Source organism: Sander lucioperca, chromosome 5, assembly GCF_008315115.2.
Source record: "Sander lucioperca isolate FBNREF2018 chromosome 5, SLUC_FBN_1.2, whole genome shotgun sequence".
In the NCBI taxonomy this organism is placed as follows: Eukaryota; Metazoa; Chordata; class Actinopteri; order Perciformes; family Percidae; genus Sander; species Sander lucioperca.
The window spans coordinates 17649578-17721666 of NC_050177.1; the positions used below are offsets into that span (position 1 = coordinate 17649578).

At 41.0% G+C, this 72089-nt stretch overlaps 1 protein-coding gene and 1 long non-coding RNA gene across 2 annotated transcripts in view; both read right to left on the minus strand.

Moving 5' to 3' along the window:
* Window positions 1-543: 543 nt before the first annotated feature.
* Window positions 544-39736, minus strand: LOC116067525 (glucagon-like peptide 2 receptor). The gene is made up of 13 exons (XM_031324008.2): window positions 39119-39736; window positions 33962-34058; window positions 33021-33125; window positions 8972-9093; window positions 7431-7537; window positions 6590-6746; window positions 6320-6479; window positions 6059-6119; window positions 5901-5967; window positions 5571-5659; window positions 5116-5254; window positions 4985-5026; window positions 544-3077 (listed from the first exon to the last, which is right to left on the minus strand). Exons 1-13 carry the CDS (start codon window positions 39212-39214, stop codon window positions 2709-2711), a joined length of 1611 nt encoding a protein of 536 aa, XP_031179868.1. The 5' UTR covers window positions 39215-39736; the 3' UTR covers window positions 544-2708.
* A 31321-nt stretch (window positions 39737-71057) lies between these two features.
* LOC116067534 overlaps window positions 71058-72089 on the minus strand; it is a 1412-nt gene continuing 380 nt past the window's right edge. Inside the window, exons 2-4 of the long non-coding RNA XR_004109239.2 lie at window positions 71932-72025; window positions 71461-71780; window positions 71058-71364 (exon numbers count right to left, since the gene is read on the minus strand). This is a non-coding gene — a long non-coding RNA (uncharacterized LOC116067534). The remainder of the gene's footprint in view (window positions 71365-71460; window positions 71781-71931; window positions 72026-72089) is intronic.

Consider the following 72089-nt stretch of genomic DNA (forward strand, 5'->3'; position numbering starts at 1 on the left):
GTGTGTGTCCATGGTCTTTCTAATATCTCCAGAACCATTCATCCTATCTCCAAACAGGTTAGTTTTGAACTGGCACTGCACTAGTTTAAACAAATTATCAATCTTTTTCTGGTGAGAAACAGATGTGTCCCTTTCAACCAGAGAGAGCAGATAAACACTGCTTTTCAGCCTGCTGTTAAGTTACTTTAATTTTAAAGCAGATCTAGTAAGACAGTGCTTTTTTAGAAACATTATTAGCATTCAGACTCCAGAGAATGCAATTTGATTTCACCCAGGTGGAAAATCTAGGGCTATTCGCATTAGTAAATTTAGCATATTTTTCTAAATAAATATGTAGATGGAAATTGAATATATCTGTCACAAGAGAGCCAAATAGACTCATTACATTGGGGAGTAGCCAAAATTGGTTTTCAAGTAATTCCATCTGGCCAGTGGTTATAGTAAACCTATATAGAGAAGAGAAGTTTAGCTGCTGTTAATCTGTCAGGTCCACATAAAATAGGAGGAGAATAAAAACACAACACTAACAGTTTAACTGTTGTTTAATTTGTGCACATACATTGTTGTGAGACTACATGTATAAATGGTTTGATGGTTTTACCTGGACAACAATACCATTGATCCATTTTAAGCCTCATAAGAATAGAAAACTGTAAAACTTTCTGCACATAGAGCCTCTGCATTATTTACATTCAGACAAGAAATACATTGTATTTAATGCACATTTCAATGTAAATGTTGTGCCATATGGATATTTATAACTTTGTACATGTTAAATAAAACAAATATGTGATAAATGCTTTACACTGCTGTTGCATTTGTATGAGGGTCACTGTAAGGTGTACTATGCGTTTGAATAAAAACATGCCTACAATTGTATGTAATTAATTGTATGTTCATGCTGTAACTGTAGAGCACTCATAATAAATAACTGCTACAGATAAGTGGCCTGGACGTTTAAAAGAAGAAAAAAAAACATTAAAACATTTATAGTGGTGGCCGGTTATCTCAGTTGGTAGAGCGGGCGCACATATGCAGAGGTTTATTCCTTGACACAGAAGGTCCAGGGTTTGAGTCTGACCTGTGACGGTTTCCCTTCCTACATGACTTCCCCCCTTTCTCTCACCTTTCATATCTCAGCTTTCCTCTCTAATAAAGGCAGAAATGCCAAAAAATAATTATTATACTGGAAAATGCCTGAATTTTTCATTTTTAAGTCAGATTCTTTGTTAAAGCTACAGTAACAATGTATTTCTTCCTTTGTCTCAATAATCAGTCTGGTTTCTGTTCAAATGCAATTCATGCACTAAAAGTTGTAAAATACATTAAATTAATTTAGTTTTATTCAAGTGACCCAGTGGCCAGTGTTATAGAGAAACTCAGGAGCCGAATGACTTCTGGATACATTAAGGTTCGGGAGACTTTGATGACTTATACACAAGCATTTATTGATCTCGACTGAGTAGAGATTAAGGAAGAAGAAGGAAGAAGGTGCATTTCAGTGGCCCAAGCATGGTATCGTATATCTGGGTATCTTATTGCCTCCCCAGTTAAAGACCTAGTTAAGGTTAATTTGGATCCATTATTGAATTGGTTTGTGTTCCCAAGCTGAATTACCTTATCCACTCCCCTCCTCTGGAGGTTCCCCTATCATATTTTAAATGGTTAGACAGGATAACAAAGACATTTCTATGGGAAAAAAACCTGGCTACATTTTAATAAATTAATTTACAAACACCAATTTATAGAGGTTTGGGTTTACCAAAGCTGTTGTATTACTACTATGCTTTTAACTTAAGGCATCTGGCCCACTGGTCACTTCCTCCTGAGAGAGCCCCACCCTGGTATTGTATTGAGCAATCTGTTCTTGCACCATTATCGCCCTTACAAAGCCTGCCTGTCATACTGTATTGTGAGACAGCTTGCTAAAACTAGCTCTTTAGTTTGCATGTAATGTAAACAATAATGAAGGTCAAGATTTTAACACAGGGCCCTCCACAGGACAGGGCCACAAGACCCAATTTAGCTGATTTTGCTCTTATAAACTAATAATTTGTTAGGGAATATGAGTGCATACTCATATTCCCTAACAAATTTGCTATTAAAGCTTTAGTGCAGCAACTATTCTATATTAATGAATGTCCGTTACATTCAAGCCATTGCCAAATAAGTTGATACAAAGCTAATTAAGCCTATCAGCTCCACAAAATTGTGGCTATGTTAACAAAATGCAGCATGCTCGAGTGATGCGTTTTACGTCACCGATGAGGAAGGACAACAGCAGTTTTGAGCTTTGGAGACAAATAGGACACAACATTACAAGATAATAACATTGTCTAAAGAGTTCATCATGGTTTTTTTAATCCTCTGTGTCCTCCTTGATTTGACGGGATAAACGCTACCAATAACTGCATGGAGGACGGTTGGTACGCGATCACCGAAGGCTTCCGTCATGTGGATGCTCCGACAGTGTTTTTGTCATTACTTAGAATTCCTTATGGGGGCAGCAGAAACTATGCACTATAGCTTTAATAACATTTCCACAAACCAACTAACACAAACCTGGGGCTTTTGGGGCAGTTGCCACCTTTGCCCGGTTGGTAATCCATCTCTGGAATTTTATTTGTCTTACTATTTAAGTATACCCCAATGTTTGTCAGTAACACTTTCCATGTTAGTTGATAAAAGTACCAACAAGCTACAGGAGATCAGAACTCGCTTTCCTCCAGAATCTCCTCCATGGTTTCCCCGAGTGTCATATCTCCATCACTACTGGACAGGCTCTTCCTGGTGAGAAAGTCAAGCCCTGTTGTGTCACAGCCCTTCAACCCCTGACCTTTAACCTCTCCTAGTCTAAGCCCCACGTTTTGTCCATGAACAGCCACCTGAAGCAAGTGCGGATGTGTTGTGGAGGTGCCACCCTCATTGTAGGAGTCACTCTGTGGAGAGCACTGTGGGCGCTGTCCTCGAGTGCACTTCCACAGGCGCTTCAGGGGCACACCCTGAAAACAGCTCCTGACCTGGAAGTGGTTGGTGAACAGGAAAAGCTGCCAGCGCTTCTTCAGTTCAGCTTGAACCTAAATTTCAGTATAAATAAAAGTGTCACCAGTTATACCACTACATAAAAGCTCTATACTAGTAATACCTAGGGACCTCTTGTAATTTGTAATAAATGCGGAGGAGTCTTTCCGGGATATCTTATCCCAGAGGACTCCGGAGGCAGTTGCAGGGTACCGAGGGGCCTGAAGGGCTGCAGCCTCTGCTGTGAAAGAGGCAAAGCAGCGGGTGTGGGAGAGTTCGGAGAAATGTCTTCTCCGAACTCTCCCACACCCGCTGCTTTGCTTTACCATGTCGGAGAAGGACTTTCGGTTGGCACCAAGGTGCTTCTGGAAAACCGTTCGCCACCTCAGGAGGGGGAAGCGGGGAACCATCTAAGCTGATAAGGTAATATTTATGGACAAGATATCGAGGCGTAGTCGGGGTGGGGAGGGGATGCAGTTCGGTGGGCTGGGGATCTCATCGCTGCTCTTTGCAGATGATGTGGTCCTGATGGCATCATCGGCCTGTGACCTTCAGCACTCACTGGATCGGTTCGCAGTGGAGTGTGAATCGGCTGGGATGAGGATCAGCACCTCTAAATCTGAGGCCATGGTTCTCAGCAGGAAACCGATGGAGTGCCTACTCTGGGTAGGGAATGAGTCCTTACCCCAAGTGAAGGAGTTCAAATACCTTGGGGTCGATACCTTGTTCGCCAGTGAGGGGATAATGGAGCGGGAGATTGGTCGGAGAATCGTCCGACCAACAAGCACCGTTGTGACGAAAAGAGAGCTGAGCCAGAAGGCAAAGCTCTCAATCTACTGGTCAGTTTTGTTCCCACCATCACCTATGGTCATGAAGGCTAGGTCCTGACCGAAAGAACGAGATCCAGGGTACAAGGGGCCGAAATGGGTTTTCTCAGGAGGGTGGCTGGCATCTCCCTTAGAGATAGGGTGAGAAGCTTAGTCATCCATGAGGAGCTAGGAGTAGAGCCGCTGCTCCTTTGCATCGAAAGAAGCCAGTTGAGGGGGTTCGGGCATCTGGTAAGGATGCCCCCTGGGCGCCTCCCTAGGGAAGTGTTCCAGACACATCCAGCTGGGAAGAGGCCTCGGGGAAGACCCAGGACTAGGTGGAGGGATTATATCTCCAACCTGGCCTGGGAACGCCTCAGGATCCCCCAGTCGGAACTGGTTAATGTGGCTCGGGAAAGGGAAGTTTGGGTTCCCTTGCTGGAGCTGCTGCCCCCCTGACCCGACCCCGGATAAGCAGACGAAGATGGATGGATGGAGCCTTGACATTATATGTCGGGTCAGTAAATTTATGTGATTAAGATCACATACAACATACAACCTCCGTAATTATTACAAATGACTAGAGTTTACCAGGTAATACTAATCCCGTACAAATAGAGCTTAAGTGTATACTGTAGGCATACGACTGGACAACATTGCCACCTAATGACTTTAGTCCAATATCTACTCTTCAACCCTTGTCTAAAATGTTGCTAAAAACAAATGCTCACTACTTTTGTCAGGGCAGGTATCATTCATTGGGTTTATCAAAACGTTTTTTGCTGAAAACAGCTGCCGGCTGCTATGGTATTCACCACCTCAGGAGAAAAATATCTCAATATTTAGCTGCTACTGTATATGCTCCACTATGTTCACTAGGTAGATGCTTGTCTGTTTCCCATTTGGTGCTGGTCAGGCAGCATACAGTTGGTTTATAGGAACGTTTTTGCCAAAAGCAACTGTTTGCTGCTGCTGGAAATTAGGTTTATTGAACCATGGTTAATATATAGAATATTAATTGATGCAGTTTAAAGTCTTAAACCAACAAATGACAACAAAAAATAACTTGTTCCTAGGCGTCCAGTTCATTATATCCATTATTATGTTCCTAAATGTTTTTTATTAAAAAACTCTGAGTATAAACAGAATACATGTACCTCTCCATTAGCAAAACAGTACAGCACAGCAACCAAGAATCCCTGAAAAATGTTACACATACAAATTATGGTTAATGTTTGTTTAGGACAAAATTACTTGATATGTACGTAATCAACATCACAAGTGTTACCTGAAATGAGCTGAGGGTAAGGTTAATGAAGTTCCTGGCGTAGCGACTGTTGCCCTCCACACATTCATCTATCAGCACAGTGAAGACCACTTCATGGATTCCCAGCAGAGGAATGAGTACCAGTGTTGCTCTGGCCAAGCTGAAGGGCATAAACAAAAAATACAGTGGTGCATAATTATAGACTGTTCTGTTCAGGGAAAAGGTTCATACAATTTATACTGGCACATGACTCAAAGAGCAAAGGACAAAATAGAAGACAAAGTAAAGCTTTGTAAATTTATGCATGAGCTTTCCTCCCGTGGCGACATTTGTGGTAAAGAGGACAGAGCTTAAAGGCGTTACATTTGAATGTGTGCTGTATATGGGAGTGACTGACATTTAAAGTTTAACCAGCTACAAGTACAGTTTAAAGATACCAAAAACTGTTAGTGAGTTAGGGCAGGGAAAAATACTACCTGTATCTGTAGTCTGTAAATTTCACCTGATCTGCTTTCAGCTTGGACAGCAGCAGCATCAGAATCTTGATGAATATGAAGAAAATGATCTGCAACACACATCCAGGGTAGATTTAAAGGAAATGCATCCGAAAATACTGCTAACTTAATGGTTGACAAGACTAAATGTGCATGAAGACATGCAAATAAGAACATCTGTCAATTACAAATGTTTACACTAAGAAATTAGTAATCAGTGATACTTGTGACTACTACAGTATACAACAGCTTCTATATCACTTGTCCTCCCAAGACAGGAAACATTAAACGCAGCATGACAGCAGAACTTACCAGCACAGATAAAGTAATCGGGCCCCTTATTATCCACCACAACCATTTGTTTACAATTGACCAGCACCTAAGTAATAAGTTTTAAAAGTCAAGCGGAGAACGGAGAACATTTTAATTAATTTTGTTAATATGTTGTGAAATATGTATGAAAAACTCACTCTGTGTTTTCATATAAAATCTTTACCACTGTCCATGGTGTTACAAACAAAATAGGTGTTCCTAAAAAGAGAAATGCATATAAGCATAAGAGTCAACATTTTACCCCAAACACACACACACACACACACACACACACACACACCATCGCGCGCACACACACACACACACACACACACACACACACACACACACACACACACACACACACACACACACACACACACACACACACAAACACACACACTTTATTCACGGTTTACCCCATCCTAGCAGCATGTATTTCTTCAGCAGACATCCCTTAGTCAGCACAGCTGTGAAGAGCAATGTGTGGAGGAAAATGGCCTCCACCAAGAGCCAGAAGTAGTTACAGGCCACAAAGTATTCCATGCACACTTTGGAGAATTTACACATCAACGCTATCTGTTGAGAAATATGTTAATAATTGTTTGGCTGATTTAAACTAATTTCGTTATTTCACATATGCTTTGCTGTACACCAATACGTGAATAATAAGGCAGTATTTTTTATACCGCAGAGCTTGAGTAGGAGTTCCATCCAGAGTCATCCTTAGGTAGTTTGGAATACATGATGTATAATATGATTTCCTTAGCGATGATAGCCATGGCTCTCAGGATGAATGACACAAACAGATTCATGTGAATGTAGTTCCTGGTACAGTGGAGCTTCCTGTTAAGTATAGATACAGGAGCAATTTGAGGAAGGCATTGATCCATACTTTTTTTAGATCAACTTTTTATTGTTTTTATATTTTTGAACATACAGAACAGACAAATACAATTGAACAAGAACTCCCTCTCCCACCCCCCACCCTCTATTGATTCATACTTCCTATACAACTGAAAAAAAGCATTACTGAGGGCATACTGTATGTCATGACATAAGAGGGAATGAAAAATGATCAAGGTACATGCAACTACATGGAAATGCTTTCTGTTTTTTTTTTTTTTTTATCTTGTAAGGATTAATCATCCTCACAGTCTTGTAAACATTTCTTAATGTCTCTTCTTTCTAGTGGGATGTCTCCAATACTGTGGGACACATATGTGTTCATTTCATTAGTATAGTTTAAGCAAGTGAATATGTCCCATACCTGCTTGTCTATCAGAATGACTAAAAGAAGCTGCACCATGACAAGTGAAGGACAAATAGTGGTTTAATTGTCAGCATTTCCACTCCAGGCCAGTGAGGGCCAAAAACATGATCAGACTACATAACAGAAATGACGAGCTGTGCAAATAAGATCCAACTTGTATTAAAGTAGCAAATTATCCTTTATCTGTCCTTTATCCACACAAAATGTACTATTTTAATTGCATGCCATCAGAAACCCATCTACCCCCTGCCACTGACCTCAACATGCCCATCAGGAGAGTAGCCAGTGCGAGAGATGACAAGGACAGGGAATAGCCAATGACAGAGATGAGTCTGAGGGCTGTCTGGCGAAGCATTTCATCCTCCTGGACACACACAGGCATGTACACACACACACACACACACACACACACACACACACACACACACACACACACACACACACACTCACACACACACACCAAGGTTATAATCGTTAACGAAAATGAACGAAATGAAAACTAGGTGGGAATAAACATTGTCATTAACTGAAATAAAAATAAAAATGAGGCATTACAAAAAAACGATAACTAACTAAAACTGTATTGTCTGTTTGCAAAACTAACTAAAATAAAATAAAATTATAGAGTAACTGTCCTTGGTTTTCGTCTTTGTCAATGTCTTCCATAGAACAAATATATCTATCAGAGTTGACATTTCCGAGCATAGACATATATACAGTTTCCGGGAACCCAGAAATTCCAACATTCCATGGCAAATTGAACACAGCATAGTCCATGGCGTCATGGCGTCAAAGCGTCCTATTTGATTATGACTTATGTGTGTCAGATAAAAGCAAGTGCCTTGCAATGGAAGGTGGTAAAATATGTGGAAAATTTATTAAAGCGAAAAATCCCACAAATTTGAAAGTACATTTGAGAAGTACGCACAAGGAGGCTAACCTCCCTCGAAACAGAAGCTAACCCCGGTAACATTACAGGGCCAGGCAGCATGACAGAGGCAACTGTAGGACAGAGAACACTACAGAAGTGCTTTCACCGGCGATCTGATAGCTGCTGGTTAGTACATTCGCAGGAACACCACAAGCGGGAGGAAGTGTGGGTTAATATTTTTATTGATATAAAAAAAAAAAATGTATATGATTTATGGAATGTCTCAACTGTGTGAGTCGATGGACTTCAAAAGTTTCGCCACTTTACTCGAACCAAAGTTCAAAACACCTGTTCATGTATGTCTTCTTTAATCTATGTTTATTTAGTTTTTTTCCTGGCACACGTCACTTATACATTCTGCACTTGTGGCAGCGTCTTGTGTAGACTGTTAACATATTTATGACCACATGTATATTTTACAGTGTTATTGTTGAATACATTGTGAATACATATTTCTAAAATTGTATGTTTTTGTTGATTTATTATTACACAATACTTTTCTTATTGAATCTTGACCCTGACAAATAACACATATTACAAAAAAGACTAAAACTAAAACTAAGCATTTTCAATAAAAAAAACTAAAAAAAACTAAACTAAACTAGCAAACCCGCTTTTAAAACTAAACTGAATTAGAAAACAAAAATTCAAAACGAAATAAAAACAAAAACTAATGAAAAATGCAAAACTATAATAACCTTGACACACACATACAGTACGTTAGTGATGCCATAATAGATCCATGTCTAATCGATGTAGCCTTCAAACTGATGGAGAAAACAACACCTCTTCAAATGTTTCAAATAAAGAGAGACATTTTCAGCTCCAACACTTAGGGTGAGCAGAACCTATGTATTTTACACCCACCTTGTCTTTGAAATAATGGTCCTCCTTACATTCTGAGTCATCCCTCCAGGGCTCAGAGGAATTCTCCCTCTGTCGCCAGCTCCCATTTTCTAAGCATTCTTGGTGTGCCCTCCTGGAGGTGTCTGCAGGTAATTTAAAGACACATTGAAATGCATGTTTTTTTTCTGTCAAATGCAGTTAGATGAGAGGAGAGAAATAATTTTAACCTGTGCTGGGAAATGTTGTGTTGTTGTTTTTACATTATTATACAACTAAATCCTAAATTGGATGGGTATGGTCACTTCTTCTAAGTGATTAATTAAAACTAGGGCTGGGCAATATATCGTTATTATATCGACATCGATATACAGGACCGGTTTGGTTACAGTTTTTCCCAATTGTTTCCACACCAAAATTGGAACTTGCTGTGGCCAGACCAAAATAGGAGGCGGGATGCACCCTGATTTCTTCTGTCCTACATTTTGCATGTGTTTTTGTCTTTTTGTGATTAGAGTTTTTAAAGAATAGTCAATTTCATTTGTAATTTTTGGACAGTAAAAAAAACCTTTATCTTACTGCATGTTTTCCTGGTTTTCTCCTCTTGGAAATGGAAAGTGGTACATGCAAAACACAAGTACTGCAATACTGCAAAATACTGCATTTTGGAAATAAATGGCAATGTTTTTGTTACTGTATTGCATTTGTGTGTTTGTTCATTTATATTTGAGTAGGTATACCTTAATGTAGTCTATATCCTTCGCATTTCACTTCCGGGATTGCTCCGGTGCTGCAGGAAATTCCACCGGAATTGTATTGTATTGTATTTTCCGCTTCCTTCCGCTTTCTTTGTGTTTGAATTTTTTTTTTTTTTTTTTTTTTTTTATTAATATTTTTGACAGACAGTACAACCTATGTCACCATCACAACTAACAAGACATCGATATCATCCACTGTCCCGTTTTATGAATACAGAAAAAAGAAAAGACAAAAAAACAACCTCATATGCCTTACATTACATTACATTATTCTACCAGTCAAACGCTATATTGGATTGGATCAGATTGTTATATTCAGACAGACAACCCATCTATTGCCATCAGGAAGGAGCCCCAAACCTGATTAAAGATATCCTCTCTCCCCATTACTCTGTAAGTGACTCGCTCATACGTAGCCATTCTTGTCATTTGTTCAGCCCATTCTCTAAAACAACACAGAGTAGATGACTTCCAGTGCCTCAAAATTATTCTACATCCTGTTGTAGTAGCTAGACATATCCATAGTCTTTGTCTTCCGGTCAGAGTGTTATTGTCTGGCAGCAGACCCAGAATACACAGAGCTGGGGTCTTGGTGAGTTGTAGTCCGAATATATCATTCAAGAGGGTAACAACCCCATCCCACAAATGTGCATTTTTTTCACAAGAATACAACATGTGTACCAGAGTACCCACTTCCTTCTCACACCTCCAACATATGTTACTGTCCTTAAGTTTTAGTTTGGCCATTTTACTGGGGGTCCAGTGGTTTCTGTTAAGTAATTTGTACTGAATAAGCTGAGATTGAGCTTCACGAGAACAGTTATGCCAGGATGCAACCAACTTCATCCATCTATCAGCTGAGATCTGTTCGCCCACATCTTTCTCCCAGCACAGTCTCAACCCTTCCATGTGGGGTGGATGAGCCTCCCTGAAAATCTCATAAAATTTAGAAGCTCCACATTTTTTATGTTTAGTTACCTGGACTAACTCCTGAATCCTAGTCACGGGGTCAGGATTCTTCCCCCGAGTAGCTTTAATGCAGTGCCCAATTTGTAGGAATTTCCAAAAATCCTCTTGTGTAAGGTTATATTCTTGCTTAATTTCATCAAATGACCTCATTCCATTTTCGCTAAGCAAGTCACAAAGCAAGTTTATTCCAGCTTTTGCCCATTTCTCCCACATAATAGATTTTTTGCCAATTAATATTTTTTTGTTATACCAAATAGAAGATTTAGGGGTAAGATGCGGGCTACATTTTATATGTTGATGAGCACTCATCCAGGTTTCCTGTACAAAAGTCAAAACTGGGTCCTTAAAGGGTACCGGTCTTCCCATCTGAGTAAGAAACGCCTCAAGGGAGGTTGGAGCCACCAGTTCCTCTTCTATTTTAACCCAGGAAGGCACCTGCTCCGGTGAATTATTTATCTTAGCTAACTGGGAGAGTGAAAAGGCATAATGATACCACTCTGTTTTAGACAGTGATAAGCCTCCACTTTCTTTAACTGCATATAATTTTGATCGATTAAAGCTTGGCTTTTTGCCTGCCCATATATAGCTCTCCACGACAGTATTGTATAGTTTCAAGAGGCTAGGGGGAAAACTTAATGGAAGCATGTACAGAATATATTGGATTTTAGGGGAGATGATCATCTTGACCAAGTTAATCCTACCTAACAAAGATATATTCAATTTAGCCCAGTTTTGTAAGAGAGGTTGAATAGCCTGAATAACCGGAGAAATGTTAGATTGCATCATTTTGTCCAATCCTGGTGTCAATTTGATCCCTAAATAGGTCAGGCCTGCTGGCATCCACTTGTACTGCCATGATTCCCTAATGTCTGGAGGACATATTTTAGAGATAGGCATGGCCTCTGACTTAGCCCAGTTAATTGTGGTGCCAGAAATTTCTGAAAATGCGTCAATAATGGAAGAGATCTTTGATACTGCTGTGTTTGGGTTACTTGTAATCAAAAGAATGTCATCAGCGTACAAAAAAAGCTTATGTACTTCACGGCCCATTTGAACCCCTTTAATGTCTTTACTTTCCCTCAATGCAATTGCCAGGGGTTCCAGAAATAAGGCAAATATCAGCGGCGACAGGGGCGAACCCTGTCTGGTGCCTCGACTAAGTTTGAATGAAGGTGACATCACACCATTAGTAATAACGGTAGCCATCGGCTCTGTATAAACTAGCTGTAGCCACTGCCTAAAGGATGGACCGAAGCCGAATTTCTCCAATGTATGAAAGAGGAAAGCAAATCACTTTTCGAAAGCTTCTCGCATCTAGGGGAGGCACTATGGGGTCTATATCATTCCTGGTTTTCCACATTATGTGTAATATTCTGCGGAGATTGTCAGCTGAGCACCTATTTTTCACGAACCCAACCTGATCAGCATGTACCAGACTAGGAAGCACCCTTTCCAGCCTGGCAGCAAGCACCTTGGAGATAATTTTTTCATCAACGTTAATTAACGAGATTGGACAATAGTTTCCGCAAAATTGTGGGTCTTTCCCTTTTTTATGGAGTAAAGTTATAACAGCTGATCTCATACTCGCTGGGAGTTTACCCTTACGCAAAGCATCCTGGTAGACATCTAACAATCTTGGGGCAAGATCTTCCACAAATTTCTTATAAAAATCAGACGGAAATCCATCATTGCCAGGAGCTTTGCCTAACCGAAGACTGTGAATTGCCTGTCTAACTTCTGCTAATGTAATTTCTCCTTCCAATAAGTTTCTTTGTTCCTCTGTTAGAGTTGGAATTTTAATGGTCGAAAAAAAATCCATCAATTTCCGTTCTTCAATGTTTCCTTGCGATGTATATAATTTTTGGTAAAATATTTGAAAAACTTCATTAATCGCTTTTTTATCTGTTATCAGCTTGTTATTGTGATCAAATATGGAAGGGATTAAGTTAGAGGCTTGCGTCTGTTTTACCCTATGCGCTAAAATCCTACCAGCTCTCTCACCTTGTTCAAAATATTTTTGATTGGAACAAAATAGTGCATATTCAACATTTTTCTGTAGATTATTGTTTAACTCATATTTTAACTTAATTAACTTGTTCCAAATTTCCCTCTCAGGGTGCTGCATATGTTGTTTCTCAAGTTCCTTGATATCTTGCTCTAGCTTCTGTAATTTATCCCTCTCCGCTTTTTTAAATCGAGAACTATATTGAATGAGACGCCCCCTTACAAAGGCTTTAAAAGCATCCCAAGTTATGCCAATATCATCAATTGAACCCTCATTAAACTCCCAAAATTCCTTTATTACAATTCTTATGTACTCACAATATTCCTCACTATTTAGTAATAGATTATTCAAGCGCCATCTCATCGTAGATTTTATGTTTTCTGTAATAGATATGGCTATATCCACTGGAGCATGGTCAGTTAAAACTATGTTGCCAATCGTGGCACTAAGAGTCTGACTCACCAGCGAGCGGGAGATCAGGAAATAATCTATTCTGGAATAGCTCGAATGCGGGTGAGAGTAAAATGTATAATCTTTTTCTTGGGGATACAGTAGTCTCCACACATCCACCAATCCCAGCTCTTCCATCATCACATCTACAGCAGCGCATGCTGGGTCATGAACTGGCCTAGGATGGGAGGATTTATCCAAATACACATCCCTAACCTGGTTAAAGTCTCCTCCAATTATGATGTTATCATTCCCTATATTCCTTACTATATTGCAGACTTCATGAAAAAACTCTGGTTGTGATGTGTTAGGCGCATAGACATTTACAAAGGTTATTTTCTGACCCTCTAACACAGCATCCACAATTACCCATCTACCTTCCTGATGAGAGTAATGTTTCAGTACTCGAAAATCAATGTTCTTCCTAACCAAAATAATCACCCCTCTCTTCCTATTAGAATAGGCGCTAAAATAAACTTGACCCACCCAATCCCTTTTGAATTTTATGGATTCATCCTCATTTAAATGCGTCTCCTGAATAAAAGCGAGGTCAGTTTTCTTCTGTTTCAAATAAGTGAGGATCTTTTTCCTTTTCACACCATTGTGGCAACCTGCTATATTCCATGACACTATTTTAAACATAGTCATCTGGCAGTGCTTTGTTATATCTGTCTAAATAGGCAGCAACGCCCACAGAGCTCTGTCTGTCCAATCCACGTAGAATTATATCTAATTTCCTGGTAAAAATCACTGGTCAAAATTGTAGAACGTTGTAGGCACAATAAAACAAACAGAAAAGAAAAGAACAGCATGAACAGCTGGAACCGTTGGGCTAAACTATAACCCAATAAACTAGATGTCAGCAGGTCAGCAGTACTCAAGGATCCCATTTATGGCTCCCCTCCTAACTCGCCCATTCAAATCCCCCACTCATTCGCATCACACAGATTAATACATTCGTTGAGTTTACTTAGATCACCCGAAACTGCGGGAGAACTAGCTAGGTCTCAGTCCGAAAACACTCCACCCCTATAACATACGTTGACACCTTCACACGTATAATATATTATTGTTGGAGTTACATGGGTGTAGAAAGTAAATTAAACCATATCTTACCCGTTCAGTGAAGAACAAAAATCAAAATCGAACGCATTGTCCACAATTAACTTCAGTCTCAACTGATCATTAACACATCAGCGGGCCGTGAGTGTATCCCATCATAAAAAAAAGAAAAAGAAAAAAGGAAAAAGCGCTCATCCAAAGTCCAAAATCAGACCATCTGAGTCCAGTTGTCCTCCGCATTGTAGGCAGTGATGATAAATCAGATTATATATTTAGCTTAGTCCACACCAGACAGATTCAGCCTTTTTCACCCATGTTGAGTGGCACCTGTCCCCCGCCGTCCTCAGCTGGACAATCCAATGCTTCCCGGCCGCTAAGAAAACTCTTCACCTCCGCAGGGCTTGAGAACCGGTGCCGCCGGTTATCCAATGTGAAAGTCATAACAGCAGGGTAACGCAATGAGTAATCAATCTTGTGTTGTTGCAGTATACGTCGTACCTCATCATATTTCTTACGTTTTTCCTGTATCTCTTGGGCGTAGTCTTGGAAAAAGCGGACCCTCATGTCCCTCCAGGTGATCTGTTTCTTTTTCCTTGCAGCTGTGAGAATCGCGGCCTTGGCTTTGTCCTGCACAAAGCGGACGATGATGTGCCTCGGTCTTAAGTCGTTAGCAGGAGCAGGGCCGACGCGGTGGATCCTGTCTATCTCATACCAAGCATCAGCTTCAATGTCCAGCGCTTCCTTCAACAGAGTTTTAAAGCAACCTTCCAAATCCCGGCCCTCCACTCCCTCTCTAATACCAGAGATTCTGATATTCTGGCGTCGGGAAAATCCCTCCAATGCTGTCACTTTTTCCCGCAGTTGCTGGTTCTGTTTCACCAAGCCTTTCATGATTGGGTTAGCCTTAGCTTCTTCATCCTCTAACCTGGAGATTCTCTCTTCAGCCTCCGTGATCCTACCGCCGACGTTGTTAACAGTTTCGTTCATAGACTCTACCCCGTTTTTCACCTCGTTCATGTCTTTAGCCAGGATCTCGAGGATAGATCGGATGCTGGTCAATTCAGCCGCCACGCTCTCTTTAGGAGAACTATTCGACGTAACAGGTGTCTCCGCCATTGTAGGCCGCAGAGTTACCGGGGGGTCCGGCGCTGACTTTCCTCTGGAATTAAGAGGCTGATTGCGAGTAAAATAATGACTTTTCTGACTCATGCCACCTTCAAGGAATGTCCGAAAACCAAGTGTAATCTGAACAACGACTTAAATTGAAGTTTTTAGGGGGATTTGGGGGAAAGGCGAGCTCTGTTTCTACCTAAGCAGCCATCTTGGGCGGGCGTACCACGTGACTCTCCCTTTGTGTTGGAATTTTAAATTTGTTGGATTTACAGGACTTTTGTTGCCTGCTCCTCAGATCTCTGCATGGTAAATTGAGACAGCTAGCTAGAATATCTGTCCAATCTGAGTTTTCTCTTGCACGACTATTTTGCAGCGGCTCTGTGCGGAGTTTAGCACTGCCCATGACGATTCTGATTGGTTTAAAGAAATGCCATTAAACCAGAGCACATTTTCCTCCCATCCCCGAATGCTATGTGGAGTAGCCAGACCTTCAGCACGCTTTGGAGGAGGGTCTGGCAAAGCGAGACTAACCTTACTGTGACAATTTCTTACAACCGGCTACAGCGTAACACTGAGAATGCAAAAGGCATAATCCTACTGATGGGATATTCATAGTAGTGTTTTATGTTGAGCACATCAGTGTGCTGTTGGTTGGTAGAAAGATCTACTCATTTGACATGTGTGTCATTTTGATGCAAAAATCCATTTTGGAAAGAGATGTAACAGTTTTGAATGCAGTGTTTGCTTTTGCTAGGGACTTGTAGAGTTTACCATTTTGTGTTTGTGGTTTTGTGTTGTGACGACCCCTCCCAATCTGCCTGCCTGTCACGTTCTGCTCCTTTATTGCAGGTACTGGGAGTGGGCAGGTGGAGCTGGGAGGGTCATCTGTACCTGGCCATCTGGGCGTGGCTTACAGAAGGCATAAAGGACTTCCCCCCTGGGAGTCTCATTCTCTCTCAGCAGGTCTTACTGCATCCATCCACCATTTTGTTCTTTGTTTGGTTTGCTGCACCTTACAACACACACACCATTCATTCACTCATCCACACGTGGCAAACATGACTGATGTCTTCTACACTTACACACCCCACCATTACACTTAGGTTGAGTTAAGTTGTGTTATTAGTCTACTTAGTTAAATAAACTACTTTCTGACTAATCTATCTGTGTGTGACCTCCCTTTTGTTGCCAGCCTTGAGCCAGACGGTAATAAATGGGGGCTCGTCCGGGGTTGTTAGTACTGGGAAACTGGTAAATGTTAAAAGAAAAAAAGAAAAAATAAGAAAAAAAATATAATAATTTGGGGAGGTTTTCACACATATTTTTGACTTGCTCTGGTGGACTAGTTATATTCCAGTAGGTGTTTTTCTGTGTCTTTGGCCTGTTAATGTTAACATGTTTTCCTATACTGCTAAGCAGAGTTGAGGGCTGGTAAGTCATTTGGAACCTTTATTCCTGATAGGCATAAGCAATGAAGGGCAACCGTTGTCCCCATTGACCTTTTTTTGTTTTAGTTTGTTATTTTTGTGCAGCAGGTGGTTAGAGCGGTTCCAGGAGCTGCTCGGGTGCACTCTATGACTGTCTAGGTGATTTTTAGTATGCTGAAAGTTAACCGGGTTACTGGGCTTGTGCCTAATTTATCCAGCCGCTAGCCTGCATGAAGAGTAGGGTTGAGTGAGAGAGGTAGTATTCGGTAGGCAGTTAGCCAGAGGAAGGGTTCCGTAATTAAAGCAGCCTGTCATCCTTGTCTGGTGGTGGTGAAAACTGTGTGTTCTTGCCTACCTGTAGTGTGTTGGTACAATATTTGTTTTCTGTCTGGAAAAATGGCTTCAATTGAGGACTTTGTTCAGTGTCCAAGTGAAGATTTGCTTAATTCTTACACAAAAGAAAAGCTCTTTAGAGTGGCTGACCATTACAGCATAGATCTCTCCAAGAAGTTAACAGACCTGCCAACCTGTACGCATTTTGTGTAATAGATACGCATTTTGACATCAAAATACGGTGATACGATTTGTCACTTTAAACTACAGTCTGCAGCTGTCGTTGTCTGAAAAACAACACAGACGGTGCTTTCACTTAAAACTCACCTTGCCAGCCTCATGCTGCATTCAAAGTTATTGTAAAATATCCTTTTCCCATCCAGTGGTTGTTTTTGTCGTTTAACAGGAATTTACTGGTGAAATAAGTTATTCTTATGTTATTGTTATTACATTTTTAATAAATCATTTAATTTTGACCCTGTGTGTCAGGGTTTTGGTATTTTGTTCTGTTTTATTGTGTAGTCTTGTTTCTCTGTTTTGCTTGGTTTCCTGTTTTATTTTGTAGTCTGTCTTGTCTCCCTTGTCTTGTCTAGCTTTCTTCCTGTCTTTGTTTGTTTCCCGCCTTTTTTGATTTGTTCCACCTGTTGTGTCACCTGCCTCTCGTTCCCTCATTACCTTGTGTATTTAGCCTCTCTGTTTTCCCTTGTTTCTTGTCGGATCGTCTCGTCTTCTTTGCTGTGCGTTCTGTTTTGTTTCTGCATTCCCTGTCGTGGATGTACTGTCGTATTGGATTATTGCTCCAGTAAGTTTTTGCTTATCTTTAAATAAAACTCTTTAAACTGCATTTGGGTCCTACCTTGCCTGCCTTCGCACCAGCCGTGACACTGTGGCATTAGCAATAAACAAGCCGTTCTTTAATGTCGCCGACTGTCGTTTTGTCCTCCTTTTAAAAATAAACAAAAAAAAAAAATACAGTATATATACAGTTTATATATTTAAATCTTTTTTTGAAGTATCGGTTCAGGCACCGGCACCGTTTTAAAAGTATCGTTTTAGCACCGTATCCAGTGAGGTTTTGCTCTATTTCTCTCCATGGGACTGTAGTCCATCCACACTCTGAAGGCCTGTAGCTGAAAGGCTCTGTGATACACTTTAAGGTTGGGGAGGGCCAAGCCTCCCGTGTTTTGAAGTACGTTGCAGGGTAGAGAATTTTAGCCTAGGTTGTTTATTATTCCAAATATATAGCCGAATTAAGGTATCAAGTTTCTTCCAGAAATGTATCTGTGGGGGTAAGGGGATCATTGTACTTAAGAAATTCACACAAGGAACTATGTTAATTTTAACAACAGCAATCCTGGAGCGTTGTGATGCCGGCAGCGCAGACCAATTGCCCAGATCCCTTTGAACGCTACTTAATATAGTTTCATAGTTGTCCTGGACAACTCGCTGTAGGGATGCATGTATGGTGATGCCCAAATACGGAATTTTGCTTTGGGTTGGTATTGTAACACTAATGGTTGATGCCACATGCCTGTTGTTCAATAAAAAAGATTAGATTTATTTCAGTTAATTTTATAGCCGGAGAATGAGCCAATTTACAACAAAATATCGTCTGCAAATAATGATATTGAGCTGCTACTGGATTTAATCTGGATATTACAGATTTTATTTTGCCTTATGGCAACGGTTAAAGAGAGATTGCAAATAGCATGGAGGAGAGCAGACATCCCTGTCGCGAGCCCCGCTTAAAGGAGAATTCTGGCCAAATTTTACATTAATCTTGATAGCTATAGCTACGCGAGTACTTTCGATAGAAAGGCTGAACACATTTATCACGGACGGCAGCTAGCAGCTAACAGGCCAAGCTACCGACCGGCAGGATCAAGACAGGGTAGGTGAATTTAAACAATATCTGAGTTGAAAACGCATCTTGTTGACACGTAAGGGCCCTGTTCATGTGGCACAGACATATTAATTGCATTTTGTGTCTGTTAAGAGGCACAAAGGCACTCTAAAACTTGCCCCGACAATTGCCGTTTTAGCTCAGGGGACGCTTGTAGTACGTAGCTGCAGCTACTCCGTGTTGCCTGCACTGATTCGGGTCGGGGGTTTTTTCTATCGAAAGTACTCGTGTAGCTATAGCGATCAAGATTAACGTAAAAATTGGAATTCTCCTTTAATGGGAAACGGCTGAGAGTGCAATCCATTGGTTGAGACTATGGCCGTGGGATTCGCATATAAAGTACGCACCATGTCAATGAATTTGGCCCCCAAATCAAGCCTCTCCATTACTTGCCACAAGTAGTTCCACTCTAGGCGGTCGAAAGATAAAACTGCTGCCATTGTTGGAAGGTTTTTGGCTTCTTCTATTACATGAAATAGTCTGCGTACATTGTCTGCAGCATGACGCTTGGGTATAAAACCTGATTGGTTGGGGTGGACTAGCTTCTCAATAAAGCGCTCTAAGCGGAGAGCCAGGACTTTAGAATAAAGCTTAATATCAGTCCCGATGAGGCTGATAGGCCTGTAATTTGAGCAATCCGTAGGATCTTTACCCTTCTTTGGCATAACGGAAATCAGCGCGGTGTTGATTTGTTAATGCTGATTTAAGTTCCCCTAACGTCATAGGTTGACCCAGTTCTTCTGCCTCCTCTGGGTCAAGAAGAGGCAGGTTTAGTTCTTTTAGGAACTTCTGGCACTGTGTCGGATCTAGGTTGCAGGAGGAGTCATACAACTTTGAGTAGAAGGATTGAAAAGTGGCGCTGAAATCCTTAGGATTTGTTGAGATACCTCTGTCTGTGCGGATGCTGTTGATAGTAGCTCTGGATTCGCTTTGTTTTAATTTCAGAGCAAGCAATTTGCTTGGTTTACAGTCGTTAAAATAGTAATTTTGCCTCACTCTGTGCATTATGAACTCAGCTCTCTTTCTTAGCAGATCATTCAGCTCTGTTCGACTTGTGACTAGAAGAGTATGTGTAGATTTAGAAAAAACAAGTCTTAAGAGATTGCTCTAACGATTTACAGCGTTCTTCCAACTCCGCTATCCTTGCCTCTCTTTTCCTCTTCAAATTGACCGCGAAGGAGGATGTAAAATCTCTAATAAATCCTTTAGTTGCCTGCCATGTATATGCGGGGTCAGGAACTGAGTCGGTATTAATTGATATAAATTCAGCCAGTTTGGTTCTAAAGTCTGTATCAAAAGAGAAGGGAATTATTAAATTGCCATCTCCTAGACCTTTCTCCTAAGATATCACAACGGAATGTGGTTATCAGCGCATTGTGATCAGACAGAATTGCTGGTTCTATTGCTATTGTGTGGAACATTGCCTTAAGCTCACTGTAGCACAACACATAATCAATGCGGGAATGGGTGAGGTGACGTGTGGAAAAGAAGGTGTAATTCTTGCTAGTAGGATTGTGCATCCTCCATATATCTATAAGATGGTGGGATTCCACAACTGCTTTAAACATGTCTGATATATGTTGTGGGGCTTTCGTGTGATTGACCCCTACTCTATCCTGATTTAGATCTAGTACTGCATTCATGTCTCCCCATATAATTAGTGAATATTCATTGAGAGAGAGAAATTCATTGGTTAGGCGTGGAAAAAAACTTTCATCATATGTAGACGGTGCATATACCAAAACGATGGCTATTTTCCTACTCCTGCCTATATCCTGCCTGATAAGTTTTGTCTACGGTGAGTGCGCATTTCTGCGACAGCAACACAATGGAGCCCTTGGTTTTGGTGTCATCACTAGATGAAGCAGCAACCTTGAAGTATTTATTTTGTAGATGATTTACATCTCTTTTATGCAGAGATGGGGACTCAAGTCTGAGACTTGGACTCGAGTCGCACTTAAGTCGCACAAACAGCTGACTTCAGACTTGACTCGGACTCTGCCCAAAAGACGTCGGACTTGACTTGCGACTCGACCCAAAAGGCTTCAGACTTGACTCGAGCTTCGAGACTCGTCAACAACCTGTTTTCATGAAATTATTGCTTTTTAAATCTAAATGTATTCATGTATTTCTATTTTCTTTTATTGGCGCATATATGTTGGGGAAACGTATGACGAGCTGCATGTCCCCTGTCCTTTTCCATAATGTGCAGCATAGCTTTCAATAACTTGAAAGCAAAAGTGGCAGTAAGCTAACAGTTACATGCAAGGTGTGTGGCACCAAGATAAATGATGCCGGATCAACAATGTCGAACTTCATCAGGCATCTCCAAACGCACCCAGGCAGGTCAGTCACTTGCTAATGTGAAAGAGACGTTACATTTAGCATATATCGTCACAGGTAACAAGCTAACCATTGCAAAGTGTTGTGTTAATGCTGGGAACAGGCAAATAGTATCTTTATAGTTAGTAGTTGCTGAGGCTCAGACATCCATAGCGCACAAGAGGCGGGACGCACGGATCCATCTCTCCATGAACAAAGCTGTGTTGGGTGGGCAAACTCATGTGATGCATAATTGATCCCGTGATGATTTCACTTATTATGCTATTAAGTGAACAAGGTGTACCCGGTCCACCAAACACTGGGCCGTCTTAATTCTGCACATATTTCTGTTACTGTAGTCCTATTTACTATTTCATTATTTCATCCATGCGTGGCGCAGCGGATCCATGCGCACTGTCACCTGCCGTGGAGACGCTGGCCTCACTAACCTCTCCTCCTCTGAGTCGGATCTCCCTCGCGCTGGACTCAGTTTCACTGAGCGTACTAACACTTAGAAAATAAATAAATTGCATTACATCAGTGAGTTCAAACTGCTTATTGTGCGTAATTTGGACTGACACTGAGATGCATGTTGTTCTGTAACTGGTGTTTTTTTGAGTGAAAGAGACGTTACATTTAGCATATATCGTCAGAGGTAACAAGCTAACCATCGCAAAGTGTTGGGTGCTGGGATTGCCTGGGAACAAGCAAATTGTATCTATAATTGTATCCATATGATGTGACAGACTTAGGTTAATATTTCACCAGGTTTGAGGGCTAGAGGAATGTGTTAAGTAGAATAATGAAGTTATCCTACAACTGATTTTGATGTATGGATGGTAGCTACAGGACAGGCTTTGAATTCATAAGATTTAACAATACAGTGTTAGGGACAGATCAGATGGCCAGAGACTTGAGACTTGACTTGGACTCGTGGCAAAAGACTTGAGACTTGACTTGAACTTGCCCCTCAAAGACTTGAGACTCGACTTGGACTTCCAAAAAATGACTTTTGAACATCTCTACTTTTACGTAAATGTGACTCCTGTATAAGCGCCACGTCTATGTTTTTCCAGTCCAGGAATTTAGCTCATTTGATCGGCCCGTTTAGCCCCCTGATGTTGACTGAAAGGATTGAAAGCTCAGCCATCTTCAAAATTTACACGCATACATGTCTCGAGTACCCTACCGGATTTCGCTGACAAAACTGTAGCAAAGGGTGAACTGTTAGCTCTGAGCAAGTTATGACAAAAACATAAAAAGTAAAATAAATCCCCTAACCCTCTGAGACCATAGACCCCCCTCCCCTATCTGTAAGATGCGTGACCATGTCAAACGCTGTTCGCGTAACACTCCAGCTCAAAACTGCACCTCCTGTCTTAAGTCACAGGTTTGTGAAACAGGCCTAGTGAATTTTTATGTTAAACATGAACAATGAATAGACCTGGTTATTCAATGAAATGCGGAGGTGGGTACGAGAGCTCTAGTTTTCTGCGACCATTGCGGTAGCTGGTCACTTGATCTCTACCTACAACTTTTATACTGACTGATATGAATTAATTTGTTTCCATACAATATGAATGATGAACAATAACATGAACAACAGAACAGGAATACAACACACAACAGTGAACGCTATGCATGCAAAATCAAGCACAAACAAGCCAGGAAAAAAAGTTTTGGTACTTTCCCTCTGTAATTACAAAAACATATTTCAGTTGTAAAAATAATTCCAAACCTATTTATCCTATTTACTTAGAACATTATGTTATTTATTTAAAATATTTTACACTGACAGAAATTAAATAAAAATAAAACCCTTCCCTCTCTCCTCCCAAACCCGTCCCTACAACCTAATAAATTGAATAATTATTCAACTTTTATTCTTGTATTTGTATATTATTCTTTTTTAGCCTGTTTTATTTTCATCATGACCGTTTTTAATTGCTCTTTCATGTAAAGCACTTTGAATTGCCTTGTTGCTGAAAGGTGCTATAGAAATAAAGTTTCCTTGCCTTACAACCTCAGCCTGTCAGTCAGTCCCCAGGGCATATAAACCACTGTTGTGCCTGCTTGTCTCACAGGAAGTGTAACGTCAACAGCACCGCGACCGCTTTTGGCTTGACATTAGTAGGCTCGTTCGAGATGAACCAGGTCTGCGCTGAATCGATCACTGGCGATAGCCACCCAATGCATGCCGGTTAGATTTGTGTCCGACTTGATCCCGACTTGCTCTGACATCATGCACACTGGGCAACGATAAGCTCACGAGATCAGTTCTGAGACGCAGGCAGCGCAGTTGCTTTTCACCAACTGCAAGACCCAGGCGGACCCAGGGCATGCTGGGAAATGCCAGCCTCTCAACTGATCTAACAGCTGATTGGTTCAGAATCGACTCAACATGATGATGTTTTATATAAACTTTTTATTGATTTAGAATTGGAGGGATTTTAACTGTTATTTGTCTGATTTAAAGCCTTATTCAGTACAAACCACATGTTGTGTGGCTGGTAGTTACGTTTAGAAGTCAGAGAGACTAAATCCGTTCAGATTACGGATCATCTACAGTATGTTAATTAAAATCAGCATCAGCTCGCATGTAGAGCATTTTGACAGTTATTCTGTCATAATAAAAACAACTGGAGACTGTGTACAAGCTTATATATGGATTTGATAACATTTTATTAAATCGGAATCGGACCACAGTGTTTCTGTCACTTCCTGTTCAGCCTGAAGGCTGCTGGAAACTGTCCTACTTGACAGTGGATTTTTGTCACCGCCCCCTGCTGCTGCTGCCTGCTCTCGTCCACTTTACAGGCGAGGCGCAGTTCATCTCGAACGAGCCCAATATCATATCACAGTGAATGGTGTCTGAAGTTTTGAAAAACTGTAACCATACTTGAAACCACTTTATCAGCATTGCCGTGACTCACTGTGACTTCAAAACTGCAAAGCCAACGTAGTTTGCTCCGTCCGCACCTCTGCGTGTGTGTGTGTCGGAGCGCCGCTCTCTGTCAACATGCAGAGGATTTTAGAACAAACAAGACTGGCCAGTGTTACTGGCCTGCCGTCTGTCACCGCTGTGTGTGTGTGTGTGTTTATGCTGTTTTTCTCACTTGTTGCGCAAAATGTTAACCCTCTTCTGGTGTATGATCGCCAGGCACTAATGGACATTCAACTCTCTGCCAAAGACCTAGTAAAGTCAGAGTATGGATATAAAACTTTGCCGGCGCTTCTATCGGGGATCCCATCCTACCTGTGCCGACCCACTGCGGCCTAAGTGCCACTTCACCGGCGGAAACGCTACCGCCGCAGGGGTAAACGCAGCAGACTGCTGGTGAGGATAAAGGCCCGCCTTGACACAACTTCCTGGAGTGAATACCGTGTGGTCTCTCGCCTCTCCACCTTGTGGCGATTGCGGGACCCTGCCCCTGCCGACGCCTGGTTGGTACCTATTGTCGGTCTGTTTTGGGGTGTTGTTACAGCCCCGCGGCCCCCGCTCTCTTCGTCCCCGTTGGCGTGGGGTGAATTTGCGAAACCTGCGGCCCTTGTGTCGGGTTCCCAGGGCAGTCAAAGCCACAGACCCGCCAGCTCCTGCCAGGTTCGGCCTGGTCAACCAGCCCGGTCTGACGGCACTTCGTGTAAATGTCACGTTATTTTAATCTATTGATACGTGTTCACGGGGACGTTTTTCTCGTTTTTTACGTGGTGGCCAGCACGAAAATGTGAAGTAATGTATTTCAATGGAAAGCATATTTCGCGGTCACAGCACGGAAATGGTAAGGAGTAGTATAAAAAGCCGAAAATCTGCGTAGGGAGGTTGGTCGGGGGGGGAATGGGTCAAACAACACAGGGCTTTCACCCGGGCGAGCGGGGATCGCGTCCCGTGTGTGGCATTTTGTTTCCCGTAGTCTTCCTAATCACAACCGTCCCGTTATTGTTGCGCATTCCCAGCGGCTGTCTCCCGGCGTGTGAGGCGCCCTTTCCCCGTAGTGTTTTTTCTAAACCCAACCTCCGCCATCCCGTTATTGTGGTGTGTCCCCAGCGGCCGTCTCCCGGGGTGTGAGGCGCCCCGTCCCGTTATTGTGGCGCGTCCCCAGCGGCCGTCTCCCGGCCCTTTCCCCATAGGGTATTTCGTGCTGGCCACCACGTAAAAAACGAGAAAAAACGTCCCGGTGAACACGTATCAATAGATTAAAAATAACATGACATTTACACGAACTGCCGTGAGACTGGGTTTGGTCAACACTAGATCGCTAGCGAAAAAAACTTTTATCCTGAATGATTTCTTCATGTCCCGTGGATTGGATTTCTTTTTTATGACAGAGACTTGGATGACTGTTGGTGAGTCTAGTTTTTTCTCTGAATTATTGTCGCATGACTGTTGTTATTTTAACTCCCCATGGATATCGGGCCGAGGGGGAGGAATAGCAACTGTCTACAAGAATGACTGACTATAAATGTAAACAGCTATCGCTAGAATCCACGCACACAAGCTTTGAACTCAGCTTATTCGAGCTGGGTTGCTCTCACACAGTGCTGTGTGCAGTGGTCTATTGGCCTCCCAAATATAATAAGGGTTTTATAAATCACTTTGCCGGTCTTTTGGCTGAAATCATGCCTAAATATGACCGTGTCCTTATTGTTGGGGATTTTAATATCCATGTGTGCTGTCCTGACAAGCCAATGGCAAAAGACTTCTTATATCTTATTGACTCTTTTAATCTTGTGCAATATGTGTCTGGCCCCACACATGAACGCGGGCCCACACCTGACCTTGTCCTATCCTTTGGTTTGCCTGTTATTAACTTAGAGATCTGCGATGCAGTGTTTTCTGACCACATGCCTGTATTATTTGAGTCTGTTCTTGCCTGTAGTACACAGTAAACCTTGCGCTGCTGCTAGGTACTGTCGGATAATTAACCCTTCCACTGCTGTTCAGTTCTCATCTGTCTTCAGTCAGAATAGTGCCATACCAGACTCTATTTGTGATGATCCAGAGGAGCTCAGCTCATGGCTTAACTCCACTTGTCAAATGGTTATAGACAGGGTAGCTCCATTGAAGAGCAGGCAGCCTAAAGCAAAAGTGGAGCCCTGGTTTAATGACAGTTCGTGCTGTAAGACGTGAGTACCGTAAAGATGAGCGCAAATGGAAGGACAAACTGCGTGTGTCGTTTCAAATAGTACGAGATTGCTGGCGTCATTATCAGACAACTTTGAAAGAAGCAAAAAGGCAATATCTATCTGAAATTATTCTGTCTAACTCTAACAACCCTTGTATGTTGTTCAAAACTATTGACTCTGTTCTTAATGGCCAGCAAATTGCCTGTGTTGATGCCTCTCATGCTGTGTGTGAACAATTTCTTCACTTTTTTACTGAGAAGGTCACTTCTATTAGGGCTAAAATGACACCTTCTACTTATGATTCCTCCATCTCTGTTGTCTGTTCTGCTGTTTTTTGGAAAGTTTGAACCTGTTACTCAGTCTGCACTACAAAGATTGTTGGTCACTTGAAGCCCTCAGGTTCTCCAAGTGACAGTGTCCCTCCTCGACTTGTTAAGGAGATTTTCACTACTATATGTCCATCTGTTCTTGCGGTGTGGTACCTGGAAATTTTAAACATGCAGTAGTCCAACCTCTAATTTAAAAACCTGGACTCGATCCTGCAGATCTAGCAAATTTCAGGCCAATATCTAAACTACCTTTCCTATCTAAAATACTTAAAAAGTTGGTTTACAGTCAACTAATGGCCTTTTTGGAAGAACACAACATTCTTGAAGTCTTCCAATCCGGTTTTAAAACTCTGCACAGCACCGAAACTGCTCATTTTTTGAGTATTTAATGATATATTTTTAGCTACTGACTCCGGTGACTGTGTTGTTTTGGTGCTTCTTGATCTAACTGCTGCATTTGACACGGTGGACCATGAAATCTTGATTTCTCGTTTGGAGCAGTGGGTGAGCATCAAGGGCGTAGCTCTCAGCTGGTTCAGGTCCTATTTGGAAGGTCGCACTTTCTGTGTCAGCTGTGGTGACTCGGTGTCCTCCTCTGCTCCTCTCTTGTGTGGGGTCCCACAGGGCTCAGTTTTAGGCCCTCTTCTTTTCTCTCTCTATCTGCTCCCGCTTGGTTCCATACTTAGGAAGCATGGCATTCTATTCCACTGCTATGCTGACGACAGCCAGATCTATGTGCCCCTTAAAAAGAGCAACTCTCTCAGACCACTGATCGAATGCCTGGATGACATAAAGGCCTGGATGGTTTCTAACTTTTTAAGTTTTAATGAAACAAAAACGGAAGTGATGGTTTTTGGTGTCCACACAGGGACCCCCTTTGTCAACCTGGGTCCCTTGGCTCAACATGTGAAGCCAACCGTTACCAATTTAGGGGTTAAAATTGACTCTGATATTAAGCTTGACAAACCGATTGGGGCAGTGGTTAAAGCAGGCTTTTTCCAACTACGGCAGTTAGCCAAAATAAAGCCGATTCTTACTAGGCAGCACTTTGAGACAGTAATACACACCTTTGTGACCACTCGGTTGGATTACTGTAACGCCCTATATGTAGGCTTGAGTGCCACATCTGTTGCTCGTCTCCAGATGGTGCAAAACGCTGCGGCACGTCTTTTAACTGGAGCATGTAAATATGAGCACATTACCCCCATTTTAGCTTAACTCCACAATTCCATTTACTTGTGTTTAAATCCTTAAATGGTTTTGCCCCATCCTACGTGTCCAAGTTGCTTCACCCCTACACACCGACCTGCTCACTCAGGTCAGCTGAACAACTGCGCCTGAGTGTCCCTAAAACGAAGCGGAAACTTAAAGGGTATCGTGCTTTTGCTGTGGCAGCTCCAAAAATATGGAATGACCTACCCCTGCCTATTAGACAGGCTTCTTCACTGTCTAATTTTAAATCTCTTCTTAAAACCCACCTTTTTTCCTTGGCCTTTCCCAACTGAGGCTGACATTTTTGTGCAAATGTTTTTACTGCGAAACTGTTTCATGTTTTAAATGTTAAATGTTTTAAATGACTTCTACTTTGTTCTGTACAGCATCTAGTGCAACATTGGTTGCTTTTTAAAGTGCTTTATAAATACATTTTAATCGATTGATTAAGAGAGGACAGATAAGCTTGCACTTACGTGCTCTCAGGTACCGAAATTTGGCACCGTTTGATTTTACGTGAACCAATACTCGGTAATACCAACGTGATTCGGTCGATACCGGTAAAAATACAGGGTTCGGTACCCAACCCTAATGACAACACGTCCATCATGAAATTAACGGGAACCTGTGGTTTTCGAAGTTAAACTTGACAAACGCCTTCCGTCTTAAACAAGCTCGCTGGCCAGCGGTCACACTCACACACACGGCCACAGAGCAGCAGGCAGAAGCGGGGGAGAGAGCAGCATATGACAGGGCAGAGAGATATCCGTTTCTCTCAAGAGACTTCTTTAAATTATGACATGTATATACATTAGAGTTAGTATTACGTTCATACTTAATGTTTGGTGTATTTTTTTCTGAATAAAAAATAATGAAAAAAAATAACGGAAGTGGCTAGGCCTACCACGAAGCCTCGGGTGACATCGCCTTGTTCGGGAGGAAGAATAAGCTGAAACTGCCCTTCAGCAGTCTGATGGAAGAGTTTATGGTAACCCGAGCAAGAGAGGTGCTACTGTACAGAGACTCCAGTGACATCAAGGTCTCCTCGGCAGGCACAGAGGTCAGAACCGGCAGGAAGTGGAAGGCCCAAGAGACAGTAGACCTGGCTGAGTCACGGCTGCGACACAGTGAGCTGGTGGGGGCAGTGACATCTGGACGGGCAGGACTCGGGAGCAATCCAAGACCTCGCTTCAACAAGGCCTAGGGAAAGGAAAGGCGGCAGCTGATCCAAGATGAGGTCCGAGCTGGGGTGGAAGAAGCCCGCTGCAGTAGGACAGTAGGGATGCGGCAGCAGGGGCAGGCCGGAAGATATCGCGGACAGAATTGTGGAAGTCTGAGCCACACCGGATCAAATTCCTGGTTCAGTCTGTCTATGAGGTCCTCCCCAGTCCATCCAACCTCTTCCGCTGGGGCCTGGCAGACACACCACTGTGCCCACTCTGCCAGAGAGGAGGTTCATTGCAGCACATCTTGAGCTGTTGCCCAAAAGCACTGGGAAATGGGCGCTACCGTTGGTGTGTGCTGAGGGTCATTGCAGAGGTCATCAGCACTGGGATCGCTTGCAGTAGAAACCAGCAACCAGCAAGACAGAACATTGCCTTTGTTAAAGCTGGGGAGATGCCACACCAGCGCCTGAATCAGGGTGGCTGCTCGCAACAGCACGGGACTGGCAGCTGAAGGTCGACCTAGGGAGACAGCTCAAATTCCCAGAAAACATCGCAGTGACCACGCTTAAGCCAGAGACTGTCCTGGTGTCAGAAATAACAAGGCAAGTGGTCTTGCTGGAGTTGACTGTTCCCTGGGAAGACCGGATGGTGGAGGCTTTCGAGAGGAAGAGGGCCAAGTACGAGGAGCTGGCAGGCGAATGCTGAAGCAAGAGGTGGAGGACCCGGGGCAATCCCATCGAGGTCGGGTGCAGAGGATTCGTCGGCCAGTCACTCATCAGGGCCCTCAAGATGCTTGGAGGGAAAGCCGTCAAGAACATCACAGACACTGCTGAAAAGGCGTCAAGATGGCTGTGGATCAAGCGGGGCGATCCGTGGATCATACAAGCTACTCAGACACAAGCCAGGGCCTGATCAACCCTGGCTGGGTCGCCTGGGCGAGGGTGTATGATGTTGTGAGACCCGAAACACCCAATGAACCCAGGATACATCACTGATGTGTCTGAGTTGCACCAGAGGTGTATGTTAAGAACTAGCTGTCGGGGTGTACAGACCATTTCAAACAATATATAAAAAATTGTATATTGGAAATATTTACCAACCCTGCCTTTAAGTAACATTGTTCACATTCATAATTGTGGACATAACTTCATATGAATATTATGAAACTTTTCTCCCATTTGCTGGTTGTTGCAGATGAAAGTGCGTCGACAATTCTGTGGATCATTGATAGTTGTCCGTGGTGAATCTTGCAGGCTTAGCGAACAATATTCCATTTTCCAAACTGCGCAACCAGAAACTGGCATACATACACTGGGACAACGGAAGTAAGCGGTCTACGTACAGAGCCATGTGCAAAACTTTTTAGTATCCCCTGGAAACAGTTTCCATTGTGCTGTGAGCTCCTTGAAGTACTTTTTCTAAATTCTGCCTACGCATGTGTTGTCAAGTTGATGTTTTTGTGTCTTTAAGTTGATATTTTAGTCTTTTGTCAAGTTTTAGTACTTTTCATCTTCAACTTGTTGTTTTAGTGTGTCGCCAAGTTAATGTTTTGTTATAATCTTCAACTTGTTTTAGTGTGTTGCCAAGTTGATGTTTTAGTGTGTTAGGTTTGTTGTTTGTGTGTGTCATTTGGTTGATGTATGTCTTAATTTATATTAATTAATAATAAATAATAGTTGTAGATGTAATCTTAGCCCCCTGCCCCTCACATACTTCGCTACGTCCCTGCATCAAACGTGCCGAGCGGTGTTCGCACACAGCGAGTCTGCTGCGGTGTGGTGGCCCTGCATCCCGGCAAAGACTGGAGCGACTAAGCCCCCGAGCCTCTGAAGGTGAAGTCAGTTTCCCCAGGTGGAGTTTAAACACACGTTTAATTTAAGTTAAATTTTTAATAAATGTAATGTATGCTAAAGGCGACTCAGCATCAACAACAGCGTTTAGCCAAAAAACGTTAGCCAAAAGTCAAATCGCTCCCTCGTGACTTGTAAGAGCATTCTGCCCTTTGATTAGTTTTGATTTTAGTAAAGACAAGAACAGCATAATACAAAATATTATAAACTGGCATGTTTGAATTAATAAAGTTTACAGAGGGTCGCCGTTTCGCTGGCATTACGTTACAACACACTTGTTGCTCACAGTGCTTGCTGAAAAATCCACTTCCTCTCACATATCATGGCAATAAGGCTGCACAAATTAAACCAGGTGACATCCTTTACTGTCAAACTGGGAAAACAACAAATAAAATGGGATTAAGAAGGCTTGTCTAAACATAACTGTTGTGTGCATGTAATAAATCTCTTCTGATTTTATGTTTCTTAGGCTACTTATTAGCTACAAGGCCAGGGCCCTACAGTGTAATGTAATACAAGGATAACCAGAGTTTTTCACATCTTGACTTTTGCAGGCCAGAGTAGCTGGAGATATTAGCTGAAGCGTAAAAGTGGGGATATTGCCAGCTAAGAAAATTCTGAGTAGTGCACAGGAGAAAGAGAAGGAGGGAAATGAAGGAGTAGGCAGTAAACTGGAGAGACCAGGCGGGTCAGAGCAGAGTAGGTCTAGACCACACTCTATAATTTACAAAGACCCAACAATTCCCCCAAGAGCAAGCATTTGGTGCAACAGTGGCAAGGAAAAACTTCCTTTTGGGCAGAAACCTCAGACAGACCTAGGCTCTTGGTGGGCAGCCATCTGCCGCTGCTGGTTGGGACAAAGAGACAGATACTGATATACAGATATAGATAATTATCATTCATAATAATTATAGCAGTTGATATGATGAATGGTGGCAATTATAGTAACAATAAAGATAATGGAACTATGACTAGAAATAATAGTTGTAGCAGTTCAGGGCGTAGCAGGGTGTTGCGGGGCATAGTAGGGCATAGCAGTACATATGGGGGTTCCCATGTACCGTCTTCCCCTGCCACCCTGCCAAAATCTCTCGCTACCCCTTTGCCACCCCATGTAAAATTTTCTAGATCCGCTACTGCAGAGACCTAACAATTGCCCTTACAAGCAAGCATTTGGTGCGACAGCGACGAGGAAAACTTCCTCACCGCGAGATAAATTATAATTAGGTTTCACGGAAATCCGTCCGATAGTTGTTAAGATATTAAATTTAAGATATTGAATTCTTTACCAAAGCAGTGGACAAACAACCAATCAACACTGATGTTGATTGCTGAGTGAGCACACCTGTGTTCAGCTCCCTGGATAAAGAAGGGAGGAGACCCAGCCACTCTATTTCTTTGTTGTGCTGGCTGGCAGCAGACAGTGTTGTCCAGAGCATGTGCAAGTAGGTTTTACTCATTTTTCCTCAAAAAGAGGGTGTTTATTTTGTGCTGTGGCTTTGTTAGGAATTTAATCTAGGTTTTATTGTAGATAAGCCTCTGCCTGACTGTGGTAAGCTCGCTTTTGTTTGTGGTTTTCATCTTCCTTGGAGCAGTGTCTCACATTTTCTGTTTGTATTGTTAATACATTAAACAGATAATTTTGTTACAAGCACCTCCCATCCTTCCTTTGGTTACTCTCTGATTTCTAGGGACGTAACACACTTGATCCTGTGACAAGCTTATACAGCAATCAGAGTTAATCACAAGACATATTCACTAAGTGATTGATTTAATTCAAAATAATGTGGTAAAACAAAACATTTAGGGGTGGGGGAAAAACTTGATAAAGCATAGTATTGCAATATTTTCCTTGGCCATACTGTATTGATACACAGACGCCAAGTATTGATCTATTATTATATGTGTTGGTCAGTTTGTCTGCTTGACAATTCCATTTTGCAGCAATAAAAACGAAATGAGATGGACAATGATATTGTATCGTGACATAAGTATCGCGATTATGTCGTATCATGAGGCCTCTGGTGATTCCCACCCCTAGTAACATTACCCTTGCTGATCCATGGTAAGTAAGAAGGACAGGGGACCGTCACATTCCCAGGAGATGAATGGGGCCAACACACAAACATGTCAAACGTTCCTTTACAGTAGATTTCTGTGAAACAAGAACAATTTAGATTTTTACAGAGGTCATAACAATCAAGAAAATTAACATTAGAACACTTGACAAGAGGCTCACAAGTCTGGTCTATTGCCGCATGCATCTTTGGCAGGTAGTAATGGGCCACGTTTGCACTGGCCCGCCCACTTTACCTACTGGCCCGTCCAGCCAAGTTTGATCGTTTTGTTATGAAAAATATTCGTATGTATGTATGAATGCACAAGGGATAGGTTACATGTGCGATTTCTGTCTGATGTATGCTATGTCATGCCGTATGTTAACACATTCTGTTGTTTGGGTTTATGTTCAGCTGCCACTTTGTGCAATAAAATGGTTAATTATTAACATTGCTGTGCACTGTAGGGCCAATGCTGCTGGTTCTGCCAGTGCAAATATATTTTAGCCTGAATAGGAATAGACAGGATTTGTCTATACTGTGCCCAAGCCACTGTCACAAGGTGGTACCAAATACCTGTGCAAGCGAGTGCTCCTGAGGTAAAGGGTCCGAGAGCACAGGCAGCAAATTAGTGATGCTAGTATTAGCAGCCATAACAAGGAGCAATCATTATTTTACTTCAAAAGGGCAAACAGCCATGGTTCTCTTTATATGCTAGATGCAACAAGACTACAAAGCTGATTCTAAATTTGCTGCGTTAGTCATGATCGATCACTGTGACAGCAAGGTGACTTTTAAGCTGAAATAATGAGTGGATTGGCCATGCTTTTTCAATCAGCATTAGAGGAATAACAGAAAAACAGGTGTATTTTCCCAACTTTCTGTCTTTTTGGGTTCGGGTATGAATTTTTGGAACCTAAAGATCTCTACTCACCAGTTTCTGAGAGTGCGCCTGTTGCCAGAGTTCTGTTGCAGTTCTCCCAGTATTCGGTCCGTTTTGCTATAAGACCTTCAAGCACTGAGCCTTTTGCCTGCATGTTGATATAAAAAGTGAGAGTAAAGTTTGATTTCATTATCAAATGCTTATATGATGGTGTCATGAATAATATCCTTGACCTCCTTGAAATCAAAGTGGAACCATTTGGACTTAAGATGTCTTAGAAGTTATAAGACCAGTTTGACGACAGTAAATGCAGTACCAAGGTGATTTATTGAGTTTATATAATAAAGCAATATACTCTAGACTTGAAAATGTAATAAGAAGTAAGGTTGATGCATGATCTGAAATAAGGATGCTATTGTACCAGCATTTTGAAATTGGCATCAGATTGACTGAGAACAAAAAATAATAAATTCTAGAAAAGCTATAGTAGCTAGAAGTGCTGGAGTAGCAGGAAATGTTAGCTGGTTAGAGTGTTTGCTTCTCCATGCATCTACCAGATTAAAATATTGTGCGCAGCCAGGGAGTGAGAGGTGTCAACCCCAGATGATCTATCTAATTTGGGTCGGAGTTTACAGTTGAAGTCCCCACCTATGATAAACTGACCAGGCAAAGCAGCTAGCACCAAAAAAAGTGAGTTTGATGTAAAAGAGGCTTAGAGGCTTCATTTTTTTGTGCACAGACGTGCCATGTGATTTATAGTTTTTCGATAATCCATTACTTTTCACAGTAACTGACTTGACAGCACAATACATCGTAGGATAGAAGAGCAAATAATCAACACTATTGACTTGTTACTGATTTTTTTTGGGTCTGAGTTTACAGTTGAAGTCCCCACCTATGATAAATTGACCAGGCAAAGCAGCTAGCACCAAAAGAAGTGAGTTTGATGTAAAAGAGGCTTAGAACACCTGACTGGGCCATCTTCTCCTCATCCTAATCACATCCTCTGGAGTCAAATGAAAAAGTCTCCTGTAGAAAAGTTATTTTGGCTTTTAGCTGCCTGAGCCTATTTATAAACTGTTTTAATTAACAATCTTATTTAGTCCTCTCACGTTCCAGGGCGTAAACTGGAGATCAGAAGCCATAGATAAAAAATGTCACCTCATTAATGCCCTGATGGATAAATAAGAAATGGCTGTAAACGTAAAAAACACATAGGATTAAACCAAAAGAGTAAGTAAAACCACACACAATGCTAAAGAAACAGAAAAACAGAGTGTACTTCCCCAACTGAAATACACCCAACCATCCCAAGTACATACATCCAAAGGGGCTCAGAACTAAGCCCAATTATGGAACTGCGCCTCTCCACCTGAACAGCCGTCTTGGGAGGAACAGCACGCCTGACAGTCCACGTGGAGCACGTTCTTCCGCCTACTTAGGGCAGTTTTGTAGGCAGTAACAGCCAAGCAGAGTCAAGGTGTAACCTGACCCATAATAACGTAGTGCCACATGAATGAATAAAAAACATAGATAATAAAATAAAAATATAAACTACCAGAGTTAGTCATGTGGCCAATGCAGTGGTAATATAAATGAAGTATTAGTTGACACAGTTGAGACAGTTAGCTAGATGCTATCTATCTAGCTGTCAGTTTTCTCTCGCATGACTATTTTGCAGCGTGTGGATGGTCTGGCAAAGCAAGATTATTCATACAGAGACCCTGGTCTTCTTTTGTATTTGTCACAGTTGTGGGTTTCTGTTGTAGTTTTTTCCTGTTTCATTTTGTTTGTTTATTCTCTGTTTCTTTGTTGTTTTACGTTTCATGTTTCTGTCTTCTGTGTTTTACCTTCAGCTTTCCTGTTTTATTTTGAAGTCTCTTTTTTTCTCCTGTGTCATGTCTTGTTTTACTTCTTGTCTTGTGTTTTTCCGCCTGTGTGATTGTCTGCCCCGCCCTGATGTCTTTCACCTGTTCCTCAGCCCTGTCCCTTGTTTTCACCCTCCTTTACTTGTGTATTTAGTCTGTGTGCTTTCTGTGTCTGTTGCTGGTTTGTCATCTGTCTTTTGTGAAGAGGGCTGTCCTGTGGTGCTGTGTTTTTGTGCTCCTCGATTTTTTTTTATTTTTATTTTTTTTATTTTTTTTCCCGTACCTTCCGTGTTCCTTTTTCTTTTGGATTATTTTCTCCTGCTTACACGTTTGTAAGTCTCTTTGTGTTTCATTAAACTATTATTTATTCAAACTGCTGCTCACTCCTCGCCTTCCTGCACTTGGGTCCAAGCCTCCATCCTGACAGTCCTGACAGTATTAAGGTTCATTACAAGAGCAGGCAACAGCAAAGGAAACTATGCCACACTGTGCATGTTTTCTATGCTACTAGAATAACTGACTGCCCCAAGGAGACGAAAATAGTTTAATAATTTGTTTATTTTGCAAATGGCAATAAATCATTGTAATTCTTTTTATGTTATTAGAATGAAAAACACCTTCACACTAAACTGAAAAGGGCTGTTGCTGCAAAAAATACTGATACTGCAAAAAACAATGAAAAACCACTAAGGGAGGGCTTTCTGTATCATTTAAAGATCTACCAGCATTCACCATCTTAATGGATAGTTATTAAATGAGGAGCCTATGATCAAAATTATGAAGTTACTGTTTAAGGCAGGACACTTTTTCTCTTTTTCATGGTTGTCACGGTCAATTTTGAGATGTTGGACTATTTTGCTTCCATGCTTTCTTTTACTTTAATGGAAAGAAAACTTCCAAAATATACATTTAGATGGTGTTTGTTTTAGGCCTACTACCCTCCGTCTGTTTGAATCTGTAGATTTCTTCTAAATTAACCAAACAAGCTAATCTGCATATTGAACCATTTCAGGGGAAAAGACTCTTAATGTAAGTCATTACCTGGGGAAGTTCTGTGGTGATGTATTTGTTATTTTCTTTATCCTATTCACCTGCAGTGCATTGTCAAAAGTATGCAAATTAGCGCATTTTAATTAGTAAATGCCTAATTTGCATATCAATGTGGCGATTTTGATAATTGTGATATTTCGATTTTTTTCATTCAATAAATATTTGTTTGACAGGAAAGCTGTGCGCAAACAGGAATATATATTCATTTATTAAAAACACCCCAGCACCTTCTCTCGAGAAAGACAAAGAGCAGATGCTCAAGCCCCCATTGATTTGTCTGTGTACACGTGCCTGGTTACTATAAACATTTTCCCTTAAGTTACAAGACCAAACTCATACCTTTATTCATAACAACATAATTTATGGCATCAAGGCAACATCTTATATATCATAATTATTATTATTACATAAGGGATGTTTAGGGGGAGATAGCAGGTCAACAGTAGATGCCACATGCAATTAGTATAAAGCATCTGAAGGCTAAACCTGAAGATTAATTTGGAATGCAGTTCAGCACTGTGTCAAGTTTTTCTAGTCATAAATCATCATTTGTCTAATAAGTTGCAGCAATATTTGGGTTGATATCACTTGTTACACAGATTTGTTGTACAATTTAACTATTTTTTGATATTTGTCAAAAGTCGCTCAAAAATTCCACATTTAGACACTAAGACATTGAGGAACACCATAGATATCATAGTGTGATTTGGTATCAAAAACCTTTGCCTTTTGGAGATTTTCATAAGAATTGCATTTTTCAGCAATTAGATAGCGAGCACTTCTGTGGTATCTATAAAACCCATTTTTATTCAGATATCTTAAAGTGTGAGGTCAAGGGACAAAAGGGCCATGGCAGTTTTTCCCTTACCAAAATTGAGCCTGCTACAGCCTTTGAAAGACAAAAAGTTGGCTGGACCTGCCGGCAGGCTGTGGGAGTGTTAGGTTAATGATGTACAAAAAGTGGATTTAATCAAATAATTATAGGATTTTACTGTACAACCTATTTCACTGCATTTGCAGCCTCTGAATGGATGATAATGTGTAGTGGATGTTGCAATATTTGTATTTATCCATGTGGTGGGAGCATTTAATAAGGAGCATGTATTTACAGAGAGGACATTTCTGTACACATCCTGTGTGCATACAGTAATTAATCAACCTGGCTTTCTGCGTTAGTGTCATGCCTACAGCAATGCAAACACACCTTTTTCATTAATCTTGATAAGTCTATGGGTGCATCTTTGACTAAAGGTTGTTGTAATTGGCAGCTATTATTAATTTAAGATCAGTCATGAATTATGATTCTTACTTAATTTGCTGCCATCTTTGTCATTTATAATTCAGTGTCAGGGCAAAGGACAATAGCTTTCCTATTTTGGACATATACTCCCAATATTCACAACCCTAAACTCTCCAACCTCTGTGTGTCCGTTTGGCTGCCTGGTGGCTCATCGGCCACCTGTGTCACAAAGACTTCTTATGGGAGCCAGGTGACAAGGGACGCTTTAATTTGCTGAGGCTTATCTTGTCAAGACTGTCCAGAGCGGTACTACCAATAAAGGAATGACAGGAGGTGCTGTCTCCCTATCTTATCTGTTGTCTCCCATGAGACTAAATTTGCTTCAAATGCAGCCACAGACTCTTAATGTACTTGTTAATTCACTGTATTAAGTTGAAAATAAAAGAGAATTTGCACAAAACTAATAAGTACTCTGGTACTCTTTTGTTTTATTTTTTTGTGTTTCTTTCATCCCTTGAGAAAAACATCCCTTCCATTGGATTTCCAAAACAGATTCCAAGATGTTTTTTATGCATGCCACTAAACTGCATCTTTCAGGCAATGATCTTAGAAATAGATACTCTAGAAAATGCAAATGAGCAGTAGGACCTCCTGTAGCCCAAACTTCATATAAAAGACTAATTTAAGATATTAAAAAAGAAAAGAAGAATCCACTAAATGCTGTTTTTTAATGTTGATTTCCCCATAGCCATCTTTCATCAGGGTCTTTGCTGTGTTTTATGAGAAATATGATGTGTTATATTGCCGCATACAGTAAATCAGATGGATGCTTTTGTGAAGCCAAGTGCTGTTGAAAAAATATTTATTTAAAATCAAAGGTTGAAGAGTTAGAGACTTTAGATCATGTGGCATAAGTCTGTTTGTGTCAGACAGCACCAGTTAGTCGGTGACTGGCTGTAAAGTCCAAAGTTAAATAAGACATGAATGCATAATAATTTAAAAAGTTTGAATTTGTGTGTGCATACATGTGTACCTTAAGTAATAATTTACCTTGTGGTTGAGGATAACAAAGAAGAATGCAAGCAGGAATGTGTGTCCTGCTGTGGTCCAGGTCCTCTTGTGCCAAGTTGGCAGTAGGGTTGGCATGGTGCTGTGTGTTTACATTGAAAGCAGCAGGTTTCTGGTTTCCTCAGCTGGTTTGTCACTTCATACCTCACCACTGCACTCGCTAGGCCTCTCACTCATCCTTATTTAATCTCGCTTAATCCACTCAGCACAGCTCTCCTTGCTTCGCCACACGAGATAGCTCCAGAATAATCAGAAAATATATGAATTTGGAGAATGGTTTGCAAGAAAAGAAATTGTTCTTCTACAGGTTTTGATGCTTACCACTGTTGGTATCCCACAGTTTCCCTAATTCCTCAAACTCTTCTAGATCTTTTCTAACGATTTTAGAATCCAAGCTCTTACGTTTTGGTTCTTTCAATAAACTGATCCTTGACTTGTCAAAAATTACTTGTTAATGAAAGATTTCGTGTAGTAGGTTGTTATGGTAAAGACGTCCTTGGCTGCAGTTCCAGTCGTCCTGTCCATGAAGACTCTGAATGAGGTGGATCTATCTGTACTCTCTAGACACACTATACAACTGAGCGCGCCTGCAGATCCTCACTGAGAGATCGCCCCTCTAGCCCTGTCCTCCCACAACAAATCAAGATAAGGACTGAGGAGAGCCAGCTACAAATTGGATTTAAAGACATAAATAAATACAAGCACATACATTAAAAAGCCTAATATATACACAGACACACACACACACACACACACACACACACCCACACACACACACACACACACACACACACACACACACACACACACACACACACACACACACACACACACCAGCAAGTACCACATGTATTGTAGACAGAAAACGCTGACCCCTCCCTACTGTTTAGCTCTCTCACACATTAACTGAGCATCACCCAGCAGTTTTGAGACTAATAGGGACCTAGTGTAAACTAACAGCAAGCAAACACAGCCAAGGAAATGGGAAAGCAGAGAGCAAAAGTTGCCTGCACAAGCCTATTGTGACCTGCATGATGCTGTCTAACTACATACTGTATTCCAGGCAAAACTATTTCATTGCTTGGATGCAAGGAATAGAAGTGTGAATAATAACAACATTATTAGTTGATTGTTGAATCTGTTTGTTATTTAAAGCAGCATAATTGTTTTGGCCACCGGTGGTGCTAAAAAAGCTTGTCTGACATTATCACCATGTAAAGTTGATATGTCTAACGTGCTTAAGCCTATATAAAAGCTGCAGTATGTGATACTAATAGTAGGATTGTCATTACAAGCAACATATGTTACATTATAGTCTGTACATTACACATAGTGATTCAAAGAAAAACTGGGATTGTGCAGCTCTAAGCCATAAGGCATTTACAGTAGAATTTTGTGTAAGTAAAACGCATTTAAAAAAAGAATCATGGTCTAACAGTGAAAAGCAAATAGCAGCCAATATTTACACACCATTACATCCTTATGATTGCCAAGGAAATTAGGGAAACAGGTTAAACACTTTCAAGACCATAGCAGCTCACAGTATAAAGAGGCAGGTAAAATGAAAAGACTGAAGGCACAAACCTCAGCAAACATCATGTGGAATTGTAATTGTTTTTTTTATTAAATGGTGATATAGCTTTCAAATGTCCTTGTGGTATGGATGTGACAGAATCCATTGCTGAGAAAATATATAGTTTTATTATTGTGTTTCAGGACCACATAGTTGAGAATATACAGCTGTGACAGGGTCATACGTCCATATTCTGTGCCTAACTAAGAGGGTAAAGATAAGGTTTAAAGCAGAGAGAAAATACATACAGTATAACAAAATTTCATTGTACTTTGAAAAGACTTAAATGGCACTAAATCATTTGATGCAGACATGGCCTTAGGGTTTTTGTAGGATTCATATTTATAGCTGGCTGTCGAGGAGGTAATGTGATAGTTCAAATGTGCCCATTTGAAACCCACATAATGGTTTTGATAGTCGAAACCTCACCCAGGGTTCATGTTTTGTTATGAAAGGTTATATTCATCAGACCCTAATTAGATAGAAACACAAAAGCCTACAGCTCAATCATAGCAGATTGGAAGTCCAAGCATTTGAACGGTAATCTTTAAAACTGAGCTTATCAATATTTTCATATTAGCAAATTACTGTGTAAATGAATGTATCCTGTAAAAGGGTAGACTGGGTAAACCCAGCCCGGTCTGCCGGCGATTTGATTTCACCCTGCAGCTCAGGCTGGAAACCTGTACGTTTATCTATTATTAAGTAGCCATCCTAGACTAGCAATCCAGGTTTATAGGATACTACCTAGCCAGTTTGTAGAGCGCAATGGCGATATGCTTCTCGGTTGGAACCAGAGGGCCATGGCTTACCACATCAGGTGCGAGGGACAGGCCAATAAAATTACACAACAGATCAAATTCGAAAATGCTTCAACCAAAGGGTTTCTGTGAAGTGTCTCTAAACTACGATCTCCCAGAACTGTTTGGAGCCAATTAAACCACACTCCGTTGTCGTCGGGCATTAACATGCATCTGCATCATCATAGCAATGTGATGATAGCGTCGTTGTTTTCTTATTATAGCTTGCTATGTCACTATCAGCTGGCACATAAGCACTATTACAACGTGTGCAATATTACTCATTCAGGTAGACGGCGCGACCCATTTTGTCTAGCAAAACTTTGTTTGCAAATGTTTGCTTGAAAGTTGTGCGATTCAGTGTGAAAATGAATGGAAACACGATAAAATGTCTCAAATCAATTTGATATACCAATTTGAGCGCAAAACGGCATGTAACGCCATTACACTCATGTTTTTATTCGCTTTAAAGCCGTTGGATGGAAACACACTTTCACCAGCTTTATTTGCATGAGTTTTTTTTTTTTTACCAAACTTCAGATTATTCGATTGACAAGTGGATGGACACTTAGCTAGAGTTTTAGTGAAAAGAAGTTAAGGTTAGCAATATTAAAATCATTTGACTGTTTTTTAATATTCCTTTCACTGAGAGGAAAAAACCTCTTCTCTCACTGCTTCCAATGCACACGAGAAGCAAAATAAATACAAAATGAAAATGCTAAATACGCCTCTTAATCTTCTGTTAGCAGTTAAAAGTAAATTAGAGCTGCATCGATCATAGAAATCATCTTAAGAGTATTTAAACAGCATTTAGACAGCTCTTTACATTGCTGGTTGTCCCAGGAATCCTTTTTAGGACACTTGGATCTATCCACACAAATTCTTGATGGTGTGTGTGTGTGTGTGTGTGTGTGTGTGTGTGTGTGTGTGTGTGTGTGTGTGTGTGTGTGTGTGTGTGTGTGTGTGTGAGCATAGCTCTATCAATTTCAATCAGGGTGTTGAGAGAGTCCACATGTCACTGTAAATTTCTTTTGAGTATGTATATGATTGTGTCTATCAGTCTCTGAATGTGCTCTGGAGCAGACATCAGAAGCCTGTGGGACATTTGTCCTGGCAACAGAACCACTGGTGGGTCCTCTATAGCCATAGCGTAAACATAAATTGGAATAGCCATACACCAATAGGTTCCAGATGAAGCGAAGAGATGAGGCTTTAATTAACAGATGATTTATTATGCACTGCTCCATCAATCCTTATTGATGATGATTTTCACTGAAAAACTGTTGCTCCAGTACCTTCTGTATCTTGGTCCTCATGGCAGCGGGGATAGTGGCAGGAGAGACAAACAGGAAAGAAGGAGCAGTTCTGTTGGAGTAAAAGGCAGGAAGGGGGTTGACACAATGCAGCTACATTTTTAGTGTGGTGCAAAAAGTACTCAGATCTTTTACTTAAAGTGACTATATGTAACTTTTTGATGTTTCTGAAGCGCTGCGATTTTTCATACAATGGTGTTAAATCACCTGTAACAGCAAACGAGACTAACAGTAAAAAGAACTTTTGCCCTCAACTTCTAACAGTTCACCTTTAAACGCAGGACCGCTAGAAAGAACGACAAGACCTGACATATACTTAGACTGCTTTTATCCTATAGACCTTCAACAATTAATGTTAAAGATCTCTTCAGGTAGGCTACCTGTCTCTTAGACCCCATCCCAACGAGGTTACTTAAAGAAGCATTACCCGTGGTTAACACTTCATTACTAGATATGATCAATATGTCTTTATTAACAGGTTATGTACCGCAGTCATTTAAAGTAGCCGTGATAAAACCTCTTTTGAAAAAACCCACCCTCGATCCTGAGGTCTTAGCCAACTATAGACCTATATCTAATCTCCCCTTTCTCTCCAAGATCCTTGAGAAGGTAGTCGCTAATCAGTTATGTGACTTTCTACATAGCAATAGTTTATTTGAGGACTTTCAGTCAGGATTTAGAATGCATCATAGCACAGAGACGGCACTGGTGAAAATTACTAACGACATTCTAACTGCTTCAGACAAAAGACTTGTCTCCGTACTTGTCTTACTAGATCTTAGTGCTGCATTCGACACTATTGGCCATACCATCCTGTTACAGAGACTGGAACACTTAGTTGACATTAAAGGAATTGTGCTAAGCTGGTTCCTCCAGGCACGCTAAAGTTAGCCATGGCGTTCCACAAGGCTCAGTGCTTGGACCAATTCTATTCACCTTATATATGCTTCCTCTAGACAATATTATTAGGAAACACTCAGTTAACTTTCATTGTTACGCGGATGACACCAAATTATACCTATCAATTAAGCCAGACGAAACCAGTCAGTTAGCCAAACTTCAAGCATGCATCAAAGATATAAAATCATGGATGACCTACAATTTTCTGATGTTAAACTCAGACAAAACTTAAGTTATTGTGCTGGGCCCTAAACACCTCTGAACCTCATTATCCAAATATCTAGCTACTCTGGATGGTATTGCCCTGGCCTCCAGCACTTCTGTCAGAAATCTAGGAGTTATTTTTGAATAGGATATATCCTTTAACGCCCACTTAAAACAAACCTCAAGAACAGCCTTTTTTCACCTTCAAAACATTGCCAAAATTAGGAATATCCTGTCTCAAAACGATGCTGAAAAACTAGGCCATGCATTTGTTACTTCCAGGCTGGACTACTGTAATTCCTTATTATCAGGATGCTCAAATAAAACCCTTAAAGGAGAATTCCAGCCAATTTTTACGTTAATCTTGATCGCTATAGATATGCGAGTACTTTCGATAGAAAAAAACCCGACCTGGATCGGTCCTAGCAAACTGGAGTTGCTGCAGCTACCTTTATGAGCGTCCAGTGAGCTAAAACGGCAGTTGTCGGGGCAAGTTTTATAGTGCCTTTGTGCCTCTTAACAGACACAAAATGCAATTAATATGTCTGTACAACATGAACAGGGCCCTAACGTGACAACAAGATGCGTTTTCAACTCAGACATTGTTTAAATTCACCTACCCTGTCTTGATCCTGCCGGTGGGTAGCTTGGCCTGCTAGCTGCTAGCTGCTAGCTGCTAGCTGCTAGCTACCGTTCAGCCAGGCTTTTGTGAAAATCATCATGCAGCATTTGTAGCTCATCCATTTTGTGTGTGATCGATCTGGTGTTGGTGAGTAGGAGGCTTGTCAGTGTCGATCTGGGTGGTAATTCCCTTAGCCAGGCAAGCAGCCTTCGTCCCCGCCTTCCTCGCCTCCCAAAGTGGACAAAAATCCCCCGAGCGCCCGGTGGTCTGGTGGATGTCCTCCAGAGAACAGATCATGCCTTCGCGGTGAAATATTTTAGTTTATTTGTTGGGGGGTGATAGCACTATAATCAATATTATTTTTACAGAAATTCAAAGTGATCTTTCCAGATAAAACCATTTTTATTTTACTTTTATTAATTAATTGTCTTTACAAATTCCAGAAGACTCTCTCTCTCTCTCTCTCTCTCTCTCTCTCTCTCTCTCTCTCTCTCTCTCTTCTTCTGTAGCGTTGTAGACTACGCTGGCTCAAATAAATACAGGTGGTCATCAAACTATAACGTCCTCATCCACATTGTCGAAATCACTTAAACATTGAGCCATGGCACTGACAAACTTTTAGATAACAGGAGCCTATTATTTCTGTAGCCTATTCCCAAACAACAGACTCCCAGAACGCCTTTTTCTCAACTCGCGTTCCACTCTCCACAACGCTGTCTTCGGACAAGAAGTCACCTCGAGAACGATAATGTTGTCAGACGCTTTTAGTAACAATTAGTAACTGCGATCTCACTCAATACTGGACCAATTTTGAAGATTTTTGGTCACATCAGTCTATGAGACACAAATGCATGGGGAAATGGGGTCCAGATAGAAAAAAAATCCTTTCAGACAGGTGACTGCAAATTCAAACAGGAGAACCAATAGAAAGCATCAGAATACCATTAAACTTTACTAAACCGATATGGCTGGAAATGGCAAATGAAGACATTGTGCACATGAAAACCATGCAAAGCAACAACATTTATATTATTCAACATATAGCCTAGCTTTTTACAAAAAAAATATTCAGATGTCACCACCAATGTGATCATGAACATTTTCTTAGGTAACTGTAATTTAGTTACACATTTTTTTTCACAGTAACTGCAACAGATTACAACTTTTATTTTGTAATTTAATAACGCAACATTGTTGCATGTAACTAGTTACTCCCCGACACTGCAGGTCCGGTTCACTGAGTGTGGAGGGAGAGGAGACAGACGGAGGAAAATAGTATTATTACTAGTTGTACTATTTGCTTAGTTTTTTGTTTATTTTAACCCCCTGGTAGCCTTTAGTCTCTAGAAAAAGCCAGCACCTACGCAAATCCACGTACCTGCGCATGGAGGACTACACCTTTTCTACAAGTAGCTAGTAAACATTAGCTTCAGGCTAACGCCAGCTCCATGGCTACATTTACACCTGGCGAGTCCCCACCTCCCCACAATATTTCCTCGTTGCTTGAAAAAGCAAACAAAGAAATTGCTGACCTTAGGGAAGAAGTTCGTCGGCTCTCCGAGGACTTAAAAAGCAAAGATGCCTTGCTAACCGGCTACCTAGACGTTGCTCAAAGTCAATCGCTCCAAATCACAACCCTCTCGGCGGCACTCCAAGATACTGTGCTTTGGGACCCATCTACCTGCCCACACCCATCTTCCAGCTCGACTCCGACCGTCAAGCCATCCTGGACTACAGTGGTTCGCACCCGAAAGAGAGCCTCGGGTAGGGCTCCATCACCTCCTGCCCTCAGCCTCTCCAGTCGCTTCGATGCCCTGTCGAAGCCGAATGTTCCCCCGGTAACGGCAGACATGGTTACCCAGGCTCGCCCCGCTTCAAAGCCGACTGACCAGCTGTCATCACAGAGGAGCACCGCTGCCTCGCGGCGAAAACTTCTGAGGGATGCGGTAGCCCCCCCTGCCTGAACCGGCCAAACGACAACGCTCCGCAAATACAATCTCCCCCACCGAACGGTAAGCAACATTCCTCTTCTTTTCCTTGTCCATCTCAAACCGACACTGGCTGCGCTGTTCCTGCCACCGGCCATTCATGTCCGCCCACTCCTCGCCCGCTTTTCGCCCCAACCACATTGATTATTGGTGACTCCGTCACCCGGGATATAAGGTTTTTTAATGCTGTCACACACTGCTTTCCTAGAGCAAAAGTTTCAGACATCCTGGCTAAAGCTGTGGCCCTAATACCCTCACTCCCGACCTCTGTTATCCGCATCGTGGTCCATTGTGGACATAACGACATGTCCTATCAGCAGAGTGAACGCACAAAGAAAGACTTCGGCGCTCTGATTGAAGCTCTAAAAAGCACTGTGAAAAAGATTTTTATTTCGGGCCCACTTCCATCTCTACGTCGCGGAGCATGCCTTTTTAGTAGACTATTCGACCTTAACGCCTGGCTCCAGCTTACATGCAACAAGCACAAGATTTTTAAGGTTTTATTGACAATTTCAGTCTGTTCTGGAAACGTGGCTCCCTGTTTAGCAGGGATGGGATTCACCCCAATAGACGCTATTAACAGATGCTATGCGAGAATCTGCGGCTCGCCGTGCAGACGCAAACCTTCAAATGACTGTTTGTACCCCGTAAATACATGCACAAGCGCACTTCCCAGTCATATTCTCCCATAAGCTCTCACTCCTTTACAAATAACCCTGCTAACCCAGAGACCAGTTATATCATTCCAGTAAGAACCAATAATATCAGTAATCAGAGGCACAGCGCTACATGCTCCTCTGCACTACATTTTGAGCAACCATCCATTTATAATCCCATAGTCACGGTGTCTGTCCCCCGGCTGAGACACTGCACTGGCTTCCTGTAAAATTCAGGATTGAATTTAAAATCCTTCTCCTGACCTACAAAGTTCTAAATGGTCAAGCACCATCATATCTAGAAGAGCTCTTAACTAAACTAGAATTTAGCTCTTGAAATAGTGGTCTATTGGGGGTTACTGTTAGTGGAGAAATTGGTATCAGTGCAGCTTCCACCTGTGTATTAGAGCTTAGATCGGCCCAAAAAATCAAGCCCGAACCTGCCCGAGCACGTTGTGTCCGAGCCCGGCCCGGCCCGACACATTAACTGTAATTATGAGCCCGAGCCCGATTTAAACCCGACAATTTTTTAATACGTGGGCCGTTATAACTGACGTTCTCAACTACAATTCAGAGTTGTTTGAACTGGAGAAATCTGTTTAGAATAATACAACAAGGACAAGCATGTAAACTGCGCTGTTTGTTTAGAATGGAACGGATCGCAAGTGGATCCGAATGAAGAAACGTAAAAAAAAAAAAAGAAACAATGATGAACAACATATTGTTGTCACTGCCCACGACTTGTTTAAACTGCTTCCATACCTCCGACTTTCCTCCACACTTGCTCAAAGTTAATTCTCCTGTTTTTCTTTTTTTCTTTACATCTTCAAGCTCCCGGTGTGATGCGTGCGAGAGGAGGAGACTCCGCGCATGCTGCATTTTGTAACTGCAGCCTAACTTTTGTACACATTTGTTACTTTTATATAGCCTATATATATATTTATTATATTTCTGATTATGGCATAGCTATCTCCCCACCCAAATAGGATAATAAGGTAATGGATAAAAAAAAAAAAAAAATTGCTTGATCAAGGGTCCGGCCCAGGCGCGGTCCGGCCCGGGCCCGGCCAGAGGATGTGGCGGAAAATAACGGCCCGAGCCGAGAATCTAAACTCTACTGTGTATTTCTTGACTGCCAGTGCAAAAAAAGATAAGGGTCCAAGGACTCTAAGATATATTGCAGTTGTTATTAATGTGTGACATACATTTTACCTCAGCCCACACAAATAGCCACAAATTCAGGGAGTGAATTTCAGGCGAAAATTGAAAGAGATCAGCCACTTTAACATGCCTGTGTGTATCTCCTTGCAACACCCCACCTCAGTGCAGGTTCATCCTTAGCTAACATAGGGGGGTGGTGTTATTATATGTATTAGGTAAACACAGTGCTGCAAATGTTATGATCTTCTGCATATTAGTTAAAAAGTGTTTAACGGACAGGACATGTGCTATGTGGAAGGTTAAACAGGTTGCCGTGGTGGTGTGTAAACTGTTTGTGTCTCTGCTGTGGTTTGGAGTTAGAGCTTTGACCATTTTAAGGTGAGAGTACAAACATTTGGTAAAGAGGCGATCTAATGGAAAGCTGTAAAGGTATTAGCTGGCTGTGGCTAAGTGACAAAAAAACATAGATCATCTGTGAAAACAGGGCAGTTGAATGTATAATATGCAGGATGTTCCTAAAAAACAATGTATAGACTCATACAAAAGTTATCCCTCGCAATCATCACTTATGAACCACCAGGGGGCTGTTGCGCAAAACCAGTATAAGGGATTAAGCCGGGATATTCAAGTTATCCTGGATGAATTTAGTTTTGACTTGGTTGCACAAAAGCAGGTTGAATTAAACCCAGCCAAGTAACCATGGATATGTATTCTTTGCAGCTAACAGCCAGGCTAAGATTAATCCCGGAGTCTTATGTGTTAAATCAGCTGTCGCTCTGATCCGAAAAAAAAACGTGTTTAACAGTTATTCCGTTGTCTTCTGAATGTGTTTCTTTATTTTCATTAACATGCATTACTTGTCACTATTGTGGTCACAAGTATGATTTAAATCCTACTATTGCAGTTGTTTAGATGGTTAGAAATGGTTGCACTGGCACCGGAGATTGAGTGGGACATTGCAGCTATATTCCCAGATGACATTAATTGCAGACTGGTCAGAGACCAATACATTAATTATTTCAGATGACTGGTTTCATTTTATTAGTGGGAATGCTGTTCAGCAGCATTCCAACTATTGTTATTCTGTTCTTTATTTATTCTGCTTATTTTTATTATTCCGTACGTTTTTTGGCTCTCCGTAACTTCAGCATACATTCAGCTATTAAAACCATTCAACTTTTAAAATGTTCAGCTCTTTCAGCTAATGATGGGACTTCTTCAACTTTTTTTCTACTATTTATACTTTTTAAAATATTCAGCTTTTTATGACGTTTTTTTAACATTGAAGTGAATGAGAGCATGCTTCAAATCCTTCAAATCTTCTTCCGCTCCCAAAATTTTCAGCTCCTTCATACTTTCACCTACAGACGCCAAACAAACTTTAAAATGTTCACAAAATATTCAGGTATTAAACTATTGCTTTTCAGTTTGATATCTTTTATAGTTTTTGTGAAAAAGCTGTTTAAGTTTAGTGATCATTTCAGGATTTTTCTGCGTTTCTATGGAGTGTGTATTGCGTGTCCTAGAGTGGATGATGTCATCGTTAGAGTGCAGAAGCTTAGGAATAAAATCTTTGTCCCCTCTCTATAAATTGCTCTCACGCCCACAATATCTACTTGTCATACACAATTTATACATCAAAACGTAGGTATTTTTGTCTAGTTTCAGACAGTGTGCTCACTTTTGCAATATGCCTTATACTGTTGGCTCGATGAGCTTCCAAATGACGACAGTTCCACATTTTCCTCCATCCACTGCCATATTAAAAGTCTTCCACATTTCCCAGCGAAACGCAGAGCGAACCACTTTTTTAAATCGCTGATATGCCCACATTTTTAAGTTTATCAACATAAATTTTACATCAATACGTTCACAAAGGTCTTGTGGTGCTCACGATTACATCATTTCACCGATAGAACTTATCGTTTTAGCAGTCTGAGGCTTTATTTGAGAGCTTGCTCTGTGTCTTTGAACAGCTCCAGTGTGGCCAGCTGACAGTTTCAGCAGGTGACACGGTGGTTAACCTGATTAAAGATCAAAGAGATCTCATCACAGACTTCAAAGGGTGTTTTCACTGGTCATACGTTACCATGACAACCCTTTCACAGACAGTTGACTTGAATACTACAGGCAGTAATATGAACATTAGTCTACAGCTTTAGTGTTCCACTTCTGTCTGTCTCTGTCCGTCTGTCTGTCTGTTTGTTTCTCTGTCTGTCTCTCTCTTTCTCTCTCTCTTTCTGTCTATCTATTCAGACACACACACAGACACACACACACACGCACAAACACACACACACACACACACACACAGACACAAGCACACACACACACACACAAACACACACACTCACAAAAAAACACACACACAGACACACACACACACACACACACAAACACACAAACAGACACAAACACACAGACACACACACACAAACACGCACACAAAAAAAAACACAAAAACACACACACATACGCAGACACACACACAGACAGACACACACACAAACACACACACACACACAGACACACACACACACACACACACACAGACACACACACACACACACACACACACACACACACACACAGACACAAACACACACACAGACACACGCACACAGACACATACACACACACACACAGATACACACCAACACACATACGCAGACACACACACACACACACAGACACACACACAAACACACACACACACACACACACAAAAACACAGACACACACACACAAACAAACACACACACAGACACACACACGCACACAGACACACACACACACGCACACACAAACGCAGACACACACACACACACAAACACACACACAGACACACACACACACACACGCACACAGACACACACACACACACACACACGCACACAGACATACACACACCAAAACACATACGCAGACACACAAACAAACACACACACAGACACACGCACACAGACACACACACAGACACACGCCCACAGACACACACACACACGTGCACACACACACGTGCACACACACACATATACACACACACCAAAACACATACGCAGACACACAAACAAACACACACACAGACACACGCACACAGACACACACACAGACACACGCCCACAGACACACACAGACACACACACACACGTGCACACACACACGTGCACACACACACATATACACACACACAGACACATACGCACACACACACACACACACACACACACACACAGCCACACATATATACACACACTGAGGTACATCAATCAATGTGTCCCTGAAGTAAACCCTTAACCCATACTTGCTCCAAAGGTGTGTTACCACTGACATATATGCTATTGAAAGTTGATTCCTTTTCTCTTTTTTCCTCTCGTTTTATCTTTCCTCTCTTTTTCCTCTCTCTCTCTCTTTCTGCTTGTTTGTTCTATGCAACGGATATGGCTGATAATAAGTCTTCTTAGTCAATTCATTGAAACGTCCACTTTTGACAGTATTACAGTTTAGCTTCCAGCTTTTCTAAAATGTATTTTAGCTCTTCACTTGGTTAATGCAGTTTAGCTTCCAACTCTAACAATTTTCCTGATTTTTTAGCGTGTAGTGCATTTGAGCTTTAAGATTTTTCGTACTATTTGTTTCATATTTCTGCATTTGTGAGTGATTATCGGTTAGAAAATGAACTCAGACCTCACAATGTTCTACGTGTTTTGTCATTATTCAACTTTTGAAGCCAACAGTTCAGTTTAGCATAAGCTTTTAACTTTTTAATGAAATTCATACGTATTAAAACGATTTCCACTTTTTCAACTATTCTCACTACTTCAACTTCTTCTTAATGATTTAAGCTATTCAACCAGTTTAGCTTTAGCAATTCAGCTATTCAGCATTCCCACGCATTTTCCGCAGGAAATGCATTTTCTAGTTGTTGCTTGTCCTTCTCTAATAAAGGATCGTTTGTGTTACTCCTTAATGTGTAGGCCTAATGTTTTTTTATTAGGTATTAGTAGCTTACTTTGGTTTCATAACCTCAATTTTAGTCTCACATCACTGGACCAATAACTTGGCCAATATAGTGTAGTGTACATTCATCACACAGGGAACGCCACAATGCTTCTTAATCTTTTTATTTTGGTGCTGTCACTTGTCAGCTTGTTTCTGGGGAGAGAAAAAAAACATGATTAATACATTGTTTTACAGATATGCTTACAGTGTGTATTGAAGTCAGTAATTTATTTTTCTAGTTTCTGTATCTCCAGATCAAGTTTCCTCTGTGTTTTTTTTTTATTTCCATACCAAGGTCCACATCCTGGAGACTTCTTTTGCTGACAGCAATCTGTACATCTGCCAGCTCTATTTGTTTCTTCAGATGTTGTTTATACAGATATCTGACAGTTTGTGAATTATGTAAACCACTCATTTATTAGCACAGCAGGAATTGTGCATAATTTAGATTTCCTTTAGCCAATACTCACTATGTTGCCAGGCTGGCTGTCAGGCTGTACTGCATCTGGATCCTGTTACAAATATATTTTCTATGAGTGCTATATCACTGACTTCTCATCCATTATGGGCTAAATACGCATTTCCATAAGATTGACATGATACCACAGGCCTTCTGGAGTCCAGTGACACTGTCTCTTCATCATCGGCTGCAGAAGCCCCTTCCCATGCTGCAGAAGTCCCTCCCCCCTGCCATATTGAATAGTATTTGTATTGACAGGATGTGCCTATCCATATGCTTTTAATAAATAATACTCACTGTATCATCGTCTGGTGGCAGGAGAGTGACTGTGTCGCCAGACACTGCAAGGCAAAACAAGGTCAGACAGTCCACATATGCCCATATAAATGGTTGATTGTGTTTGATGTGCAGTACTGGAAAATGTATCTTGTATGAAGAGGGCAGTTTCTGCAGGTGGAACAGTCAGTAGATGTCCCACCCTGAATCCCATTTCCTCAGTTGGGGTGAAGTGCCAGACGAACGAGCCTTCTTCTTAACTGCTAAAATCAGTTTAGATAAAATATGTGACCAGGCAACTTGTAAGTAATTTCTACATTTGCACACTGTTAAGAATTAAGGCACTTACCAGCCTGCAAAATGTTTTTATATTTTATTTTGACTTGTTGCCAGGTTTGTTTTTGTCCAGTCATGTTTGTTGTGTATGAACATTATTGTCGAAAGATATTTAGAATTAGACATACGTAGCTTATAGAGATTTGTGCATATGGTTGTAAAACATATTCTCGCATTGTGAATAAGGGTTTGAAATTAGGCCTAGTCTTTTATTTATATAGCGCTTTACATAGTGCTTTACATGGTACTCAAAGACACTTTACAGTAAAACCAGCACATTTAGCACATAAAAACAGATACAGCAATAAAACCAAGACATAAAACAAGTATATTAAAATCAATTAAAACAGAGTGTACAACTTTGTAAAAATGTGGAGTGGCTATAGATAGATATTTTTAAATCCTTACGCATTCAGTCGGTCCACTATTGTCTTTTCTCTTTGTTTGATAACAGCAGCCGAATTTCCCTTTTTGCATATTATATGCTTCACCTCCTCATAACTTTCCATTAGAAACTGCTGCTCAGTGTGTGAAACATATGCCGCACACGTCTTCTCCATTTCTGCATCAGTAAATCTGTGATTGATACCGTGGTCTATTTAAGAAAGCCGTGAACGTGCACTTATCCCAGCTATCTACCCCTTCTTGACATAGCTTCACCTTCTTATCCTGGCTCGGCAAATGTGCAACCGATTAAGCCACGATGAGCCGATCACATAAGTCAAGCTGCGCTTTTTCAGTCATCCTGGATTTCTTCTTTCTACTTTTGTGCAATAGCCCCCAGGAGTGTGTGGTGGTGTTTGTATCTGTAATGACCTTTCCTTCTGTCTGTATTTTGTCTTTTCTTCATATATTGCTGTATGCAGGACATTTATGGGCATCAGCAAAGAGCCTTTGGGCCCCACATGGGTGTATAATCCCCAGCCAATAACAGTGCACAGCCCGTTCTCATTCCCAATACATGCTCTGACGTCTAATACTGAAGCACAAGGCACTTAGAGGAGACCTCTGTTGTTTGTTATCGGTTGGTGTATTTTTGTTTAGCCGACACATACACATGCGTGACAGAATTAAGCTCTTCATTTACACAAAATCCAGCAATGCAAATGCTCAAAACTCACCAAAATGTGCACACGCATCAGGACCGGTGGGATATTTTATGGATTCCTTGCTTGCGTGTACCAAAAATGGCTCAATAGCACAACCTACAAATTTTCAAAGTTCAAGCCCCTTTCTTTAGACTTGTCAGGAAGTCAGCCATTTTATATTTACTGTCCAGATTTAGTGTACTTTTCACCGTTTTCAGACACTGTACTTAAACAAACTCCTTAGAGGGATTGAGTCTGATCAACTTTTTGCAGTTTGTAGGAAAACAAATTGATACATACTTTGAGTTCAACATATCCCAGACAGTGGCCACAATTAGATGGGAAGCCTTTAAGGCATTTATTAGAGGTCAAATTATAAGTTACACAAGCAGGAAAACAAAAGCACAGGAAATAATTAGAGATCAGGGGGCTGTTTCACAAAAGCAGAATTTATAAATCCAGGATAATTTATAAAGCAAGGCTTGACCTAGTCTAATCTGTGCAGCTTGGCTTGGTGCGTTTCTCAACGGTCAAGCCAGGCTGAAGAGGATGATGATCGCAAACCAACTGAATGCGTAAGTAGCCTAAATATATACATTAACTGACCACTGCTCTGAATTGAAACCGTCATAATCATACCATTCAAGGATTAGGCTAGTCATTACTACTAATCATTTGCACAAATTAACAATTGTACTCTTTGCCTTAAAAGTAAGCAGAAGATAATGTTACTCAGGAAATTTACCATGAAGATCAATTTTCTACAATGCTAGAATATGATGCGTAAATATCTCTTTCGCTCTGTTTCTCCCTCTCTCTCTCATGGGCTAAAATATAAATTACCTAATGCCACGCTTTTTCTCATTTTTTTTTTTTTTTTTTACAGAGGCCGGGTTTCCATCTTTACATATGATATGCTTTGCTCCCTCGTATATATGGACATAGAAAAGAAAGACACTGAAGAAATTGGACTCTAAAATCTAGAAACTATAAAGATAATTAAGTGATAAATTCCATGCACATTATAAACATGCATGTAACAGAGTATATTCATCAGTTATTTCCCCCAAGCAAAATATAAGGTCAAAAACCATTGAGGTGTCCTCTCCCTGTTGTTACATGAATGTACAGTAGTCTACACTATATGTGAAGTGAACTAAGTCTATAATTTGGGAGGATTGTACAATTAGGATATGTTCTTAAAATTGTACAATCCTCCCAAATTATAGTCCCAGTTTACTGGACAACACAAATTGTGTGCTAAGAATGCCAAGAAAGATGAACAAACTGAACAAATCCTTTATTGTTAAAGAATACAAAAAATTAATTAACTAAAATAATTCAAGGTGCATTGGTCCACTATAGAAACACACATGTACAGCATTTTATATATTGCCCTTAGTAACAGACTTAATTTAAAACACATTTGCGATTTCATTAGCCTTTTCTAATTATCTCAATAACTGCCATAATATATTCATCACAATATGTGAACAGCAGTCTTCATACAGCAATATAACAGTACTGATGATTGTCAAATGAATAATTATAAAAGATAATGGTCACAACTTTGAATAATAACAGTACTTACCTGAACAGCAATATGCACCTGTTGTATTTCAATGCAGGTTGATAATAATAAGGTAAAAAAGCACTGCTGAGTGAACAGAAAAGGCACCAGGATCAATAAAACCTGGCTGTTAGCCTGGTCAGGAGCAGGTTAGCTGCACAGAATAAATCTCCATGATAATTTAGGTGCCTCTGCTTTTGTGAAACCGAGTCAAGGCTAAATTGAGCCAGGATAACTGGGAAATCCCAGTTTAATCCGCTATCGACAATTTTTTTCTGTTTAGATCTGATAGGGCTTCTAGAGGAGGTGGGGTGGACACATATGTGGCTGCAAATCTTGTTTCAGAGTGTGTCGTTCCTAATGTACAGCTACTTCATTTTGAGTGTCTTTTTATTAACATTATTCTTCATCATAACAATCATTTAGCTACTGGCAACATTTATAGGCCTCCTGCTCCGACTGACTCTGCAAATTGCATTTTATCAACTATTAATTCTCTTGGAAAGCATCATGACATTATTATCTTGTGTGACTTTAAGATAAACTGGCTTGGTCGCTCCTCCTTCAGTGATAGAAATTTATTTGGTAGTGTAAATCTCACCCAGTCAATTAATGAACCTACTAGAGTTGACTATTGGTGTCATCATTATTAGATTGGATACATCTTCTTCTTCACTAATCCTGAAAGGATAATTCTTTCTGGTGTTATGTCTGATTGTTTAAGTGACCACACTGTTATATTTTGTGTCTGGAAAATTAAAATTCCAGATTCTCCTCTTAAATATATTACATTGAGTAGATTGCTTTATTCAAGACATAATTGCTAATAACTGCAATAGATTCCACTTAATCCCTTTTGTTGATGATGCATGGAACTTATTTTACTCTGAAGTTACTAGTGTAATTAACATGCTCCCATGAAAACAAGTTAAAGGCATACATTTTATTGTTGCTCACATCTTATCGGCCTTTTTCAACAAAGGGATAAAGCCTGGGCTAAATATCGCTCATCTAAGGACTCTGCTGACTGAACTGCTGATTGGGAAACCTACAGATACCTGAGGAATTTATGCAAGACCAAAACAAGGAATGCAAAATCCAAATACTGTAAAGACAGCTTCTCTCAGGATTTTCATAGATATTTTTGGAATCAATGAAACCATATTCTTAAAGTGCTCATATTATGCTTTTTGTCTTTTCCCCTTTCCTTTACTGTGTTATATATGTTTTTTGTGCATGTAATAGGTTTACAAAGTGAAAAAGCCCAAAGTCCACCACAAAGGGACTTACCATCTCCAACAGAAAACACTGTTCACAAACTGCTCCAAACAGCTCTATTGTAGTCCAGCCTTTACTTCCGTGACGAACGTGCGTCACTTTGTAACACACGTTATAATGCTCGCCTAGCTGCTAGCGTGGCATGCCCTCATACTCTGCTTCTGACTAGCTTGTAGTGCTGAACTAGCTACTGCGCATGTGCGACTCCCAACAAAGATGGGATAGAAGTGAGATGACTCACTCAGTAGCTAAAACAGAGAGCTCAACACACAAGGTGAAAAGCAATGTGTAGTACAACAAAAATATGGTGTTTTCTGAAAATGAAACCATGTAAACCTATTCTGATATAACCTCTAAATACAATTATGAACCTGAAAATTAGCATAACATGAGCACTTTAACACTTTCCCTGCCAGAGTATTCTTTTTAAGTTGCCAGCCACCGCCAGGATTTTTGATTATATTCACTAATCTTCCAAGACCCACAGAATATTTAGTTATATGAATATGTAAAAAGTGAATATATCAAAAGAAAGAACAGAGCTTCTGCTTTTATACACACAAAAAAACACATTTATTCTAGCTTCATTCATTCTTTTTTTATCAACACTTAATTGTTGGTCATTTTCATAAAAACAACAACATGTCATATTTAAGGAGAACATTGATTTTATATTTACATTGTTTTTGTATTTCTTCCATAAGTAACTTCAATTGTATGATACATTGTGTAACATTCCCCAAAATGCAAGGGGACGCCACAACCTTTGCAGTAGTACGATGTCTCCTTATGCAACCCCTCTGGTGCACAAACCCTGCATCTTCTGGTTGGGTGCTGCTTTTTGAGAGTTGGTATGATTGGAACAAGTGCATGGGCTGCACACTTGTCATCTAGCCATTTGCTAGGGTCAGTGTTGTATGGCGCTCTAGGAGTCTTTTGAGGCGGAGAGTCATGTCTTCCTTCCTCACCAACAGTTTCCTCACCACCAGCATGTTTTAAAGACTCTTGGCTTTTCCATGATTTCACAACACTTTGAATGAATGAGAGAAAAGTACTACATTTGCCCTGTGGGTTCTTAGCTTTGTAAATAACAAAAGCGTTGAACAAACTGATATCAAACAGATATGTTACGGATTTCTTTGTCCACTTGTGGGACTTCCTGAAAATGGGTAGTACACAATGTTTTGGTCCAGTTTGTCAACTCCATTCATTGAATTATTGTATTCCGCAATGCATACTGGCTTTTGCTTAGCAACTTTATCTTGGTAGCCTCTCTGCCAGAACTCAGTGTTTTCCATGTTGTTCTCATGGAAAGTTGTACCATTTTGACAATTCTTTTGTCCCGCCGCGCCAAGATCATCACATTGTCACTGATGATGCGTGATTGTTTCTTCAATCCTAAGGTCAGCATTTCCAACTTCTCGAATGACGAGTTGGTTCACCTCTGTTTTTCTTAAGTGTACCACAGACATGGGTTTTCAGATTAAGTAGGCGCTCACACAATGATACAGAATTGTAAAAGTTATCTATGAACAATCTGTAGCCATGACCTGCTAGGTGATCAAGGAGACAGACAACTGTGTCTCCAAGGGTAGTGCCTTCTCCACAGTAGGGCTTCATGTTGTAACAGTACCCTGTATCAGAATCGCAAAGGATGTAAGATTTTATGCCATATTTGACTAGTTTTTGGGGATTGTACACCCTAAAAGCTAGGCGCCCACGCCATAGAAGCATACCCTCCTCAATGCAAATGTTTGTGTAAGGTTGATACATTTCACGAAATAGGTAATCTAAGACAGGGCGGACTTTGTCAGTGCCATTGTCTGGCTGTGCTTTATTATCACTGAAGTGAAGAAATCTCCATATGATCTCACACCTGTTGTGAGACATTACCTTGTTGAAGTAGGGGGTAGCTAACATTGCATCTGTAGACCAATCCATTTCAAGTTCAGGTTTAACATATCAAACTAATCTAAATTATCGTGTCTTACCTCTTGCAACTCTGGCGGGTGGGAATGAAGGAGACCTGGGCCTTGAATCCCTTGACTCAGTGTCTGAAAAATTACAGTAAAATATTTAAAATGTCAGTATTGTATTTAATAATATGTATTTATATTTAATCTTCTCTCACACGTTAGACATTTAGCAGATGCTCTTATCTTATAGCATCTAATATAGCTCTTATCTTATAGCATATAATTGTCATACCATCTAAGTCACATTAACATTGCACATAAGTTACTATATACAGTATGTTCTTTGCACATTCTGCACTCAATCCATTCAGCCTCTTTTTATCTTGTTTCAGTTTTTTTTATTTATGTATGCACCAACAACCAAAGCAAATTCCTTGTTAGCTAGCTACTTACTTGGCAATAAACCCTTTTCTGATTCTGACATAGTCTACTATCAAACGTTACTATCAAACAAAATAAAACTTTCTTAATTATCGTGTCTTACCTCTTGCACCTCTCGCGGACCTTGAATCACTCTTCAGACAATGTGGCCATTTGTCTGAAGTAACGTTATCTGAACTTTCCCTATCGGTATCCAGAAGTGGACAACTGGGAGCCCTTCGTCTGCCCCCGGATTCTGGTTACTGATCTAGCTCGGACAAGTCCACGATACGGACGATACGGACATTTGTATAGTCACAGGGTGTACAAATAATGCCATGATCACCAGTCACATTCGCTACTAACTAGCTAGCTATTCACATTGGTTTTGTTGACGGAAGGAACTGTGCTTTTCGGTGTTGCGCTAATCACTCCGCCCAAGTAGCAGTGCTTCCACTTTCTGAGACTATAGTTCCCACTTAGTATACGGATAGAATGTGTGTAACGTAGACTAACCAAACTTGGTACACATATGTATCATGACAAGACGTACAAAAAAGGTCATTGGAGCCATACCATAAACCCAACAGGAAGTCCGCCATTTTGAATTGAAAGTTCAAAATTAGTGCGATTTTGGCCATTTCCACATGTCGTACTTTAACGAACTACTCCTAGAGATTTAATCCGATCAACTTCAAATTTGATCTGTTCCATCTTAAGACATTAAAGATGAAAAGTTATTAAAAGAATAACTTTGTCATAGGGCATTGGCGGGGCGGCAATTTTGTACGTTTCGCCATCGAAACAGGAAGTGGGTGTAACCTCAGTGTACATTGTCCAATTGGCTCGAAACTGTTCAGGATTCATTAGAGTCCAACCCTGACGACATCTACATGCCGATGTTGGCTCAAAGTCATAGCACCCCTAGTGGCAATAGGAAGTAGTCCTAAAAGTCAAGGTGCTAGACTTTAACAAACTCCTCCTAGAGATTTCATCCGATGGACTTCAAATTTGGTCTGTACCATCTCAACACCTTAAAGATGAAAAGTTATTAAAAGAAAAAAATTTCGTCAAACGGTGTGGGCGTGGCGGCCATTTTGAGTGTTTACCAATAAACGAGAAAGTGGCTGTAACTACAGTGTACATTGTCATATCTGCTTGAAATTTCCCACAATCAACAAGAGTCCAGGCCTGAGGACATATACAGGCCAATATTGACTTTTGGTCATAGCGCCCCCCGCTGGCAACAGGAAATCAGCCTTATATGACAAACATCATCCGATTTACATGAAACTTATACTGTGTGATCTACATGTGATACTGAGCCGCCCCCTATAATTTGCCCACGCCCTCTTACTCGGGCCACGCCCCCTTTCATAACATTTTAACCGTTTAACGTAGAGTCTTGTGTGAGGTGTCATTGAACTCAGCAGAGTTCCTTCTTCATTGGTGATGGTTTGGCCCGCCCCCTATGCGTAAGCCACGCCCCCTTTCATAACTGGTGACCCGTTTAAGGTAGAGTCTTATGTGAGGTATCAATTTTGTCCAAACTTGATGAGTGTTTTCCGCATTTGACTCAGATTCAGCATGAGAATGTGGTCAATCTAATAAATTCTCACGTCTCTGTTTTCAAATGTGCCGTCTATAACCCGAGTGCTGCAACATGACATTGATGTGGGCGATTAGCTGCCAATAAAACAGCATCCCTACCGAGTCAATCCCAACAAGCGTCTCCGTTTGCATAAGCAGGTTAATTACATGTTGGAGAACGGCATTGCGGAGCCCAGCTCTAGTCTGTGGAGTTTGCCGTGTCTCCTAGCTGATAAATCCAATAGCTCTGACTTTCATAAGGTAAATGGACCCCATTACCCATTACCTACAAAAGCCTGATTGTTATCCTCTTTCCTGGGTTGAGGACTGTGTTGATAATGTTGGCAGTGCCAATTATGTGACAAAGCTTGACCTGTTAAAAGGGTATTGGCACTTACTCCTCGGGCAAGGGAGATTTCCACATTTGTGACCCCTGACGCTTTTCTGCAGTATACGGTGATGCCATTTGGCATGTGTAACGTGCCTGCTACCTTTCAGCGCTTGGTAAACATAGTCTATATGTGCAGACAATGTTTTGTTTGTTACGGCCTCCATGATTTTTTAATAAATTAAATGGAGGCCTTAACAATTGTAAATATATTTTCAGTAAATTAACTCAAATGTGAATTGACATTAGTTAGCAAGTTCGTCCTAGCAAAAATATACTGTGACACTGACAATTGAAACTAGAAAAGCACTACATAAATGCAGTCCATTTACATTTACAAGAGTATTACAGCCTAACATAATGTTATAGTTTGAGAAGTAAAATGGCACATTTACCTGACTCACAACAAATTTCAAGTAAAGACTGTTGGGTAGTGCAACAAAGCTGCAATATTATGAATCAACACCAGAAATATTTGAATCACGTTCCTCAACACCCAACGGATGAATACCAAAATGTAACACTCCAGAAATGTAACACTTTTTCGTCTAACTCCATATTGTTCAACTCCAGATATTTGCTCTGGGGAATGTTTTATAAAAGAATAGTTTGTAATATGTTACCTCAACAACTTCTCCTAAACATCATCAGAATGTTGCAAGTAGAAGGTTAGAAGGTGCTAGCCGGGTGGGCGCATCCTTAAGGGGGTGTTTCAGGCACGTCCAGCTGGGAGCAGGCCTTGGGGAAGACCAAGGACTAGGTGGATAGATTATATTTCCACCCTGGCCTGGGAACACCTTGGGATCCCCTAGCCAGAGCTAGTTAAAGTGGCTCTTGAAAGGGAAGTTTGGGGTCCCATGCTGGAGCTGCTGACCCAGCGACCCGACCACAGATAACCGGTTGAAGATGGATGGATGGAAGTAATGGCTAAATTGATTCAATTATATCATTACATAATTACTGTCAAATAGTATAGTAGGATTAGTAGACCAAACTTTCATCCAGGTACAGTAGGATACCAGGAAATTCACAATCATTCTCAATCAACTGTTTTTGACATCTGTACTCATGTGTTGTACAAACTACAGTGTACGTTTGTTTGGGCGAATGACACCTCTCAACCAGAAAAACAAACAGGCTGTGGGCCGAGGAGAGAGCCCCTCAGAGCACAAGGACGCTCAGGAACATCCTGTCCACCTGTCTGCCTGGGTTAACACCAGACACAGCTTCAGGCACAGCATCGCTCCATAGCCAAATAACTGCATCAGAACCACATCAAGGTGGTGAATGACCCCGAGGGCCAAGGTTGTGCAAGAAGGAAATCTGTGTCTTCTTTCAGATTCCAAGAAAATGGAAACATAGAGGAGAAAGACATCTGTTATGTCCCTATTGTGTCCAGGGGTGTGTAGGACGCATCATAGACTACTTTTACATGCAATATTCGATATTCTGACTAAGCTGTTTACATTGCTGATGAAAGTGAATATTCCACTAATATTCCCGTTTACATATAGCCGTGCAAAATACAAATTTTTTAAGTTTGGCGTACTTGTTGGACCGTGCGCACACACACAACACAGCATCCCTCTTTCATTTCTTTCAATCAGCTTCTTGAAAAGGTTGGTGTAGCGATGTGTGCGCATATCCAAAAACCTGTTGATATCCAAGTCTTTGATAATGTTTAAAGGGACAATATGTAACTTTTCTGCATTCAAATGTCTAAAAATGACCATACCTATGTTATATATTTTGTTGACTTGTGTAGTTACACTATCCCAAATGTTTCCACCAAATGGCAAACCCAGAGAAATCTGTTATTTTATTTTCAGACACATCACGTTTCATTTAGTCGCCCGTCAGTGGCGTCATATAACCTTCATAATAACATTCACCATCTAGTTACTCGTAACTTCCGTCAAAACACGGGCACCCAGATGCTACGTTCGAGAGTAATTGTAAATCATACAATGTCACAGAAAAAAACTACTGGTAACACTGCTTTTTCTGTCAAAAGGCATCATTTTATGATTAATTACATGCCACGTTGCAACACAGTAATACAGCAGAAACCTTTGATACATATCAATATTAATCCAGCTTAATGTTACTACAATGTATGTGCTGGTTGACAAGTAGCTAACGTTAATGCTAGCTAATGCTTGGTGGATAACATTATAGGGTTACAACATTGTTCAACAAAGTTATTAGTAGTATGATTGTTTTGACCATGGATAAAAGCAGCACTGCGCTAACCCACGAATAAGTTCACTAGTAACGTTAACGTTAGCTGTATAGCTAGATAGACGATTAATCTAATGCTAATTTAGCCAGCTAGCACACCCCGCTCTGCCTGCCTCACTCCCCCGGCACAAAGAAACTTCATTCGGGATGATAGCTGACAACACAGCCGGGACATGTAGCAATAGCTAGTTACCGTTAGCCCCAGACGGTGCCGGGTGCTTACGACGCTAACGGCAGTTTAATGAAGCGTCTGGAAACAGAGAATAGCAGACCCAGGCATCCTAGTCACAACATCGGCCAACCATAATGTTAGCTACCGGTGTTTGTACCGAAAATCTCCTCCCTGCTGAATTTCTCCCCCCTTCGCGTTTAGCTGTCTTTACAGTTAGCTAGCTAAATTAACCCGACAAAAGGTGGGTTAAGCACCAAAACGAATAGTTAAGATTACAGAAAAGTGAAGGGGGAGATCGGGCAGCTGGGAGATGTTCTCCTGCTGCTGACAATGGCAATCGAACATTATTGCCGTCCTGGAGATTCCCCCTGCAATCCCCACCCCCACCCGTCTCTCAGCCTCGTTGAGTAGCTAGCTAGCGTTACAACAAACCCTGTCCACCCGGTAAAATCCAAAAGGTGACACTGGCATATGAAATATACTGTGATAGTGTGGTTTTAGCTAAAACCTGCTAATGTTAGCCGCTAATGTTAGCTTGTTGGCTCACTAGCTAACTGGTCAGCTAGCTACCAATACAGATTGAATCAAGAAAAACATAATTATGTTGGGGAAACTGCAGCTATTTTATTAGCATGACATGTATAAACGTTACTAAACATAACGTGAATAAACTTGAATAGGTAAACTCTTCCGTGAACGATAATCGACGATAGTGTTTAGCAATAAAAACTCCCATAATTCCACGCAACTTCCCAAGGTCATCAAACGTCTGTGTTTACAATCCATTGTTTTGGTTGAAAGACCCCTAGCGGCAGAAAGTTACATATTGTACGTTTAAAAGTATTTGTGTTTCTCCTTCTTATCAGGTCTGCAGCCTTGTAAACTGTTGGCTGGTTGGTTTGCGTACAGCAACCATAGCAATACGCAGCCTGACCATAAGCCTAAGGTAAAACCCCCCGATTGAGACACATATTCCAAATGCAAGTCCAAAGAATGCCTCTAAAACCCGAATAATACCGGAATATCTCACATGTATTGTGCAGAGTGCATTTCACTTCTGAGGAGACTTACTGCTAGACAGCTAGAAACTAAGATAAGTACAGCTATTAGGCTTCTCTGCTCACTGTCATTGGTTTGCCACTTGGTTTTGCTGCTTTTGTTGCCTGCTTCTTGTCTTTGCTGCTTCTACTGTTGCCTCTGCTTCTTCTTCTAATTCCGCTGTGTTTTTTGCTGGATTTGCTGTGTTTTTGGCAAGAATTTTGTGGTCTTACTAAGAAATGAAACTGCTTAGGGTAATCAGCCTAGCTTAGTGTGGAGTTGGGGAGTGGTGGTTAACAACTCTCCCAGGTGCATTGTTAACTGATTAGCAAGTATGGGGCCTCCTCACCTGTAGCCAACACCAATCACCTCCTTGTATTTAATACTGGCATTTGTGTGAAGCGTCAGCTTCAGCGGATGAAGACTCGGAGAACAGACAAAGGAGTCTTGGTGGGAGGCTAATTGAGAGGTGTCTTACTTGCAATACTCGGTGTCTTTATCTGAAAATGTGCTGCTTCTCCATTCCTGTTTGTGTGTCCTATCAGAGATACTACAAACCTTGCATATGTTCACAACATTTCCGCAATCCGACATCCCTTACCTATCCCACACGCTCCACAGACTCAACACCTTGTTGCAGGTAGCCTGTGGAACTGCCAGTCTACCACCCGCAAGACTGAGTTCATCTCTGGTTTTGCCATCCAACAATCCTTTGACTTCCTTGCTCTCACTGAGACCTGGGCTGCGGTCAAAGTCAAAAAATTACCTCCAAAGTCCTTTCCTAACCACTTTTCCTGTACCCCGATGGTAAACGTCTTGAGTTCAAGGAAATGTGTGAAGGAGAATTCAAAAGGAATTAGGAAAAGACTACCGCGGTGCAAGGAGAATCCAACTGCCCTTACACTTGGCTGCGTAATCATGCGACGGCAGATGTTATTGACATGGGTGGGTCAGCTGGTGAAACTACTACAGAAAGGCATCTGGATACTTCGCCCGGTGCTTTTTCACCGTTTTGTTTCATGCTGGCTCAATAAACCTGGACAACCCGGTGGAAAATGTTACTTCATCACCATTTTATTTTCCTATTTATTTTGCAATAATTATGTTTCATGTGAGGCACTGCCTACATGTCATTTCGTTATTATAAAGCACTGAGCTGTAGGTTGTTTCTTGTATGAAAGGTGATCAGCAAATAAAGTTTATTATTCTTATTGGTTGCTCACCCTCACCATCCTGCCCCCTGATATTTATCCACACGCATCCTGATTAGGATTATTGTATTGTATTGTTGAGCTATCATTTTCTTGGTTGCGGTTAACCCGGCTAGCCAAACTTTCTTCTGTCTCCCAAGCAGGTGTAATTTAGAGTCGTTTTGTTACATTAAGTAACAAAACAACCGGGTCAGTAGGAATTCAACATCCTATCACATCAGATAATATTGATGTTGTTTTATTCCAGAACTCTTTCTGACTCTGAACTGTTCACACTCCCAGACCATGTGCAGGAAAGTTCCAGTTTGTTTAGGTTGACAGAATGTGCAATAGGGAGTAGGAATGACTTTAGAGACTTATCTCTTCTGAGGAATCCAGTATGTCCTATGACATATGTTGAAGTGGATCTGCTGGTGATTTGGGTTCTTGGAACAATGGAAAATGTCGTCGCAAACTGTCTCCCAATTAATTACGTTCACCTCAGGGCTCAGCTCTCGCTCCCATTTCCTTGCTATTGGAAGTTCTCCTATGGATACTTGCATCAGTTTAGCATAGATCTTGGACGCTAATCCTCTCACAGGAAAATCAACAAACCATTTAATAACTGGGTGCAGCTCAAGACTGTTTCCCCATGGCACTCTATAACATTTTAGGGCTGCTCTTAAGCGCAGATACAAGAAGAAGGATGTCCTGGGGACCTCAAAACTAGCTCTTAGGTCTTCAAAACTCAATGTACCTTTCTCATTGAATAGGTGGTTTACAGTATAAATGCCTCTCTCACTCCACTGCTTACAAGCAAAGGGTTTGTTACCAGACATTAAGTGTTTATTGTGACAAATTGGGGTGTCCAGATGCCACTTGTTGGTGTAGCATAGTTGCTCCTCCACCTGTTTAAAGTTAGTCAATGTGTTGGTGATAATAGGGCCATAGGCTAGCATACATTTTTTTGGACACACACCTGCAAAGGCAAGGTCTTGCACTCTTAGACTTCCAGTGAGGTTTTGCTCTATTTCTCTCCATGGGACTGTAGATGAGGGGTCCATCCACACTCTGAGGGCCCGTAGCTGAAAGGCTCTTTGATACACTTTAAGGTTGGGGTTGGCCAAGCCTCTCGTGTTTGAGGTACGTTGCAGGGTAGAGTATTTTAGCCTAGGTTGTTTATTATTCCAAATATATTGCCGAATTAAGGTATCAAATTCTTCCAGAAATTTATTGGTGGGGGTAAGGGGATCATTGTACTTATGAAATTCACCCGAGGAACTATGTTCATTTTAACAACAGCAATCCTGGAGCGTAGTGATGCCGGCAGCGCAGACCAATTGGCCAGATCCCGTTGAACACTACTTAATATAGTTTCATAGTTGTCCTGGACAACTCGCTGTAGGGATGCATGTATGGTGATGCCCAAATATGTAATTTTGCTTTGGGTTGGTATTGTAACACTAATGATTGATGCCACATGCCTGTTGTTCAATAAAAGAAGGTTAGATTTATTCCAGTTAATTTTATAGCTGGAGATTGAGCCAAATTCGTTGAAAATCTTAAGAATTTTTGGAATAGAGTCCTCAAGATCAGCAACGTACAACAAAATATCGTCTGCAAATAATGATATTAAGCTGCTACTGGATTTAATCTGGATATTACAGATTTTATTTTGCCTTATGGCTTGGGCTAATGGTTCAAGAGAGATTGCAAATAGCATGGAGGAGAGTGGACATCCCTGTTGCAAGCCCCGCTTAATGGGAAACAGCTGAGAGTGCAATCCATTGGTTGAGACTATGGCCGTGGGATTCGCATATAAAGTACGCACCATGTCAATGAATTTGGCCCCCAAACCAAGCCTCTCCATTACTTGCCACAAGTAGTTCCACTCTAGGCGGTCGAAAGCCTTTTCCGGGTCCACTGATAAAACTGCTGCCGTTGTTGGGAGGTTTTTGGCTTCTTCTATAACATAAAATAGTCTACGTACATTGTCTGCAGCATGACGCTTGGGTATAAAACCTGATTGGTCGGGTGTGGACTAGCTTCTTGATAAAGCGCTCTAAGCGGAGAGCCAGGACTTTGGATTAAAGCTTAATATCAGTCCCGATGAGGCTGATCGGCCTGTAATTTGAGCAACCCGTAGGATCTTTACCCTTCTTTGGCATAACGGAAATCAGCACGGTGTTGGCTTGTTGGTGGAAAGTACCCTTCTCTATGGCTGAAGTTAAAGCTTGTAAAATTGTAGGTCCTAATGTAAGAAGGGCCGACAACGCCACCTAGGTTTTTACTTTGAGGCCTAGGACCTCTTAAAACTACAAAAATTCCAATTTGCGATAAATGATTAAAACAGGTCCTTTGTACCGGGGGAGAGCAGTAAAACAAGTGTATTTAAAACAATGAGTAAAACCAGTTGAGGAATAACAATTTATTAAAAAAAAAAAAAAAAAAAAAAAAAAAGGCATAAAACAATTAAAATTCCTCTTTAAACAAATTTAAAAACAAAACACAAACAACTAAAATCAAGCTAAAAGATGGTCCAACAGAACAGGATTGAGAGAGTAAAATGTCCACAGGTCTCCACTGGCAACCAGCTTCTTTGCCGTTTGGCTCCTCTCCTGGGGCATAGCCTGTAAAAAGAGAACTCTAGGCCAGTCAAACGTCCTTTAAAAGTGCCACCGCTTCGTACAATACACAACAACAAACACCGGTCTTAAAAGAGACTTACGCGGGAGGGAGAAGTTTTACCTTACGTACACATTATACATACTTTTAAGACACTGATTATCTAGTCTCAGACAATGTGTAGTTAAAAACTCTAAACAACTGCACTAATTATACAAGATGGAAAGCAATGTATTGACAATTTGACATTGATTTATAGGCTATATTGAATTTAAAATGTTGATTAGCTGAACATACTGGTCAATATGGATGCACATCCCTCAGTAAATAATAACCATAAATCAAGAATTGCTTCAACATGGATAATAATAAATAAATAAAAACTTTAACATTCTATGGCAGGGCCATTTCAGCGTTTATTCATTCACAGTTTATGCATTTTTGATATCAAGAATTTGATTTTTTTACTATTTGCAATGTGAATTCTTGATTATTTTTACTAGTAGGGGCCCTTAGTTAATTTTTACCTACCAATGTCTATTTTTGATATCAGGAATTACATGTTCACTTGTACAAAAGTTAATTCTTGATATCACTCACAGGGATTATTGATATCTGCATCACTAGTTCACTAGAGAACCAAAGTTAATCCCAAAAGCCCAAGTTCAGGGTTATAATTTATTATTTTCTTCTTATTTATGTTTACGTTAATATTCACTTATTTAATAATATTCACTTATCTTAATATTATAGAAAATACTCTATTCAATAAATATTGTTTGTTTGAACCTCATTCTGTTCTATATTGTTGTACTTATTCTTTGACTGATGTTTTGTTTAAAGGAGGGAGGATTATATTGGGAGCACTGAAGTGTCAGGTGTGACTGTGTGGCAATGGTAAATGGTTTACATAGCTCACGGCATCACGGGTCAGGTAGAGGGCCCCTTAGCAGAATTTTGCTTAGGGCCCCAGGGAGGTCAGGATCGGCACTGGCAGTTTGCGCAAAAGCAGCTCTAGCTCAAAACTGCACCTTCTGTCTTAAGTCACAGGTTAATTGAAATAGGTCTAGTGAATTCGTATGTTAAACATGAACAATATTATAAACACCTTAGAACTAAGTCTCAACCAGCTGTCTGAAGTAGGCTATATGAGAAACAATTTCTGGAATAAGCTGTGTGTAAAACACACCAATCTAGTTGGAGCAATAAGCAGACTATGAGCTGAACAGACAGCATCCCTCATGATCTTTCAGTCCAGCTAAATGTTAACAAACATAGACTGTAAACTGACCAGCCAGTATTTATCATGTATTTTCAGTCTGGTTAAGCGTCCCTTTAAAGCCTGGCTCCGAAACTTACATACCGTGTCCTCAGGATTTATCATGTTTTTTTTCAGCCCAATTAAATGTCCACAAAAGCATAGACTGTAGACTGATTAGCCAGCATTCATCATTTCTTACAGTCTGGTCAGATGTCCCTTTAAAGGTTGGTTCCAAAACCTACACACAGCGTCCTCCAGTCAAACTCGGTACAGTAGCCTAATACTGTTAGTCCACCGGTGCTGAGTCCTCCGGTCGTCCCAACTCCGCCCTCTAGTTCCTCTGTCCGTAACGGGCGACCCGTGCATGTGGCGCGTCTTCCTCCACTTCTAATTCCAGCCAGAAAACACCCGGCTCCGCGACTGCAGCGAAGGCGAACTCTCTCCCTCCGTGGATCGCTCCCAGGGCGGGCAGGCGGCTAAATGAGTCCGAGTTGTGTTCAGCATGTAGTTCGTGTCGAGTCCCTTGAGGCACCCGAAGCCGCTAGATCGTGAATGTGACGCAGCCAGATTGCTCCGGCTCACATACCATAATTTTCTGCATCTCAGGTTCTGCCTCGATGTGATACTTCGAGGCATTAATTTCCGCCAACACTCCTTTCACTGCGTTGTAGATCACTGATTCAAGCACACTTAGCTGCCTCTCCAAAACCCGAGCGATTAAGTCCTCCATGTTAGAGAACGCGTTCACATCAGTTGCTCCATTAGCTAACGTGCCATGCTAACAAATTTCTCTGAATGACTAAATAGTTTAGGCGACATAAAACGACTACATAAAACAAAAAACAATACACCATTATTACTAAAAATATTTATTTGTATTGACAAATCCATACAGTGTTCAACAATCCATGCTACATGTTTACTTACTTGTACATATTTTGAATAGAAGTGCTTTCTTTACTGACAGTGTTTTTTTAGCAAACATTCACTTAAACAAGCAGTAATTTGCTAAAGCAGCAATCATGTTCAGATGTATCCTTGGTGCTTCATCCTTTGATACAGCTTTACTTCTGTTCAGGCAACTTAAACTAATTCATGCAATGTATCCTGCAGAGACTTGAAAGCAGTCTCTGCTCCAAACATCATCAAGAAGTCAAAATCTGATAAAAAAAATGGAAAGACCTTCATTAAAATAACTTAAAGTAAAGCAAGTAGATTACATAAATGTTTTTATCAAATTCAGACTCGTTACTTACCAGTCCCTTAGTGTCTAAAAAATGAGGAAACATTTGAAGTATGTCTGCTGATTGCTGTGGGTCATGGAGCATCTTTTGCCGGTAACGGAATGTTTCTTTCATCTTCTGGAAGACTAAGTCACGGTCAGTGATGTGGTGAATCGGAGACATGGTCTCCATACATTTATCTCCTGTTTGCTGGTCATCTATGGATCCAAATTTTCTTGACAATGTGGGACCTCCTTTCAGCTCTACTGTGTTACAGGGTGCAGATGGGGTTTTGGATTGACGCTGCACAGTTTTGATACGCCTTTGTTGCTCTGCATGTCATAGAAATGTTCCTGAAAATAAGAGTATTTCTGGTTGGAGAGCAGATAATAACAAGTTTGTGATGATGTAGTCTATACTGTATATGCTGTATACACAAAAGATCAACAAACCAAAATGTAACTGCCAACATTATTTTACAGTATGGCTACAATGCTAACTCACATATCCATTTTTTGAGTATGGGTCTTTCAAAAATGGGAAGAGCAACACAATCCCAAAGGTATGAAACTCCTTTGTTGCTTTACTTACAGCTCTCCTGCAAAAGCAAAGGTTTTGATTGTAATAGCATTCTTGCCTCGTCTACAAACATGAATTTCAGG

Excerpts from the sequence above, each read along its gene's own strand:
- LOC116067525 (XM_031324008.2), bottom strand. The coding sequence starts at position 39,214 with ATGCCAACCCTACTGCCAACTTGGCACAAGAGGACCTGGACCACAGCA. Across the intron at positions 9,094-33,020 it reads CTTACCATGGATCAGCAAGG|ACACCTCCAGGAGGGCACAC; the intron begins GTAATGTTACTA and ends AATTACCTGCAG. Across the intron at positions 6,480-6,589 it reads ACTCCTACTCAAGCTCTGCG|ATAGCGTTGATGTGTAAATT; the intron begins GTATAAAAAATA and ends ATTTCTCAACAG.